The 72,089-nt window shown below is 41.0% G+C and overlaps 1 protein-coding gene across 1 annotated transcript; it reads right to left on the bottom strand.

The window, feature by feature from the left end:
• Positions 1 to 16,745: 16,745 nt before the first annotated feature.
• On the bottom strand, positions 16,746 to 67,147 carry GALC (galactosylceramidase). Its single transcript, XM_065403043.1, has 14 exons — positions 67,039 to 67,147; positions 64,290 to 64,429; positions 62,212 to 62,250; positions 46,577 to 46,707; positions 39,852 to 40,007; positions 37,446 to 37,570; positions 36,318 to 36,445; positions 34,333 to 34,422; positions 32,651 to 32,740; positions 30,583 to 30,727; positions 27,952 to 28,132; positions 22,954 to 23,117; positions 21,436 to 21,512; positions 16,746 to 16,889 (listed from the first exon to the last, which is right to left on the bottom strand). Exons 1-14 carry the CDS (start codon positions 67,130 to 67,132, stop codon positions 16,746 to 16,748), a joined length of 1,704 nt encoding a protein of 567 aa, XP_065259115.1. The 5' UTR covers positions 67,133 to 67,147.
• Positions 67,148 to 72,089: the final 4,942 nt, after the last annotated feature.

Below are 72,089 nucleotides of genomic sequence, written 5' to 3'. Positions count from 1 at the left end.
CCCAGCTCTCCTCCCAACTGCCCCGATTCAGGTGCCATGTCAGGGACAGTGAAGGATTTCCTCTCTGCAAAGAAGGAAGTTAACCCATAATGACTATAGAAGTGAAGAGCTGGCCAGTAACCTAGGGCACATCAATCTTTTGGAACACGAATTAGTCAGTTGCTTTCCCAGGACTTGAAGAGGAAGCTCATCTGCCTCTCCAACCTCTATGACTAAGTAATTCTGACTGTCCTCTGAGCCCTATTGCTGGCCCTGCATCCTCTTCAAACTTATCCTCGCCTTCATGAATCTTCACTCCCAGCTCTCATCTCCTGCCTCTCACCCATGCTGCACTCTGCCAATTCCACTTCTCTTCAGGGTCTCTTTACATCGTCGCCCTATACCTGTGTACATGCTTTCTCCCGCGATGCCACTCCCTAAGTCTAGATCCACCTCTTTGAATATGGAAGTGCCTTAAACAGGTTAGACCATGTAACCGCTTCCTCTGCAATCAAACCCTATCCCTTTTGTCTCTCTCTGACTTCGCTCCTCGCCCTAGTCCCAAAGATGTTAAAATAATATTTAAACACAAAGAAATCTCCCTCTCAAAAAAAAAATAAAAAAAAAAAAAATCACCCAGATGCAGACACTGAGAACTAGCAAACTCATGACCCTATTTTATGTAAAACACGCCCTTCTCTTACCTGCTGCCCTTGGTCATTGTTTTGTGTAATCTGGGCCTCCATCCCAGAACTGCATATGCAAGTGCAGACTCTCCTTCCTGCAAAGTCACATCAAAGTAAATCGGTCTTTGGCCAGTGGATTCCTTTGCAGGAATCAGAGCCTTACAATGCCAAGCTCTTCAGGGCTGGGACTATGTTTCATAACTGCCTCTAAAGCAAAATGCAAATGCATAGTGCTCTAGAAATAATACTCATACGTTTCTTAATAGGAAGGAAAGGGGGGGGGGGATTTTTGAGACTTGTGCAACAACTAACTTACACCTGCCTACTTCTGGCAACAGTTGGAGGCGTTGGGTTTTTTTTATTTTAAATTACATAGCTCCAGACAAACCCATGTGGGTAACAGATGCTTTATGAAGCACTTGCTTTGTTTAGCTTAATCTGTGTAGAGCAGATACAAAATTAGTAAGAGGTGAATGAATATTCCTTGTGTGAGTAGCAACAGGTTTTGTGCGCATGAAGTCTTCCATAGTTTCAACCTCATCTTTCCCTACAAATAAAACTGTATCTGTTCCACATTTTCACAACCGAGAGAGACTGGCTCTTAACCTACTGAAAACACCAAATATTTCTTAGTTATAGTAATACTGCCATCTAGTGGCTCTGGGGTGAAACAGAAGTTTTTCTGTCTTCATGAACTTGTCACAAAAGATAAAAAGTCGTAAGGTTCCTGTCAACCCTCTATTTTTCATTTGGAAACCAATCTTTGTGATACCTCTATAGATTTTTCTGAGTACAGCTCAGGCTAGCTTTAATGAGGTTTTCTTGTAGCCTGAAGTATGTGCTAGCCCTCTTGACTGCCTTGGTTGAGTGGTGTTTTTCAAATATTGTGTCAGTCACACTCAATGAACTGGAATAGCATTGCTGTTTATCCGTTTTCAGTTAGGGCTAAGAGGCTTTACATGGGGGAATAGGATGCCAGTGTGGAAGTTGCACCAGTAACTAAGCAATAACATGATCCTTGTTCCTTAACTCCAGTGACGTGATTTTTAAAAGGCCGCAGATGTGAGCATATTGGCTGGGCCTTTGGTTTTGCTCTCCGAGCATCTAGGGCTTGCACTCTGGCCAGATACTTTTCTTCAGACCTAGAGAATCCTGGCAGATTCTCAGGGATTTGTGCGGTTCCCGGGGGACACACCAGGGCCATCTGTGGGGAGACCCGTTGTGACTCTACAGCAGTTATGGGCCACAGTGGGCCCTCATGAGCACTGTATCCATACTCCTTGAAAAAGAGAGAGCCATCCTTCAGATCCACTCGAGAAGTTTGTATCTCTACAGCATTTGTATTATTGTACCCATTTTCTAATGAGGAAATTGTGACAGTGTCAGGAATAACACCCAGATAGCCTATCAATACCCGCTAAAGACTAAAAGACAAACACACACAACTCACCAATGTTTTAATCAACATGTTACTTAAATGAAAGCCAAAGAAACTTCTGCAAAGTGGTTTCTCTTTTGAGATGACCTAGTATGGCTAAGTACCCCCGGCAGAAGCCTTCAAAGGCATCAGGGAAGCTGGCAGGCAGAGAATTGCAGTAATCAGTCTTTGAAATGATAAAAGCCAGGCAGCACCTTTCCTGCATCGGGCTGCATTAAACAATTTGCTTGCAAAAGATTTTGGTGGTAAAGGGACAGATGATAAACAGAAACCTGAAGGGAAAGGAAAAAATAATTTGGAGACCATTAACACCTCCTACTCCTGATCATATTGGGAAGGCTGACCCAAAATCCAGGAGTTGATTTTTTTTTTTTTTAAATGGGGGGAGGAAGAGAATGAAGGAAAGTAATAAAAATGATCAGAATCTATTTTTACACTTAAAGTGTCATTCCCAATGTTCTCTGGAGAACAGACAAAAGCAAGAGACATGTATAATAGATCTCTATCCCACACAGTAAATGTAATATGATCTTAAAACTAGCACTCAGGATTTTGTTCTTGTAGGCATCATATAGTTTGTGTGATGAGCCGAGCTCTCCTATGGTTTATGATAAATAACCCACTAGCTGAGCTACCCTCATTTTCTTATGCATGGGATCTCGGACACTTGTTCAGAATTAGTAGTTTAATTGTATTTATACTACAAAAGCTGGATTACAATGAAAACCTTTTCAGTCCCACTACCTGTACAGTGGTAAGGGAAAACCCCCAAAAGTGACTATTAAACTTAACAGGTGTAGGGAAGATAAACTAGCTCTAACACTGGAGTCTGAGGGATTGACTTTTAAAAGACAGACAAAAAGCATTAAAGTCTCTATTTATAGTTTGGCTAAACAATTATTTGGGTACATAATAACCTCTATAAATATTTGTAGTTTGGAAGATGTAAACAGCATGGATGGAGAGAAATTCTTTAGAATGGTAGCAAGAAGTATATTTAGGATAAATATTAGGAAATTTTTCCTAATGTTGAGATCTATTGAGCTGAACAGTTGTGAACCAAGGATTTCTTGGTGCCAATTGGCAGAGGACATGCATAGGATTTTACAGGGATTCCCTGTGTTGAATATTTACATAATAATTAACTAAAGATTGACATGTGAGGTATCTACCAAGAGCCAGCAGCCCACTGGTCATCATAATCAGTGTGAAATGTATATAGTCTGTACTGAAAATTATGTTCTTACGGCAGATAACCAGGGGATGACTTGTCTTGGATAAGTTCCTTTCAAGCAAGTGGTAATAGACTCATCTCTCTGTCTGGTTGTATATATTGGGCATTGTCTCTCTCACAATGTATGCCTGTTTGCATACTGAGCCAAAAGCTAATCGAATCATAGAATATCAGGGTTGGAAGGGACCTCAGAAGGTCATCTAATCCAACCCCCTGCTCAAAGCAGGACCAAATCATCCCAGCCAGGGCTTTGTCAAGCCTGACCTTAAAAACCTCTAAGGAAGGAGATTCCACCACCTCCCTAGGTAACCCATTCCAGTGCTTCACCACCCTCCTAGTGAATTTTTTTCCCCTAATATCCAACCTAAACCTCCCCCACTGCAACTTGAGACCATTACTCCTTGTTCTGTCATCTGGTGCCACTGAGAACAGTCTAGATACAGAGTTTGGAAAATATTTGAGAGGAAATTTACTTGAAGAAAAGACAGCAGGAGGAGAGCCTTTCTGCGTAAAGACAGTAGATTTTGGGGGCATATCTGGGGGTGCAGAGATACACCTGGATCCTTCACTGAGGAGGCAAACTAGCAATATGTGTCTTATCACTGGCTCTAAAACTCTGGAAGGATTGTGGGGTGAGCCTTACTCTATAACACATGAAAGTATCTAGTTAAGGCTAAGTTCTAGAATGTGTATTATGGTTTTATTGTATATGTAACCATTCGTTTCCAATACTTCTACTTGCTATCACTTGAATCTCTAGCCTTTGTTAAATAAACATTGACCTGTTTTCACTACAAACATATCTAAGTGCTGTGTGTTAAGCAGAGCAGCGATCTGAAGTTTACCTGGTGAGCTGGAAAGTATGGCTTTTGTGAATAATGCAAGCGTCAAGTGACACAGGGGCTGGGTACTCCAGGGAGGTGCTCAGAGTGTTCCGGGGATGCTGCCTATCGCTAACCTGGAGGGGGTGGGGCCTGCAGCAGTCTAGAAGGGAGTGCTTGTGTTGCCCATTGCTTCTGGAGCTGGGGAGCTGACCCACGCAGGCATAGACAAGACTTCTTCATGCTAAGGGCAGGTTGTAGCATAGTGCCCTGGGCACCCCTGGGAAGTGTAACAACAGTCACCTAAAGGACATCAGGAAAAATTTTAAATTAAAATCAAGGATGATCTAGGCTGAGCAGAAGGAACTAAACCAGTTAATATAGGATTTACCAGAAACTATTACACCAGTTGACTAATACATATATATGCTAGCAAGTGTCTATTATGCTGATAATACTATCCACAATATATATTTTAAGCATTTAAGTATACATATTATTAAGCATTATTATAGTAGTTATATAGCCCAGATTGGCCTATACCTCTGTTATAATCCTGTACACTTATGCTAAGTATCCCACCACACCTTGCATTAGCTGAAGTAAGCCTTGGCTTGAGTTGCTAGGAAAACTGTCAATGTCAAGAGAGATGATCATTTCTTCATGGCAACAGGAAAGGAATTACCCACAGAAATACAGCAGGTGACTTCATGCTCCTTAGTACCTGGAATGCATGAGTTCAGAACAAAAAAAGAGGGGTGTTTCAGAAACAAACAAGGTAGAAAGCGGATTAATTAAATCCAGTTTCAAATGACAAATACAATACCTTTTACTGGTACACCAGTAGAGTATAAAAGGATGGCTTTAGAGACGCAAATTCAGGGAGCACACCTTCTGCCTATGGTGAATGTAACATTGCCACACAGGATTGCTCTTTGAAGACTGGTATTGTAGAGAACCTTTTTCTTATACCATATTAATAAACCTGACTGACATTGGTTATTTGGTCTCTTGAGTATATTTCATAATGAACCAAAGTGTGGTCAAGCTGGCTAGATCGTCGGGCTCAATGGGTAGTGATCAACGGTTCGATGTCTAGTTGGCAGCCAGTATCAAGCAGTGCCCCAGGGGTCAGTCCTGGCACCGGTTTTGTTCAGTACCTTCATTAATGATCTGGATGATGGAATAGATTGCGCCCTCAGCAAGTTTGTGGATGACACTAAGCTGGGGGGAGAGGTAGATAAGCTGGAGGGTAGGGATAGGGTCCAGAGTGACCTAGACAAATTGGAGGATTGGGACAAAAGAAATCTGATGAGGTTCAACAAGGACAAGTGCAGAGTCCTGCACTTAGGACTGAAGAATCCCATGCACTGCTACAGGCTGGGGACCGATTGGCTAAGCGGCAGTTCCGCTGAAAAGGACCTGGGGATTACAGTGGACGAGAACAGTGTGCCCTTGTTGCCAAGAAGGCTAATGGCATATTGGGCTGTAGAAGTCGGAGCATTGCCAGCAGATCGAGGAAAGTGATTATTCCTCTCTCTTTGGCAATGGTGAGGCCACATCTGGAGTATTGCATCCAGTTTTGGGCCCCCCACTACAGAAAGGATGTGGACAAATTGGAGAGAGTCCAGCAGAGGGCAACAAAAATTATTAGGGAGCTAGGGCACTTATGAGGAGAGGCTGAGGGAACTGGGTTTAGTTAGTCTGCAGAAGAGAAGAGTGAGGAGGGATTTGATAGCTGCTTTCAACTACCTGAAAGGGGGTTCCAAAGAGGATGGAGCTAGGCCGTTCTCAGTGGTGGCAGATGGAAGAATAAGGAGCAATAGTCTCAAGTTGCAGTGGGGGAGGACTAGGTTGGATATTAGGAAAAACTATTTCACTAGGAGGGTGGTGAAGCACTGGAATGGGTTACCTAGGGAAGTGGTGGAATCTCCATCCTTAGAGGTTTTTAAGGCCCGGCTTGACAAAGCCCTGGCTGGGATGATTTATTTGGTGTTGGTCCTGCTTTGAGCAGGGGGTTGGACTAGATCACCTCCTGAGGCCTCTTCCAACCCTAATCTTCTATGATTCAAGCAATCAGCCATGCAATCAACAGAGGATGATCAGCAGAAGTTGTGCAACAGCACACAGGATGAGACATGGTCTCCTGTGGTTTGTGATAGATACGCCACTAGCTGAGCGTATTCATATAAATCTGACAGGTCTTTTCTATCAGTAGTTTCTACAATTTTTAGACCATTTATTCTTTGTTAGTTATTTTGACCCCGATTCAAGAATGTACTTAAACATGTGCCTAAATGTAAGCACATTCACTTCAGTTGGACTATTTACACACTTAATCAGGGACATGGTTAAGTTCCCTCCTCAACAGGGTCCCAAGCAGAAGTCAGATTTTCCTCTGGGAGAAAGGTGGTCACAGAGGTTTCTTTAGATGGGTTCTATTTGAAAGCTGCTTTCTTGAGTGTTTATTCTGCATAAACCCAATATAATCCTAGTTCTTCAATAAACAAGGAGTAATTGGGATGGTTCCATCTGCATCTTCATGGCAACATAAATATACCATGGAACTACAGAAATAATTTGGGAAGTTTCATTGTGACTGAAGTACCAGCAGGCAGAGAGAGAACAGATCCTTCACTGTGGTCCTAGACCTGGGTGTGAGAAAACAGCTACATATTAATAAAGGTTATTTGATCCATTGTGCCCACAAGGTTCATCTTACCTGGGTTAGATGGGGAAGCATGATGCTTGAAGCCTGCTCTTCCATCTGGATAATGTAACCCAAGAACATTGTCATGCAAGATCTGTGTGTATGTGACACATTGACAAGGCAATAAGAAGTAGACAGTTTTTCACACTAATGGGGAGAGTCTGTCTGGAGGGAATGACTTTGTGCATCTCCTTTTTTGCTACCTCATTGCCCAAAACATTTGGTTCCATTACTCAGAATGGAGGGAGTGACATGGTAGGAGGTAAAAATTAGTTTGAGCAGAAAAGAGGGTGGGGTTACAGATGATCAGGCCCTAGGAGAAGTGATTTCTGAGGAAAGGTTAAGAGTGTCACATAACCTGGGCTAAGAGGTAAGGAGTCAAACATTTAAATTAGTATTAGTTGTATTATGGTAGCACACACAGACACCAACAGAGAGCAGGGCCTCACTGTGATAGGAACTGTAGAAAAGCATAATAGAGATGGCCCTTGCCCCAAAGCTTACAATCTAAATAGACAAGACAGGCTCAGAGGGGAGACAGGCACAGAGAGGTGAAATGAAGTGACTTGACCAAGGTCACACAGTAGGTCAGTGGCAGAGCCAGGAATTGTAAGGCTGGTAAGGAACCAGCTCCAGAGGAGAAGATAACAGGTTGTGCTGAAAAGAGCTATTGGGCTGGAGGGAGGTTACTGGTGGAGTTCCTCAAGGATTGGACTTGGAACCCAATGACCTAGGCACAAGTAGGAGGAATATACTAATGCAATTTGCTGACAGTACAAAGTTGGGAGGTACCATCAATGGAGAGGAGAATCTGAGTATTGCACAGGAAGACCTGGATGACCTTGAGGACAGGAGTAATAGAAATAGGAATTAAATGTAATAGTACAAAGTGCCACACCATGCACTAAGGGACTAACAACAAGAATTTCTGCTAGAAGCTGGGGGCTCATCAGTTGGAAGTGACAGAGGAGGAGAGACCCCTGGGTGTGTGGGTTGATCATAGGAGGACTATAAGCAATGTGTGCAGCTGAGAAAATGACAAAATTGATCCTAGGTTGTATCGGGCAGTGCATTTTATTTAGAGAGAGAAGTATTCATGCCATTGCACAAGGCATTGGTAAGACCCCATCTGGAATACTGTACAGTTTTGGTCACCCATGTTCAAGAAAAATTAATTCAAACTGGAACAGGTGCAAAGAAGAACTGGGATGAGCAGGGGACTGGAGCACCTGTTTTATAAGAGGCAACTGGAAGAGCTTGGCTTGGTTAGTCTAGCAAAAAGAAGGCTGAGCAGGGCTCTTTATAAATACATCAGGGGAGGTAAATACAAGGGAGGGTGAATAGCTATTTAAGATAAAGGACGGCATTGGCACAAGAACAAATGGTTATAAATTAGAAATAAATTTAGGCTGGAAATTAGGTTTCTAACCATCAGAGGGGTGAGGTTCTGGAACAGCCTCCCAATAGGAATAGATGGGGCAAACAACCTAAATAGTTTTAAGATGGAGCTTGATAAATTTATGAATGAGATTATATAATGGAATTGCCTGCCATGGTAGGGGACTGGACTTGATGACCCAGAAGGTCCTTTCCTGACCTCTGTCCCTGTGTGGGGCTAAAACCCAGGTCTCTCCCCAACTCCCAGCACTCTGTCCACTAGCCTAACCTCTCACTGTTCTAAACACCAAAATGGAAGATAGTTTGGTATGATACAGAGGTGTATAATGAGAAGCAATGGGAAGTAATTAAGATTGAGAGAACTTAGGCTGAACCTTAGCAAAACATTCCAAGTAGCAAGACAAACTAAACTGGAGAATAATCCCATGATGGAAAGAGGTGGAAGCCCCATCAAGATGGCACTTTTAAAACTAGATGAAGCAAGGCACTTGAAAATAGACTACAGGGAATAATCCTACATTGCCTGGGAGGTGGATTGGATGATATATCTTCTACTATTCGTTTTGTCCTGCTAAGCTGAGTGAAGTCCATAGACCATGGGCAAAAAGCATTTTAGGATAAAGCATCAGTGGAGGAACGAAAGAAAATTCAAGTTGAGCCATTAGCCAGCAATATCAGACCGAATAGGAAATAGGCAGTTTGAGCCATAGCCATTGTGTGCCGCAGTGCAGCTTTATAGATCTCACACTGAAGTGTTAGCATTCACCTGGACTCAGCACAAAACCCGAATGATCTCTCACTGTTTTACAGCTCCATGAACCCCGCCATTTATTGCTCCCACCATGAGAGCAATCACATTAGAGTAGAGTAGAGAATGGACATCCTTAATAGGATTTGCTGTCTGTCACTGCTGCATGCTCTTTTCAGACGGACTCAAATAATAATAATGTATTCGATAGTCAGACTCTGTGGGTCACAAAGCCTTTCATTTGAGAATCTTAAAACTGTTGATGTACTTTAAACCTCAACTCCAGCATGTGAGGGATATTGATCATCAAGTGTTTTCCCACCCCACCTAGCCCTGCCACTGTTCCAGCATAGAAGATACTGGCCAAGATAGAAATGCTGGATCAGAGCTGGGTGGGAGACGGTTTCCCCACCCAACTGGGAGAGGAAATCAATTTCAAAAAACATCCATAAACAGAAAACCTGAAGAAAAAAAAAATCAGTTCTGGTCAATCAAAATATTTTTTATTGATCATTTTGAAACTGTTTCAATTTTTTACTTTTAGTTTAATTTTTTAAACTAAAAAAAAATTAAAAAAAAGTTCTAAATTTAAAATCGTTTTGAACCAAAAATCAAAACCTTTAATTCCAAGAGAGTCAAAAATGAGATGTTTTGACATTTTCCATACTCTTCCTATTTTTTTTTTTTTTTTGGACAATTTGTTGAAATTGACACATTCCTGGGGGTGGGGGTTCAGTTTTGAATAATCTGCCTTTACCAGGGGAAAAACCTTTTGTCAACAAATTCCTGACCAGCTCTACACTGGAGTCTGACATGTTAAAGTCAGACTTTCCAAGAGTGAAGTTGTCCCAGTTTGGAGTTCAACCCAGACCAGAGAGAGGTTATATCACCACTTGTTCTGTAACCCTGAGTGCCTTAAAATGCACTGCTGGTGTAGCTCCTTTTCTGGACACTCCCAGCTTGCATGCACTGTGTGTTGAACAGCCCTGGTTCTGCAGGGCTCTACCAGCTTGCTCTTTACACTACAGCTGGTCTCCACCAGCTTTGCTTACTACTAGCCAAGTGACACCAATATACCCTCAGTCCTGAATTTCCCCAAAATCATCTGTCCTGAAATGTCCAGCCCTTTCCTGGAACATTCAGAGTAATAAGGTTCCATTGCTCCTTTAAAGAGACAAAGCAAAGCAGCTTAGTTGCTTTAATTGGAGTTAATAATCACTTCAAGTCCTACGCAGTACTGGGTTGGACTTGAAGTGTCCAAGTAAAAAGAGAGAGGTTTCAAGTGAGTTCAAGTATAAGGGATTCAGAAACAATTAGAAGTGTGAAATGCTTTCTAGTGACTAAGACTTACCAAAACTATAGTCTTGGTTCACGGTAAGATTCTTACTACACCTCCTTCCATCAAGAAGGCTAATTGCCCCCTTGGTCAGGTTCTCCCACAGAGTCCAAAATGCTCAATTCTTTTGTCATCTTAGGTGAAAGATCGTTTGGGGTTCTTTGCCCCTCTCTTTTATAGTCCAGTGAACTTCTGAAATGCATCCTTCTCAAAGTTTAGGGCCCCGGCTGTGAGGAATGGTACCATGAAGTCTGATGGACAAGGTTCCATGCCGGTTTCTTCCCCAGTAGTGCTTTTCTACAATCCAAGTTGATCTCTTCCCTGCAATCTCCAATATGCCAATGAATGGCCATTTGTCTGATTGCCAATTGTCTGTGATTGCACCTGGGTGGAGGCATTGGCCTTTCCTTTGTCTGAAAGGGGGGGGGGGGGGGAAACCGTTTACCTACTCCTCAGACTTGCCTGGTTCAAACATTTTAGTCTCATATGTCCTTCACATTTGTACAGTCCTTTGTGTGTTTACCATACATACACCATGCAAGAATATTAGTGATAAGTGTTATTGGTCTTCCAGTGATACCTTACATGACCCTGATTAGCTACAGATTATGACATCAGTGAATTGGGGTACATTGAACTGATCAGGCCAGATGAAACTCTGATTCCAGTGAACCCCTTTCCCTCTAGCATTGGGATGGTCTTAGGGTCACAGCAGACCAGTGTTTGCAGCAGGCTTCTGAGAACCCACATGCCTTAGTTCTAATCCAAGCCAATGACTCACTGTACAACTCTGCACTTTAGTCCTATGGGTTACTGGGAGAGGGGGTGTGTACACTCCCTATACCCTGTAAAATGGGGAGCCACACAGAGGAGCTGTAAATTAGTCATGCAATCTAAGACACTAACAAAGTCGGGCGGGGAGGCGAGGAGAAAAGCTACTCATTTTTAAACATTTGGGCTGATTTTTCCCTCCACTTTCTACAGTGGTGTTTAACCCGGCTTTTGGATGTACAATGGCAAATAGGGGGCAGTTTTATACACTGGCTTCAAAGTCATTCAGGTCCTCAAAGAATTTTAGTTTGGATCTTAATATTTACTCTGGGCAATTATTCCTGGTCTTCTTTTACACATTGATTCTACAAACAAGAACATTACTATTAGGATGACACCAAAGCATGCATAATATGGAGCTTAAGAAATGAAAGGAGCACGTCGAGCAGCAAACAAAATTTGCTGGATATTAATGTATTTGTCGGTGTTGCTGATGTGTACAGGATGATTTTTGAACCTTCCAACTCCACACACAAAGCACATCCAAACTGAACATCTATAACTCATCTTTGTTGTGGTGCCAGATAAGCATTTGTCATTTTATTTTTCTGTTCTTAACAAGTCAGGACATTAATTGTAATGTAATATTGTCATCATGCTTTTCAGTATGAACAAAATGTATTATATGGAGCTTTAAAAAAGCTTGCATCCCAATCATTGGTAAACTAAGGGGCTATTTTGTTATGTCTTGCTAACCCTGGCAAGCCTTTTTAAATGTGGTAACTGTTTTCTTTCCAAAGCAGGTCCTGTCTCTGTGTTAATTCACACTCAGGAAAGGTGCTGGATTGACAGCTCTACGGATTAATAGCCTGTCTAACCACAGAACAAATAGAACCCAGGCAATGGAAGTGAAGATGTGTGCACACACACACACAGGCACATGTAGCTTATCTCTGACCTGGAGGATTAGACCTAAAAGCAAGAGGATAAATTAGGCTTCTAGGCATTTTAAGTCCTTAGCCACCTTGAAGAGCAGCAATAACTGTTGAGGCCATTTTTGTGGCCTTTAGGACTTGGACTGGAACTAAACACTTCATTCATATAGGCCACTGAAAAGCCATCATATGGGAGAAAGTCACTCCCCACTAACCTGCAATAGATGTAATTTGCAAATCATAGTTGGGATACAAATTCTTGTGAAGTGCTCATAAGGCTTAGTGAATACATACACAATAGCACCAAAACATCACATAGCAACATCAGCTCCAGCAAGCCAGCCAGTTTGAGGCAGCTGTATTTGGGTTCTGCTAACCCAGAAAAGAAATTAAAGATATAATCGGAGATAGACAACAGCTTCTCACTTGACTTTCTTCCAGGCTCCTCCTGTTTGTAGATTAATACAACTGATAGTTTGAAAGGAAAATGTCAGCTTGAGATCTAGTCAATTTCAAAAATGAGTTCAGGGTAGTTTCAGATACTCCACCTGCCTGTATTCTCCTGCCAATTTCTGTAGTTTTAAAAGAAATGGAAAATGTAATTGCAAATGTTCTTCTTTACATGGCAACAGGGAGAAATCAGGGGACACTGACAAGTATTTAGGATAATTGGCTTAAGTTCTCATAAGAAACATTCTCCTTCTGTTAATCCAAAGCATTTGCAATTGGTTTTGACATAAGAACGTAAGAATGGCCATATTGGTCAGACCAAAGGTCCATCTAGCCCAGTATCCTGTCTTCTGACAGTGGCCAGTAACAGGTGCTTCAAAGGGAATGAACAAAACAGGTAATCATCAAGTGATCCATTCCCTGTTGCCCATTCCCAGCTTCTGGCAAACAGAGGCTAGGGACACCATCCCTGCCCATCTTGGCTAACAGCCATTGATGGACCTATCCTCCATGAATTTAGCTAGTTATTTTTTGAACCCTGTTATTGTCTTGGCTTTCACAACATCCAAAACAGAAAGCAACCTTGGTAGTTAAAAGTCTCCATGTATTGATGGCATGAGGATGCCTGAAACCATGTCTGAAGAATCCTAGGAAGACCAAAGAATGGAAAAGACACTGGTTGAGATTTTTCAAAGCAGATGTGTGTACACATCCTAGACTACTTTGAAAATCTCAACAGTGGTTTATAGTGACTGAACCAACACCAGTCTACATATCCTATAACCCACCAGGTGCTGGTTTGTTGGGCTAGGTGATACACCTATAATAGATTTATTCTGACCCAACCTTTGCATTATTGAAGTTATTTATATCCTGTGATAGAAAATTCTGCTGCAGCTCAAGCAGCACCCTTGCTGTGATGGTGGGGGACGCTCAGATACTTGAAGGCCTTTTATTTGCAAGAGCATGCATTGAAAATGTAAGCTACCAGTCTAAATGGCAAGTGGTGTAACATGGGCAGAAACAGCCCAGATTACATGGTTGTTCATGCGAGGAATTCTGTTCTCCTTTAAAGTTGGAGTTTGATGTTTTTAACCTAGTTTTTAAATTTGAATTCAAGGGAAGGTAAAAGTCACTTTTAACCCTATAAAACCTGAGCCCTTTATAATAACTCGTCACCCATCTGTAGATAAATGGACCTGAAGCCTAATCCTACAAGGTGGTCAACTGCCAATGAAGCCAAAAGACATTTGAAGACACTCTGCATTTTGCAAGACTAGACATTAAAAAAAAAACTTCATACTCTTAGCTAAGTGCAAAGGCCCTAGAAAGTGTATCCTTGCTCCAGTTAAGTAAAAATACTGTTTAAAGAATATCACATCAGGATTGCAAGCACTAACCTATAGGGATCTTCTTGAGAGCTTTGTAAATGAAGACTGTTAAAAGTCATTCAAAGTTGCAGTAGCAAAATCTTCCAGACCAGTTAGCCTAATGACAAGCATCCTTATCAGGAATCACAAATGAAAGATTATCAATCCTCTCTCTGAAGGATACTAAGATGCATTTACAGAATGGCTCTGCACAAATGAAGGTTTTTTTTTAAAAGTGTTTTATTTGCTCATTTGGAATCATTAGTATTTATAATCAACCATGTAAAACTGTCCCTTACTGAAACACTTAACGGCTTATCTGCTATCGCCAAGTGCATTACAGTCCATTCAAAGGGAAAGAATTACAGATGTATAAGATGACTACACAACAAAACTTCAGTAAACATAGTATTCACAATAATCTAAAACATTTTAAATCCCTTAACTTTAATTTTATAAGTTAACATAAAAACTATACTCCCAATAATGTACAACACATTTAGTCCATAATGCAAAAACAGTAAAATTGGTTAATTAACTAGTGCAAAAATGTAAAAACTGTATTCTTTGGAATAATTGCATCATCAGTGCTGTTCCATCACCCACGCATATACACCCTGCAGCTAATAGAGTTAGCTAGAATTGCTGCAGAAATATCCCATTACGAACAGATATCTAGTTCTGCCAAATTTAAATTTCTCTTGTAACTTGTTCATTTACAGACATTCCTCAAATAGGTGTCAAACTTTAGGGACCCACAAGTGGCCTGACTTTGGGAAGTGCTGAACATCTGCAGCTCCCACTGACATCCCTCTGGAAATCAGACCACTTATTTAGGTATCTAAATATAAAGTTAGGCACCTAAATCTAGGCCACCCCAGTCTGAATATTGGCCTAGAAATTCTCTCTCATTTATCAAATAAAAACTAACTTGCTTACTGCCCATGACAATAGTTAAAAATCACTTTAAAATTTATTGTTTTCAAGGTTAACTGAATGTATGAGACTATGTATAAAGGCTTTTGCTAATAGTCACAAGAAGCGTCAGTAATTGCTTAGGAAAATAATGGCTAGAGTGGGATGTAAGGATGGAATTCTGAGATATCTTTCTCCAAAAGCTATTTGAAAAATGCTCTGCATTATCCCATTATCTTCAAACTGCAAAATACCTGTAATTACATTATACCTGTCTTAAGCGACCATTCAGAACAACCAGTTGTTTAAGAATTAGTCTTCTAATAAAAGTGGATCAGAACTGTGCTCAGTATGTTTAGAGATACTTTGGGGCAGTCTCTTAAGACAGAAGATTGCCTAATAAATATGTCCTTATCCAGGTTTCAAGTGTGTTATCAACTCTGGAGTTAGATTCTTGTCTCACTGGATTTCCTGAATTAAAACAGTGAAATTTGGTAAGCATTAATCCATTAGGAGGTATGGAAAGTTTTCCCTTCTAGCATGACAAGATGACACATCTCGTTGAACTACCAAGTTATTATTTCCAAACTGAGCCGAGCAGAACACGAACAAACAAAGGAAGAAAAATGCAGGAGTCTACAGAACCTAGAGTAGCAATATATGAGAGTCTCGCTCTGTACTTCAAGACTCACTTATACATTCAAGAATAAATTAACTCTGCAGCTGTTGCAGTGACTTGGAAAGCCAAAGAATGACAGCAAAATGGAGAGGGTTTTTTCCCCCTGAGGATTTATAACATATAATTATACTTAATTTATTCTCTGTTTTAGGATAGAGTCCCGTATCATAAGTGGAAGATGCTTGACAAACCTTTTAGGAAAAGAAGCACATTTATCACATATTAGCTACTTCGGAGTCCTGCCCTGACATGAATGGAAAAGTTTACAGTTGTCAACATCCAGTGAAAGATAATTTCTGCATCTCAGAATGGGGTCTTTACTTATCAGAGACCATTCAGTAGCTGAGTGACACAGCTGTCTTGGGTGTAAACTCAAGAGGAAATCTGCTCATCTGTACTTCAAGAGCTCATGACCATATTATCTAAGCACCTCACCAAATTAAGAGACCCATCTTTCCCCTCCCTCCTGGAAAAGCAACCAAGATAGTGCACAGAAAGGAGTGGGGATATCAACAGCTGATTGTATTACAATAGCTCATTTGCTACTTTGTCATTAATGACAGAGGTAGTTTAAAAATAAGGCACTTCCTAAATGGCCAAATCAACCATAAGCTATGTTTGTACTCCAATGTACAGATTACAGCCTCAAAATATATATGTCTAAAGGCTGGTATTGCAGGTCTCATTTACAACTGGGAGAAGTAATTCAAATGCACTTGCAGTTGTGTATTCCCTAGCCTCAGACTATGGCAAACATCTTTCTATTGTAACAGAATTAAGCACTTTGTTGAAAGGGGAATTTGGGAACAGTAAACGTGACCCTTTAGGAATATGTTCACTAAATTTAGATGTTTAATTCTTAGTTGGAGGGTGAAAGGAAAACACCAGAGCCAGGTAAGTGTTAAAACTGAAGCTTCTGAGGTCCTCTACATACTGCACGTTAATTTCTTCAAATGGCTCACAAGTGAACTGGGGCATATTCAAGAGAGTTTCAATCCATGGCTCCTGTTTGCCATCTCTAACTTAAACAAAAACTTATCTCTGAAAATTAAAGGGCAAAATCCCAGAGCATCCTTTTGATTAAGTCATAGGCATGTGTAACACATACCTACTCAAGTACATTTCTAACAAACAGTAATAAATAAGGGTGGAATTTAGAACGCTGGCCAACAAATCAACCTCAAAATAGTATTTACAAGTTATCTCCAAAGTTTGAACTGGCTCCGATTCAAAATAGTAATAAAACAACTGGCTTGTCTTAGTATGCCAGCAACCTCAACTGGCCTCAACGTGAAAATTGTCAAACTGTGCGAATTCAAAGGAGCGTGTTCCAATAGCCGCCCAGCCATGGCTTGTCTCAGATAAGGTGACGTTCTCCCAGAGAGGATAACCATTGAGCAATCCTGAGGCAGAAGAACCCTGTCCAAAGAAAGGGAAGAAAGTTTAACAAATCCAGTTATCAGTTTAACACACTAGACCTGTCATTAGGGGTTGACTTTCCCTATCTCATCTACAAGATGTTGGAGGCACTTGTGAAAACATTAGCCCTTTATAGTGCTTCAAGTGCAGTTCTCTACTGAATAGCAGCTAAAATACTGCATCATAGTGTTATGTTTATCAGCTCAGTTAACTCCAAATCAAATACGTTTATAGTTTGCATGTAGAGATGTATTTCCCCTAAGCTCCAACCTTGCGAAATCAACCTAGAATTTGAGAGTTAAACTGGGGTTTCCTCTTACTTCTGGTGATGTAAGAGTTCCGCTAGGCAAAATCTGCCATTAGACTGCCCTGAGCAACCCCTATTGTCGTCAGTGGATTTGCATGGATGGAACTAACTGAAATGCCAGACACAAGGAGGAATAGAATCCAGCTCACTCTCTCAGAGCTGTGTTAGCTCTCCAAGGTTAACAGGAATCAAAAGCTCCGTTCCTTAAGTGTAGTTAGAACTGTATGCACTCATGATAGTAATTAAAATACATTTTTACTGCTTTTGATTATGATGGTGCCATTAATACAAAGTAACTTTCAGTGTAAACATTTTAAGTAGCAATATTACTATCTTCCACTATTTTCCACTAGATAGCAGTAACAAACAAAAATACGCACCAAATATGAGAGTTTACATTACACTTTCTAAGGCAGGGGTAGGCAGCCTATGGCATGGGTGCCAAAGGTGGCACGCAAGCTGATTTTCAGTGGCACTCAGACTCCCTGGGTCCTGGCCACTGGTCCGGGGGGCTCTGCATTTTAATTTAATTTTAAATGAAGCTTCTTAAACATTTTAAAAACCTTATTTACTTTACATACAAAAATAGTTTAGTTATATATTATAGACTTATAGAAAGAGCCCTTCTACAAACGTTAAAATGTATTACTGGCACGTGAAACCTTCAATTAGAGTGAATAAATGAAGACTCGGCACACCACTTCTGAAAGGCTGCCGACCCCTGTTCTAAGGGCTGCTATAACCGAAGGCAAGAGCTGCAGAGGGAACACTGAACAGAAGGAAAGAGTGGTCCAGCAGGGATTATCCTCTTTGGCCACTATTAGAACTCTTTAGAGGGAGCTCCATTTTTTCTACCATCACATCAACTAGGAGGTTGCCTGGGAATATTTATCAATTACAGAAACATGTCCTAGAGGTAGTTCCAAAATGACACTGACAACCTTCTCTCTACCACCCCTATATCTGTGTACCTCACAAATAGCACATTTTTACCCTCAACATCCCTGTGAGGTAGGGTTCATTATCCCCATTTTACAGACGTGGACTGGGGCATGAAGATTAAGAATCTTCTCTGAAGTCACACAGTCTGTGGATGAGTGGAAACTGAACCCAAATCACTCCAGTCCCAGTTCCGAGCCTTAACCCAAAGATAATCCCTTCTTCTCCAACTCTAAAAAAATTAAGATGAACCAAGAACACCCACAAAGCAATGTGCCAGTCTTACAGCAAACATGCTGGAATGTGGGCAACTAGGGGCATAGACTTAGTATGCAATTTAAAAAAAGGTTTATCTCAATTCAAGCCTGTGCTTAACTGGTCTCAGACCAGGTGTGATGGCAAAGTTTACACAAGGGCAGGAAATCTGGTTTTAGAAGTTCCACAGAAAAGCATGTGACATCTGCTTTTTTAGTTACATGAGTCAACACCACACAAAGCTGGCTAGATATGAATATTTAAGGAGTTGCTGACAGTGGTCCTGGAGGTGATGGAGAAGTGCTGCCAAATTATGGCTAGAGACGGTATGCTATGTAAAATGGTAACATTCTTAGTAGCGATGCAGAAAAAGACAACATATTTAAATAAATATTTCTGCTCCAAACCCAAAAAGAAATGTGACAATGTACTCTTATTATATGAGGAGGAGAATGTACTTTCCAGTCTATTTGTAACCGAGGAGGATGTTGGACAATATCCACTAAGGATAAACATTTTAAAAATCAGCAGGCCTGCATAATTAGCCCAAAAGTCCTAAGAGAGATCTCTGACCCACTGACGTTAAATTTGTTTAAGTCATGGCAAAGTAGGGAAATTCCACAAGAATGTGAAAGTGCTAATGTTGTGCCAATATTCAACAACTTTCCAGGTTCACTCTCAGGCTCCTTCCCAGCAATTACTTCCCTCTCCCTCAGCTCCTCCATTACTCCTGACTTCCCCAAGCCTTTGCACTGCTTCCAGGGGTGCAGGAAATACATCTCTGTATTGTATTTTAAATGAATTACTACTCAAAGTTCTGTATTAACTTGCCCAGTAAAGAATCCATTCGCCAAAAAACATTTCCTGACTCTCTTTTGTTGTCTGTATTGTTAGACACACTTGCTGACAGGTAATTTGAAATAAATTACCAAAATAATTGAAACTGGCATGATTATTTTGTGGTATTTTGACAAAATAAAATATGAAGAATTTTGCAGAATTTTAAAATAAGCAGGAGTAAAAGCAGCAGGGCCCACCATAACAGGTAGCACTGTAGATCTGCACCCCGGTTTGCCACACACTAATTTACCATATACACATGATCTGAGAGGTAACTTGATTGCAGTGGATAAGTACCTTCACCGGAAGAATATACTAACTACTAAAGGGCTCATCAATTGAGTGGGCAAAGGCATATAAGAACCACTGGCAGGAAGCTGAAGCCAGACAAATTCACATTAGGCAGAATTTTTAAAAACAACGAAAACCAGGGTGATTAGCCATTAGAACAAACTACCAAGGGAAGTGGTGGACTCTGCATCTGTTGATGTCTTCAAGTCAAGTCTAGATGCCTCTCTGTAAAATATACTTTAGTCAAACATAAGTTATTGGGTTCGATACAGGGGTACTGGGTGAAATATAAAGGCCTGTGGTATACAGCAGGGCAGACTACATCTCTGTACCTAGTGGAATGCGGTATCGCCAAAAAGCAAAACAAAGTTACTTTAACTCCACTAGGACTTTATGCAAAGCACAGTCTAAGGGGTATTACAGCTCATTCCTGGGAACTAAAAACTGCAGCGTTTAATCCCAATGTTCCAACATCTCCCTCTGTGGTATTGCACTGATCATTTCACCATTTAAGTCCTAGGCAGACTGTGAAGATCTAAAAAGGATCTCACAAAACTGGGTGACTGGGCAACAAAATGGCAGATGAAATTTAATGTTGATAAATGCAAAATACACCTCTACCTCGATAGAACGCTGTCCTCTGGAGCCAAAACATCTTACCGCGTTATAGGTGAAACTGCGTTATATTGAACTTGCTTTGATCCACCGGAGTGCACAGCCCCACCCCCCCAGAGCACTGCTTTACCGCGTTATATCCGAATTCGTGTTATATCGGGTCATGTTATATCGAGGTAGAGATGTAATGCACATTGGAAAACAATCCTAACTATACATATATAATGATGGGGTCTAAATTAGCTGTTACCACTCAAGAAAAAGATCTTGGAGTCACTGTGGATAGTTCTCTGAAATCATCCACTCAATGTGCAGCGGCAGTCAAAAAAGTGAACAGAATGTTGGGAATCATCAAGAAAGGGAAAGATAAGACAGAAAATATCATAATGCCTCTATATAAATCCATGATACGCCCACACCTTGAATACTGCGTGCAGATATGGTCACCCCATCTCAAAAAAAGATATATTCGAATTGTAAAAGGTTCAGAAAAGGGCAACAAAAATGATTAGGGGTATAGATCGGCTTCCGTATGAGGAGAGATTAATAAGACTGGGACTTTTCAGCTTGGAAAAGAGGTGACTAGATAGAGGTCTATAAAATCCCAAGTGGTATAGAGAAAGTAAATAAGGAAGTGTTATTTACTCCTTCTCATAATACAAGAGCAAGGGGCCACCAAATGAAATTAATAGGTAGCAGGTTTAAAACAAACACAAGAAAGTATTTTTTCCACGCAACGCACTGTCAACCTCTGGAACTCCTTGCCAGAGGGTTTTGTGAAGGCCAATACTATAACGGGGTTCAAAAGGGAGCTAGATAGATTCATGGAAGATAGGTCCATCAATGGCTATTAACCAGGATGGGCAGGAATGGTGTCCCTAGCCTCTGTTTGCCAGAAGCTGGGACTGGGTGACAGGGCATGAATCACTTGATGATAACCTGTCTGTTCATTCCCTTTGGGGCACCTGCCATTGACCACTGTCAGAGGACAGGATACCAGGCTTGATGGACCTTTGGTGAACATAAGAACGGCCATACTGGGTCAGACCAATCTGTGCCTCAACCTTCTACAAAACAGGATTAACACTTCACTAGGGTGTTGTGAGGATTCATGTTTGTAAAGCTCTTTGAAGATGTAACACATGAAGTATTATCATTACTTTGACTATTAGTAGCTGATGCAATCACCAATTGCTACTGGACAGTCAATATCCCAGGGTGCCCGTGTACTGTATTTTAAGGTGATCTATGTAAAGAATATTTTGTTTAATTCTTGTGGCTTTCGATTTGCATCCTTACCTTGAGATTCAGAGTGAGTGTGTGCCATACTCTGGCTCGCACACCAGACATTCCTTTCATCAGGACTTCCTCTCCAGCTGAAACACATACACGATATTAGTGGATAACAAACAATTCCAAATCCCATAGGCATAATAGGGACCTTCCTTTTCTTGGCTTGATATTTAGCACCTGATTTTCAGAGGTGTTGAGAACCTGCAACTTCTACTCAAATGTGGAGGGAGGAGAGACTCCAAATCCCTGAAAAAAAAGTCAGGCCCTTAGCAGAACAACCAAGTTATCCTATTAGGCTAGCCAGACCATTTGTCCTTCCATTGTTTCATCCAAAATAACAATAGCAGGTGTCGGCAACAGAGCAGTTGTCTCTGTTGACTTTAAGTCAGTTGAGTTAACCCAGGATATGGACCCTTTCACTGGTAGGATTTTGACCCAGGTTAATAGTAAAGTTAAAAAAAAAAGTTCTGTCAGCAGTATGGTCATTCCACTGAAGTAAGAGAGAGCAATCTCAGTGCAGTTCTTCGTTTATGTACTAAGTATATGCCAAAATCGGGTTTAATTCATTCTTAAACAAAAAACTGTCATACCAGTATGGGTTTAAACTTTTGATTTGATCAGATGAGCAGGTAAGGTATGATCAGAACTTTGATAGGAGACCAGACAGTCAAGTGCTACAGAAAGTAGTAAGGATTCTGGTGGCACCTTAAAGACTAACAGATTTATTTGGGCATAAGCTTTCGTTACCCACGAAAGCTTATGCCCAAATAAATCTGTTAGTCTTTAAGGTGCCACCAGACTCCTTGTTGTTTTTGTAGATACAGACTAACACGGCTACCCCCGATACAGAAAGTAGTGTTAGTGATTCAATAGATAGCACATCTGTTCAGTTTTGACTCACAGGAAAGAAGGCTAAGTGATAAAATACTCTTTTACTGGAAATATCTTCTAGGTGAGATAAATAAAACTACTTTAATTAATCATAAGTAGACAGGACGTCAGTGATTATTCTCCTCTTGAGTAGTGATGTTAAATCTAATGACCTTGCTAAGTTCCAGTTTGAACCACATTTTGTCTACCAAAATTCTCCTTATTTCAGCTGTATAATTTCTTCTCAAATCCTATCAAACTGATTGTGTAGTGTTGCTGTATGCTATCTACCTACATTCTCATACCACATCCACCACCCTGGTATCTAAGCACCTGCATGGACGTCATCTTGACAAAGGCATCCTACATCAATTAATTTCAATTATTCTAAGCATACAGCACAGACAGACAGTGATAACTATCATCAATAAAAGAAGCCATGTACTTGTCCAGGAGCCTGCAGGCATTATCTGCAAGAAGGATACAACTCATTACAGGACAATGGGTTTATAATGCAAGTGCCATATATGAAATTAAGCATCCTGCATTTTCTCTAGCTTTTTCGTCAAACCTCCAGTTGGCTTTATTTCAGGTTAGATATAACCAAGTGTCAGCCCTTTAAAAGGGTTTGTGTGTTAATAATGAGTTACTTACAGAGATCACCAGTGACCCGGTAGGTGCCATCTGCAAACACCCAGAAGAAGAGTCCTTTGCTACGTCGAACATATATCCCGCCATTGTTTACTCTTCCTGCAATGAACACACCACCGTTGCCCAGGCGCTCTATGTAGACATCACAAGTTATCGTCACATTTACCCTGCAAGAGAAAGTTAACACTTAATAAAGAATAAAGAAAGGAGCATAAAGATGCTTCCCTACTATCCTTAAGTCTTCTCTGTATAGCTTGACAGCCATTTCAATGGCACACATTGGAGGAATAAGTATTTTTAATATGAAGAATAAGTCCTGCAATTGCTATCATCAATGGGAGCTGCACAGCTTTGGCAAATTCCACCAAATCTCTCAAACCTTAGTCTAGAGCAGGGGTCTCAAACTCAAATGACCACGAGGGCCACCTGAGGACTAGTTCATTGGCCCGAGGGCCGTATCACTGACACCACCCCCTCGCTGCCCCCAGCCCTGCCCCCACTCCACCCCCTCCATGAGGCCCCGCCTCTTCCCACCCCTTCCCTGCCCCCATTCCAACCCCTTCCCCGAAGTCCCCACCCCAACTCCGCCCCCTCCCAGCCCCCAGAGGGTGCATGAGAGGTGTGGCGGGGGCTCAGGGCAGGGGGTTGGGGTGCAGAAGGGGTGTGGGATGCAGCAGGGGGCTCAGACCAGAGGGTTGGGGTGCAGCAGGGGGCTCAGGGCAGGGAGTTGGGGGGCGGGGTGCAGGAGGGCTTCGGGCTCCGGGGTGGCAGGCTGCCAGCCCCGGCCCCGGTCCGGGAAGTAGCTGGAACCATGTCCCTGCGGCCCCTGGGGGAGGGGGACGCAGGGCTCCGCACACTGCTTGCCGCTCCTCCTGGTACCTCCCCCGAAACTCCCATTGGCCACGGTTCCCCGTTCCCGGCCAATGGGAGCTGCAGGGGGGCGTGCCTGGAAGCCAGGGCAACACACAGATGGAGCTCTCTGCTTCTCCCCCCCTCCCCCGGCCGCAGGGATGTGATGCCAGCCGGCGCAGGGCTCGAGGGGGGCAATCCCGCGGGTTTAGTTTGCCCACCCCTGGCCTGGAGGTAGGCTGGGTGGGGCGGGCGCGGGCTGCATGAAATAGCCCCGTGGGCTGCCTGTTTGAGACCCCTGGTCTTGAGGAATGGAATCAACCCCAATATTTCAGGTCTTATTGTCACTACAAAAATGAAAGATTAACCTCTATTTCTACAGAGCTTTTCATACAAGCCAAGTATAAGGAGACCAAAGTTCAACTCTCAACAGACTCACTGTATGATCAGGGGCAAGTCACATCAACTCCCTGTGTGTCAGTTTCCCTAGCTGTGAAATGGGTATGACACTTACCCAGCTGTGCAAAATATTAAGATTTGTGGATAAAAGCACTATGGGAGTTAAGCATTTGACCATTGTGATCACTTAGTCTGAGCTGTATAACATAGGCCACAGAACTTCCCCCCAAAATTCCTACAGCATTTCTTTTAGAAAAACATCCTACCTTGATTTAAAGATTGTCGGTGATGGAGAATCCACCACGACTCTTGGTAAATTGTTCAAACGGTTGACTATCAAAAACAACCTTTATTTCTGGTCTGAACCTGTCTAGCTTCAACTTCCAGCTATTGGTTCATATTATATCTTTTCCCTGCTAGACTGAAGAGCCCATTATTAAATATTTGTTCCTCATGTAGATACTTACAGACTAATTAAGTCACTCCTTAACCTCTCTCTTTATTAAGCTAAGTAAATTGAGTTATTTTAGTCTATCACAACAAGGCGTGTTTTCAAATCCTTTACTCATTCTTGTGGCTCTTCTCTGAAGGTCTCCAATTTATCAATATCCTTCTTGAATTGTAGGCACCAGAACTGGCCCCAATATTCCAGGGTGACATCCTGGTGTACTACAAAGCAGTATATTTTTCTGCAGTTATAGTATAAGGATAAGCAGCTTACAGTGTAAATTGCACTACACCTTTACACAGTACCAAGATACTTTCTGGCTCATAAAAAAAAAAAATCATAACTCAAACGGTTTGAAAACCCAATATGTTTAAAACCTGAAGTGCCTTAAGATAAATGACATTAACAGAGATAGTGCCTCAAGGCCACACATTCAGCAAACTTCCACTTTTCAGAAAGTCTTGTTAGTGTACGCCTCACCCCTCAAGTCAGTTGATAAATACATCTGAAGGAATATCTGTTTCTTTTATCTCCTTCTACTGGAAGATATGTCTGAAGCTTGGCTCTTTTGTAAAACTGTTAAAGGATGGATAAGTTTCTCAGTTATACAGTTACTCATTAGATACAGGATTCAAAAACAGCACTTATAAATACTTCAGCAAAAAGCCAATAGTACCGAGAAATTGGAAGTGCAAACCCACAGTACAAAACACCAAGCAGACAGAGACCCTTTTCTCATGTCATCAGTTAGACTGCATGCAAAAAGCAAGGAGGAAACACAGATCTATCCAAAGCTATTGCCACAGATCATGGATCACAATGGTCCACATGGCCATTAGACCAAATAAAGAATGCTGCTGGGAAGCAGGGCATTAGGAAGCACTCCAGGAACAACAGACAACACAAAAAGAAGTTAGTGACTTGGAAGTAGAACTGAGATAGATCTACTGGTGGCTGTAGCTAAATGCCCCACTCTATGGTCAAGATGAGGTTATGGGCTGATTCAACACTCCACCTCATCATTTCAACAGCAAGGGATGAGGACAGAGAATATCAAAGGACAAGTACCTCAACAAGGCTAAGGCTAGACTTGAACTGGGAATGAAACAAGCAAATCAAAGGGGCACTAATTAGATGCAACAGATATGTAAAACTAGTGATTATCAGGCAAACATTCAATTGCTCAGACATTCAACACACGAGAATACAAGGTTGCTAATCTGTAAACTCCTTCGTTTTCAGTTTAAAACTTTAAAAAAAAATCCAGGGTTTTCAAAAAAAAAAAAAAAAAAAACATTTTCCCCCCCGAATCACTCTACTTTTGTATCATTCAAATATAAAAAATAATTGTTTAATTAGGAAAATACAATACATTGTATGAGATATATGTATTACAATAATACATTAGTCTGTGTGTATATGCAAAGCTGCCTGTTGAAGTAAGGCTGTGTATTAGTCTAGAAGATGCACACAATAAACAAACAGGTATGCACACAAACTCTGAAGTGCGTGCACATCTGAACATACTGACGAGTCTCATGCCCACCCCGTACACATTTCAAGCTGTTAGCAGATAATGGTGTAAACATTTGACTCACTAAAATGAGAAGGCAATGAAAATCTGTATCAAAATGTTTCAGAACACTAGGAAGTACACTGAAGGATGTCACATAAGACAGTGAGGATTTATAAATATTTAAAATATTGGGCCCAATTATTAAATATAAATATTTATAGGCTGATAGTTCTAAGTCTACAAAAGTATGTTTATTCAAATGAAAAGTTTTATTTGGGTATTAGAGATATATTTTCTTAAACTCAGAGGTGGCATTGTGCTTTAAGTTCTGTTTTAGTTCTGCAGCAAACTACATTGCATTCCACTCAAAACATTAATCTACTGAATATTCCCCCTCCCCATCCTTCTGTTCGCCAAAATGAACCCTGATATTTGCCCAGAAAAATAGTTTTTTGCACCCAATTTTCAGCTGCTTTTGTTGTTGTAGTAGTAACAAACACCAATAAATTCCTGGGAAAAATTAAATAAAATAAAAAATGAAAACAAAGGGTCCTACTAATCTGAGAGGTCAGAACAGTAACGTGGAGGAGGAACATTTTTGACAATACTATGGGATAAACAGATACTGACAAAACACAGAGAACTCAAAATGCCCGCAATTATTTTCCACACCACCCAACCCTTGCACAACTTTGATTCTGCATCCCCTCTTTTCTCCAATTAGTCATCGCATGTAAGCCAACAGACCTCCAACTCAAGTGTAGAGTCTCACTAGAGTCTCCCAGTTTATCAGGTTACTAACGTACTTTGACTAACCTCACTGACGCATCCACAGCCATCTTTACCTAAACTGCAGTATTCCATGTGCTCTATAGATCAAGTCCGTGCAATTTTGGGGACTGGCCAGAAGATGGCACCACAAGACCAATGTAACCAAATGAACTCTTTCAAATTTCTGTAACATCAAACATTTGAATTGACATTACAGATCACAGCCAAGCTTGACCCAAAGCTTTTGCATCTTAAAGTCATCATACACTCTTCCCCATTTGGGCAACAGATTTTAAGTGGAATCATTCAGCATGGTTACAAACACGTGGACAGATATTTGTACTGGAATCACAAAAATCTGACCTCTACCTTAAAATTAGATTTGTGTTTACAAGCTGCCACTAATTTGGCCTAGAATTTTTTCAGCATTCCAAATCAAAATCATTCAATACTTGGCATTCAGAAAGACAGATATGTACACTCAATCTATCCCAGGTGTGGATTAGTCTAGATACAAATTATCTTTGGAATGAAAATTCAAGACACAAGCTGCCCAGTGAGAGGGCATGGGATGCCATATGCATGGGAATACTGGGTTAAAATTAGTCTTCGAAGGATGAAATTTTTAAAAGTAAATGTCAGTAAACATTGATTTCACCATGCACACAGAGGGCAGTGAAAAATATTTCCGTTAATTGAAATTTACAGATAGGCAAAGAAAAAATGCTACTTGACTTTTTTTTTTTTTTTAAAAGAGTTTAAGGATATTTCTTTGTATATTTTGACACGTGCTGTTGACAATTTGTCTTAACAGTTATAAAGCTTTACCTTTTTTAGTCTCACTGTCTATTAATAAATTGTCTGACACCCTCCTAATAATTTCCTGCAACTTGAAAATTTAAATAGATAAAAAAGTTCTTAAAAATAAACATCGATATTATCCATCAAAACTACACACACACAAAAAAATCCTAAAAACTGAATTCTGCAAAGCCTAGTTAAAATGTATTCGACATACCATTTAAAGTCTCCTATAATGCTGATGGCCTGGTCTGCATCAGAAGCCCAGGTGATGGGTCGCTGAACCACCACCTGGCGGAGTGTGAAAATGTGGTCCCCTGGATCAGAAGTGTTGACAAAGTACTCGAATATCCCAGTCTGATCAGCAAAATATGGAGCTTCACTAAAGGGCGGATTATCTATTCAAAGAACAACAAATCCAACAATGAGGGTTAGGTTTATTTCTTTTACTCCCACACACGCTTCAGGTTTTCAGAAAGTTCTTTTCAAAAATATTCTCCATATTTATAATTTCTTCCATCGGCACATCTGTGCTTGAGAATCAACAGCAGTGCAAAATTAGAGTGGCTAACTCATACCATACAGTTCTTGCTGGTTCCAATATGGCCTCATTGACTGGGCGTGCTATTAGGCTAGACCCCATCAGCTATAGAATGTCCAAGAGCTTGTATTGCGCATCCTGGACCTCATCTAAGGGGATCTGAAGCTATTCTGCTACTCTCTGAAGTAGTTTTTAGAAATGTTTATGGTCATCTAGACTAGAGGACAAGGCAAGGATGAAGCAATCACCTCATCGAGCAAGGAAGAAATGTGTTAGCACTAGTGGTAACAGTGGATCTGGTTCATCTTCCTCCTCTTCCATAGGTTAGGAAGGCTCCAACAAATCCCCTGAGGGAAGGGGTGGTATGATTTCCCTGCTGGCTCACACAGACTCTGGTTCTTGTGTATATGGGTCCCATGGTCCCCAATAAGGTCAATATGAGGGATTGAAAGTAGGCTGTGATGGTCACCAAGACGCAGAGTACCATTGGTCCAAGCGGGTGTCCCCACTTAACCAGATGAGACTGGAAGTAGGAGGCTCTCAATCCTCTGTCCAGACTGAACTCCCTCAGCTGAGAGGAAGATGGTTCCACTGGAACGTTAGACTCTCTGGAAGATAAGGTTGAGTCCGGTTCCATTGGTGGTACCAGTGTCAGGAAACCGTGGCTAGTGAATGGAATGGGAGATGAGATTCTCCCCGGCATTAGAATCTTGCTGGAGAGGGTCAGTCCCAACAACAAAGGGGATTGCGAGTCCAGGAGGACAAAGATACAATACGGTGTGGGGTTAGACATTGGAGCCTTAGATGGCTGAGTCTTGTCGCCCCGCACCCTCGGAGTCTGCCTAATAAAGCTCTTAGTAATCTGTGGTTCCTTCCAAGGCTGTGACAGTATCACTGGTGTTAGAAATTCTGACCGCATGGTTATTGCCAGTACCAACAGTTCACAATATTTTGGCTCTCAGGGCTTTCTGTTAGTGGTACAGAGGTGTAGATGATGGGGGAGCAGTGCTGAAGACGACTTGCTCTTATGTGCCTTTTGATCATGGTCATGAAGCTTACGAGGATCTAAGTCCTTGTGTCCTGGGTGAAAAAAACTCATCCAACCTAGACATGATCAGGGAGGGATCCCTTCTCTTAGATCTAGGAAGGAATCCACTCTGATGTTTATGAAAGTGTCTCTTATTAAGGGTCCTTCGCTCAAGCTGTTACTGCTCCTGAATCAGACATCGAGCTAGAAAACACAATTCTCAACGTCTCAGGCTGATGTACAGGAGGATGGGTCTCAGTGGCCTGGATCCAACTGAGGCCTCATAACATGTTCCAACAGGTGCTTCCCAAGCCAGAGTTCTCATGCCTGCCATGTTCTGCAAGGAAAGGAGCAGCTTATACCACACTTAGTGGAGACAGGAGCTTCTCTAAGGCAGCAGAGGCAACTCTGGTGGTCATTGCTGATCAAAAAGGAGCGGGGGGCAAGGGACACAATTCTTAAAGCCTGGGAGCCTGGCATAATCCAAGTCCCACACCAATGAATCAGAGGATTTCCTAGAATAGGGATCCTAATTAACTAACTACTTATCAAACTATGAAAACTATTAACAATAACTAACAATATAAAAAACAAATATTTACAGGAAAGACTGTCAAAGAGGATCAATTCCAGATACTGCAGTATTCTGACTCAGGCCATGTGGTCGTAAGAAGGAACTGGAGAGGCGTCAGTCAGGACTGCTAACTCTTTGGTATAGAGCACAAGGGGAACAACTGCGCAGATGCAGACCAGTGGACATCACTTGCTAGAAATCTAGTCTCAGGCGCATGCACACCCACAGTGGAATACACATAGGAACCAGCACTTGAAGTATTCAGTATTTATACTCCAGGGCAGTCAGTAGCAGCCAGAAGGCTATACTATGTGTGATGTATTTCACTCTCTCACAGACCAGCTGAAGGGCTTGTCTACACTTGAAATGCTACAGCAGCACAACTTCTGTAGCACTTCAGTGTAGACACTACCTACGCTGATCGGAGGGGTTCTCCCATTGGCGTAGGTAATCCACCTCCCCCAAGAGGCAGTAGCTAGGTCAGAGGAAGAATTCTTCCTTGACCCAGTGCTGTCTACACCAGGGATTAGGCCAGTTTAACAACACTCAGCAGTGTGGATTTTTCACACCCCTGAGCGATGTAACTGGGTCGACCTAACATTTTAGTGTAGACTAGGCCGTACTAATGCAGATTATTCATCTAAGCACCATAGCCCTTCTTCTCTCACAGGCAGCACAGACCTTAAGAAATTAAGAGTTGACTTACGAATGTTGAAATCATCCTTGTAATTTGAAGGAAAAGGCTTGGACTGAGGAGGATCTGGGTAAGTGCCTTTCCGGCCTGTCATGAGGGTAGTTAACGTGTAGACTTCATCCACATCCAGATTTAAGCTGAACATCCCTTCATGTACCTGTAATGAAAGAAAGCACAAGCTAAAGAAATGCAAGAGGCAGCTAAAGTGATCACATCAGCGAGTGCCAAAATAATGCAGCATTGCCTTTAACTTTCCGAGTTAACACCAAAGCATACCGTCTTGCATCAGTAGGTCTAATTTCCCTATAGGTATGTTGAGCTTTACCCCCAAACTCTGTACTTCACTCCATCCTCCAGTTAACTGTATCACTGCAAACTACCTATAAACAAGCTAATGAGGCACAGCCCTGTTTGTCCATTCTGAGCATGAAAGACACCAGGGAGCTTACTGTGAAGAGGGGAGGCAGCAGTTGGCAGAACAGAGATCATCTGGAAACACTCATTTACAACAGAATTTAAGCAAGGTCACATACTATTGAGAACAGCTTTTTTGAGAAGTGGTATTTATCGAGGCAATCAGCACCCAGTCTGCAGAAGCTTCTCTGTATTCTCATGTTCCCATTACTTGGGATATAACAGATTCACTGGCAACAGGGGTCCCTCTTCCCACACATTACTTCTAAATGTGTGGAGAGAACATCATTACAGAGAAGCAGCAGGTCCTGAAGAGGACATTGGGTCGAGGCTGTGAAGATGGGATGTGGGGGGTCCCAGCCAGAGAAATATAAGGCCTTGACTCTGCAAATCCGTGAGCAACAGAGTGCAAGATTTATGCAGTCTAGCACAAATGCAAATGTCAGGGACACGTAGGTGGGTGTAAGCAAGTTTAAGTGCTGCACTGAACAGTAAAGGCTCAGATCCACTGTGCACCTACTCCAGTGCTCAAGTGTACAGGGTAAAAAGGGGCAAGACCAGGGGAAAGAACAGAGTTTCTTTCTGAGTATATCATTATGCTAATGAATCACTTAGCTACATCCTCCTCTCTCAAGATCAGGGCCGGCTCCAGGCACCAGCCCACCAAGCTTGTGCTTGGGGCGGCACCTGGAGGGGGGCGACGCGGCGCTCCGGCCGCCGGGGAGAGCGGGGCCACGGCCAGGCTCGCCACCCTCCTCCCGGCGCTCTGGCCACCCTCCCCCCCGGCGAGCCCCGGCTGGGGCTCGCCGCCCTCTCGCCGCCCTGCCCCCTGCGCTCTGGCCGCCGGGGGGGGACAGCGGAGCCCCCGCCGGGGCTCGCCGCCCTCCTCCCAGGGCTCCGGCCGCCCTCCCCCCTGGCGCCCTCCCCCCGGCCGCCAGGGGGAGAGTGGAGCCCCCTCCAGGGCTCGCCGCCCTCCTCCCAGGGCTCCGGCCGCCCTCCCCCCTGGCGCCCTCCCCCCGCAGGTGGGGGGGGGGGGGGGTGAGGGCGGCCGGAGGCTTTTTTGCCTGGGGCGGCAAAAAAGCCAGAGCCGGCCCTGCTCAAGATTCACTCCAGCTACCATGAAAGAGTGATGTGGCAGCCATGCAGCAGGGCTCTCACTAACAAGAGTATCAATGTCCCTTGAACTCAGCATCCTGCTCAGCACTTTATGATTACACAAGGAATACTGTACACCTACATCATGTGGTGTCAAGCCCAAAGAGCCAAATTCTTTTCTCACACTGGGGTAAAGCTGAAGTAATTCCACTTTTTTACTTTGCACCTATACATGTAACGTTCCACAGCTGAGCTGGATAGGATTAAACCCCTAGTACATAAAATACAGAATGGCCAGAAGTCTGAACAAATCAGAGGTGTCAAAACCATTTTTATCTGTAAGCCAGGTTTTTCTTCCACTCCCCCATCAGTCACCCAGAACAACAAAATGGCAAGGGTTTGAGATAGGGTGACCAGATGTCCCGATTTTATAGGGACAGTCCCAATATTTGGGACTTTTTCTTATATAGGCTCCTATTACCCCCCACCCTCTGTCCAGACAGCAAGTGTGAAAAATCGGGTCACCCTAGTTTGAGGAGAATTAACAGCGATCAGTAAGTAACAAACCCACCTTTACAGGAGGAAGAGGATGGAATAAGGTGGAATTTGCAGATTTGAAGCCAAGCTTAGTATACCACATTTCCAAGATTTTCACTTTATGCTAGGAAGAAACATTAAAAAAAAAAAAAACACTTTCATAAGATTCTTCTTTGGAAATACTGAGGATTTAAAGACATTTAAGTCTGTTTTAGTGAAACATGTTGGGTGGACTGCCCAAAAGACAACCATTATTTGCTTATCCACAGAACAGGTATAGCATGGGCAGTGGCAGCTCACAATTCCCTCACATCTGTGGGTCTCTGCCCCAGTACACAGGAACAGCTTTTATGAAGAGGGGAATTCACTCTTAATAGCCCATTGAATCCTTGGCTTCCGTCAAGAATGCCAACAAGATGGCCAATTAGTGCCAACTGTGATGAAGGTTCTGATACAGACATCTACCTCCAGCAGCTGGGCTTAGATTGCCTCATTCATTTCATAGAGCTATCTGGATAACTAATTGATCACAAGTTTTGATCACTAGTGCCTGGGCCTAATTAGAACCACTGAATAACGCAGCTGATGCATCCTAGCGCTACAGGAATGTGAGGGCAACTATAGTTCTATTACTTAAAAACAATCATTCAACAAAATTCTAGAGTTTGAATTTAGTCACAGTGAAGTTAGCAAGAGAAAAATCTAGAGTTAGAGACGTGGTGTGTACACTGTTCCTACAGGATATCTTATACAATTTTCCTGGCAAGCCATATGGCATAAGAGCAGTACCACTTGGGGCACTAGGGGAGGCTGTGTTCCAAGAGCAATGATTGAGGGCTGCTCGTAAGTCTTTTATTCCATTATTCCAGTGGTGACTGAGGCACTATTTGCCCCAGCAACACAGCAGCCTGTACAACTGTGAAGGGAGAGAAACCAATCCTACTAGAAATTAAAACTTAAGAGCGTTCAAACACTTTCGCCTTCTGATAAGTAACTCCCCAAATCTGCCATTTAACAAAGACTAGTTACTGTGGCTATTGGAGCATGGCTCACGTTTTTCCCAGCTGAGCTGCACTCATCCACCCACTGAGAGGTATCCAGACTACCTTTTCATGGAGCAGAATGTTTAAGCTGAAACATAGTCCTCTCTTTTTCAGCAGAATAGCTACAGGAGGAGGTAACAAACTGTTTCACAGAAGAGGATTTGTCCCCATTAAGTGAGTGTTAAACATGCCCACAAGGAAGGGAGAAAGTAGTGGATTTCTCCTCTCCACGCCACCAAAAGTATTTTCAGGAAAACATTAAGGAAAAAACAGTAACATTCTTTGAATGCTTTTTGGAGTTGGGGGAATCAGTTTTTGGTAGGTGAAGGTGATCATAGTGTAACAAATCGTTCTTCTGTGAATACAATAATTATGTAAGTCTCTTATATACCTTATAGAATGAGAATGACAGTGCTCATCTTTCATCCCCCAAAGTATAGACCTCCACCACATAAGTTAAAGGAGAACTTTCAGCTTACAGTAGTAGTCAGTCCCTTATCCGTTACATGGCTACAATTGTAGAAGACAACATCACTCACATGCACAAAGACAGTTCATTAAGCAGTGACATCTCATTTTGTTATAAGCCCAGTGTACACGTATCAAACGATATGCAGCAGCCTGATGTCCCTGAATACATTTATATGATACATACACACAAATATTTACTTACAAAGGATCCTTTGAGGTAGAAAGTTGCTTTCTGAGGTGACACAATGAAGGGAAGCAGTGGAGGCCTGATACACTGAGAGTGGCGATAAGTCTGGAAAGAAAATGAATGGAACAGATGGGAACATACATCACTGAAATTGGTCATTTGCCAATTTTGATGGGAGTCAAGATCTCCAAGTATGAGCCAAAAGCTATAAACATTAACAAAATGGCAACAAAAGGGATCAGATAAATTGGTTTGGTTCCAAGTTCACTGCTATTTTGAGGGTAATGGAAGTTAGAGTCAGAGAACAGTTCATATTTTTATTTGGGATGCTGCTTAAATCAGCAATGTGACAGGATGCCCAGGACTCCTTGCCAATCTACTGGAACTAAGGCAATTAAGGAGCTGGAGAAAGAACTGATCACACCCTTCACCAGTAGGACTAAAACACACACAAAATTGATTTGCGTGAAGATGAGACCAAGTTAAATGGACTCTGCATCCAGATAATAAATCTTGCAGTAGTTTGATTTCTGCAGGAATGATGACCAAGATTTTCTGAAGTGATGCTTTTTGGGTACCCAATTTGAGAAGCCTTAAACAAGCGTGATTTTCAGGGGTGAAGGGTTGCTCAGAACTCTCTGAAATCAGACCCCTTTAAAGTATCTCAAACTGGGCCCAAAAATCCCAAGTCACATTTAAAAAAGCTTGGCTCTGATACTTCTTGCAAGACCTGCATGTGGCCCAGAAAGAAAAAAAAAGCTTAAAAAATTCTAACACCTAGTCCTGCTTCATCTGTTGTTCCCTCTCACTATAAACTTTCTATCTTTTTCTGGGATATTCAAGCCCTCCACCTGATTTTAAAATATTATGCCTACTCAATCAAGGAACTCACAATACCACATGACCAAGGCCCTTCATTTTCAGTTTTTAATTTATGTAAATCTTCCTGGGAATTTATCAGTGTTTATTACAAAATTTAAAAAAACAGGTGAAAAATCAGTGCAAAAATTAACTTTACACACAGTTTGCTGGGTGAATATTGGGGGACGGGAGGACAGAACAGCAACAAATAGAGAAAAGTAAAAGAGTACTGAAAGTAAAAGCAGTTTAATGCTATGGTTTATTTCATGAACTGTACATTAAATACACATATGCATGCATATATATCTTCTACGTTAACTTAATTTAATAGATAGATGTGTTTGTTAAATAAGGTAGTCTATCTAATATAATATACTGTATTTTCTTCACAATCAGCATTTTCATGTACTAACGTGATCCAAAATTCAGGTAAGAAAAAGAAAATCACTAAAAGCCAGATAATACTGGAATAACCTGGGAATTTTTCAGTATAAAAAAGGCAGTAAACTGAAAATGAAGGGCCTTCCCCATGACCAACCACAACTAATCAACAGCTCAAATTTCAAAGGGCAGGAGAGAATAAATACCATCTTCCAAGACCCCCATCACCAGAGACTGGTGAGGAGGACTGTACTGACCCTCAAACCACCACTGAAGAGGCTGGTGGACATTAGTACTTGTTTAAAAAAAAAACCCACACACATTATAAAATATGATAGAACATGCAGAGTAAATATTAGAAACAAATATTTCAAAGCCCAAAGATGCTACTGTATCTATATAGTAAAAAGGCTGGAAAGCTCTCGTTACATACTGAACTTGTTAATGTGATTTAAGAAGTAAAAGAATGAAGTGCCTATAAAGGCTAAAACTGTAGTAAATACTTTATTCATCTAACAGTTTTCTACTGCACTGTGTCACAAGTTAAGCCTGCGATACAAGACTGACACACACCCTGATTTCCAGGAAGATCTACATAGCTGTACCATCCAAGCACAGGCAGACAAGAGAAGGAGCTCTATTTGTTCTCCCTGGCAAAGCTGCAAGCGACATGTACATAATGAGTTTCTGCAAGACAATTTTTTTCAGAAAAATCCTCCTAAATCTCTACTGCTTTGTTGGTTATTGGAGAACATTACCATAGTTTCAATGATGATAGTAAGGTTGCCTAGGCCATCAGTCAGAGCTACATAGCTGCCACCGTCTTCCAAATGTCCATCCACCTGCAGGTAGTGCCAGCCAGGGTGGGTAAACTGGGTCGTGTGTGCTGTGCAATAGTGAAAAGAAACCAAAAAAAAAAAAAAGGGTCAGCATTCATTCCAGGAAGGTCATCTTGCTACCATTTTGTAGCTTTGATGCCACTCGTTTTACAACCATACCACTTTACTTTGAGAGAAATCTCCATAGAATTTACAAGGCACGACTTCTGGCTAGTTAATTGGAAAGAGACCAAAGAATCAAGAAGGTGGGTATAGCTGATTCTTATGTCTGAACCCCTTGCTACATGATACATTTTTCTGTCTGCAGATGAATAGCAGAAGATCCAATATAGGGGAACTTCACATGATCCTGCCACATAGGGGAAGGGGCAGGTCACCTGATCTGGTGACCAACTCTGCAGAGACAAGAAAAGGTTATGGGTGGACCAGAGGGTGGCCACTGGATACATATATACATAAATTTTTATATACTAGACAGACAGTGCAAAGTGATGGTTTACAATCTCAACCATCACAAACAGAACATAGGAGTACTCCAGTTCTGTTTTCTTTTCCTCCCTCTCAGAACTCGAGTACCCAGATATTTTGCAGATAAAATAGAAAATAAAAATCAGGCACAGAGTCCTAGGTTTTACAGAGGTTTTAGCTCAAAGCCCTTTTTTTTTTAGAAACACAAAAATGTTACAAAACCCAAAAACAGTCGTTTGCGATGAAAACTGAGAGATCTTTAATAATGGGAGCCATGAACTACATTGATGTGATTCTTGTACGTGTGGCACAAGTCAGATCAGAGAACCAGATCTCATTCCCTGTAAGGATTTCTTCCTGCCCCCATTCTAGTTAAAATGATTAAGGGAGAGTCTTCCAGTTGCTAAGAAAGTAAAAATGTTCAATAAAAGTACTGTATCCAATAAAAAGTGAACATAAAAGAAAATTATTAAACACCAAAAATAGGGGACTTTGTACTACTTTAATTTAGCATAACAAAAACAACCCAGAGTATTGTATTGTCTATACTTTATAGGTCTATCTGAACTTTTTATTTACCTGTGATCCAGATGGGACCTTCCACTGCATAATAGCCACTCCATGGCTCTTGCGCTGTCATTAATCCATCTCGACCAAAGGGCAAAACTTCATAATAACTAGCCACCAAATTCCAAGCAATGGTGCTGGAAAATAGTTTTGTTTTTAAAGTCACAATAGTTTTGAGTGCAGAGAATTTAACGAAATATTTCTGATAGTGCTGAGATTGAACACCCATGTGTGTCTGCATAAACTAAATATTCCAATGGAGCTCCTTCCTTTGGCAGATATTGAACAATGTTGATAAGAACAGATAGTAGATAATGTTTTCACCTCTCAGTGGTGGGACGTACAGAATGTGGCAGCTCTGCAGGGATCTGTGTTTCTATACTTGTGCACCTAAAGAAAGTTTAGGAAGACTAGCAAGACTAACTTGACTAGAAAGTATTGCAAGATCCTTAGTATCTGCAACTTGCACATCCTAACCTCAGTTGCAGTGGAGCCCTTAATTAAAGCATCCGTTTATCAATTTATGATATTTGCTCAATTCATCACATCAGGTCTTTGGGAAATTTGAAGAGGAAAAGTCAAGCACTTGGGGTTTATATATGAAGAACTTTTAAGGCTATAATATGGTTTTAAGCACTAGTGAAAAGAGCTAAATAAGTAACTTGTGGAATGAACTCTTTTTACCCACACAAAACAGACAGCAGCAGCGCAACCTTTACCCCACATTGTCCTCTCAAGGAACCTCAGTCATTAAAGGAAAAGTTCTCAGTACACCAAAAAAGCATTAGTCTGATCAACTACTTTTGAAAAAATTAAAGAAACCCAAAAATCAAGAGAGCTTGTTAATAAAAAGATCCTAGATCTTATTCTCAGATTGGTACATTTGCATGTATCAAATTACAGTCCCCATTTGTGATGGCATACATATCTAGTCGCTGCTGCGGGCAAACAATAGTTATTCTTTTAGTACCCCCTGGTATGTGCCAGTACCTAATTCCCACAAGTGGTCATTATAACTGTGTGCCACTGTGCACCTGAATTTTTAAAAAGGGGTCCTAAAAAGTCGACAAAAAAGATGCTCAGAAGAAAACTTTTTGCTTTGTACACTAACCAACTTGTTATATTTAAATTTTCAAGAGCTCCAGCTTGGCTAACAGGAACTACAGCAAATTTCAGTCCAAAGGCATGCAGATAATTAGATAGTAGCCTGTTTTCTGTAGAAAGGCCAACATGGTTTTATTATTCAATGGAAACCAGATATGGATCTGCTTGTAATACTTGATGAATATTGTGTGTTGATGTGGTTATTGGGATGTTTGCTGTATGAATATGTTGGTTTAGTTTAATAGAGGACTGTAAGGAAAAAACAAGCAGAAAGGGAAAAAGAATGACTCAAGATAAGACACTACTTAGAAAACACTTGATAGCTTTTTAGAGAGCATGCCATGACTAGAGCAGATTGGGAATCTTCCAGTGGATTGTTTTACTGTCTGAACATGCCAATTCATCGACAGTGAATCGTTTCAAAGGATAAGGTAGATTTTGACCAATTTCCATTTCAAAAACAATCATGAAGCATTTTGACATCAAAATGGAACGTTTTGAAATTTTAGGAACCAAACATTGATTTTTCATTTTGAGATTCCTTCTCATTTCAATATTTTATAATATAACATTTTTTAATTTAAAATGTTGAAATCTGAACAAAACCTTTTGATCAATCCAACCTCTTTCTCCACCCCCACTCCCCCCCCCCCCAATTTCATTTTGTGGGAAATTTCCAACTTTTTTGGTTTTATTGTTTTTCAGAACAGACTTTCCCACAAAACAATTCGCACCCGCCTCTAGCCAAGACAGGAAAAGGCCTGGGAACCAGAAAATCAAAAGGAAAGAACTGTGGCAGATTTAAAACAGAAAAATCTCTCATGGGGGTTAGGGAGGGGCGTAAGGGGGAGTTGTTCAGCAGAACCAGATGAAAATGCAGGTACCTGCTGGGGTATGTCAAGTTAGGCCTCCCTAGGTTATCATCAGGGGATGGTAAGCCTTTAGATCAGACAGATGTGTGTTGATTGTTGCTATAAAATCCTCCTCTCTCTCTCATGTGTTTTCCTACTCCAAAACATACACTTTTCTCTTAAGGATGCTGTTTTGTCACCACTGTCAGACCCCCAAAGGAAAGAACCACAGCTGTCCAAACTCAGCTGGACCTGCTGGGTAATCATGGTTGAAACACAGGATACTGTGGCCCACGGTCTGGTCTAAAAGTGGTCAAACTGTGGAATTCCAGCCAGAAGTAGTAAAGGCACAAGGCCTGACACCTGAGGGGTGCACTCAAAGAGACCAGAGAAGTACAGATAGCCTTGTAACCATGACACTATGCTGAAGTTATGAAAATAACTGACTGCATGCAAGACTTACGAGGTCATATTTCCATTCACATAGTTCTGGCTCAGGATCCGAGCCCAGCAGCCTGCACCCACTTCATCATTGAAAGTGCTATAGTCTTCTGAAGCCCATAGTTTCTTCTGAGTTGCTAAGGCACTAGCCACTGTTTTTGTTCCAGGGTAATGAGCCCTGGATAGTATTTCAAAAAAAGGACAGCACTTAACACAAGAAAAGCAGGAGAACTCAAGACACATTCAATTATTAGCTCAAAGCACAAACAAAATGACTGGTGCCAAAAAAAAAAAGTCATATGTGGATTTCACTCCAGAGAATCGTACTAGTTAGATCCAGAAGAGAGCTACAATATTTAATCATTTAGCCCCATCTGTGCCAATGAAGGATTTTTCCTTATAATGTATTCTGATGCTTTAGCAAGTCTAGTTTTAAATATCAAATGCAAATCAGGCTTTTTATTCCATATCCCAGGGTGCACATTTTTTCCTGATATTCAGCATTAGTGCCCTCATACTTTTATCCCATTGCTGCTAATTATACCACCTTGTACCACCCTAAATAAATCCTCTCCTGGGTTTTTATGACTTTCACATAGTTACGGATTAATAATAATGCTTAGCACTGGGTATCTTCAAAGCCCTATACATACAGTGAGATCTCCCCTTAGTCATCATTTAACCAAGCTATTTATGCTTACGCTTATACTCTTTCCTCAGAAATCAAATCTTTGAATTTTCAGCAAGTATGTTGTTAAAGCCAAAAGAAAAAGCATTGAAAGTTTGGAGCAGCTGCAATAAACTGAGGTTATGTACAGAATATGATAGGAGTTCTGCTTATTTCTCTTTGCCAGATCTTTCCTACTCCTAATGGAGATATTTGTTCTCAAAGAAGACCTTTTGTGCTCAAACTGGTTTGGTTACCACTGATTCACTAACGCAATTTCGTCTTACAACAGTTTCAAAGGCTTTCTTTCAGACCATAAGGGGCATTTTTAGTTTTCCCTCAGATAACAGAGTAACCAACAAGGAAGCAAACTTAACTACACACTGAAAACAAAACCATAAACTCTATAGATAGAGGTCTGAGAAGGGTCCTTAATATTAGTCTAATATAGAGGCAGGAGGAACCTTGCTGATTTGTGGGCAAGGGAAGGGAATAATATTTCTAAAACAAAGAAGAAAGAATTCAGCTAAGTGATCTGTTTTCCTTTAAGAGGAATATTGACTATCTCCAAATACGGTACTCATTCACGTATAGCTTTACTAAGCTAATAAAGGCATAATACAGTGCTCATAAATACGTTGAATATTCATCCCTCTGCTGTTAGGCTTACTGTATACACATTCAACACTTTTTGGTTTGGAAGCAAAAATGTAAGTGACTAAAATATTAACTTTGATGCTTCAGTGATTAGATGAAAAGCATAGTTTGTAGAGACAGATGTAAAGCAGAGAGGGAGTAAATGTGCACTTCTATGCCCCTCTCTCTTGAAGGCTCTCAAAATGCTTTACAAACATTAATTATTACTCAGCACCCCTGGCAGATACTATCCCCATTTCACAGAAGAGGGGGAAAAAAGATGCAAAGTGAGTTGCTCAAGATCACGCAGGAATGCAATGTAATAAAACCCAAGTCTGGGTATTGGTTTTAACTACAAAGACCAAGCTCGCTCTGTGTGTGTGTGTGTGTGTGTGTGTGTGTGTGTGTGTGTGTGTGTGTGTGTGTGTGTGTGTGTGTGTGTGTGTGTGTGTGTGTGTGTGAATAAATAAATAAATAAATAAATAAGAGGTGGAATAATCAAATAATAGGAATGAGAGGAGAGCATTAAGAAGAGGGGATGACCAAAGGGTTAAGGTTAAAAAAGAAGTAGCTGAAACTGGGTCTTGCAAAAAGGGCAGAAAGACCATTTTCAGAACATATTTATGAGCAGCTTTGCTCCATTTCCAGCCCACATCCTGACAGACACAACCCCCCCCCCCCTTTGTTCCATTACTGTGTGCTTAAGTGGAACAGTCTCACCAAAAGTGAGAAGTGGGTCATTCTCCCCCCCCCCGCCAGATGCCAGTGAATGAGCAATAATCATGAACTCGGACACTACCTGTACCCTAGGTGCTTTGGTTTCTTTTATTAAGATCTAAATGACTCCACATAGAGTAGGCCACAGCTCAAGCCTCATTACCCCATGGGCTGACTTTTTATAGCTACAGTAATTAGCTGATTCACTCACACTGCCAAGCACCAGTTTTTAAACATCTAATGGCACCAAATAAGCATTCACCATCAGAATAGCCCTTCAATATGCCCTCAGTCTGCTGAATCCATCACTACTTTAAAACTTAGGAGGACACTAGACTGGGTTGCAATCTTCTTTTAAGTTATCCTTTCCACCCGAGCACCTCAGCTACACTGACCTGACAAATAAGGTATATGGCACACATCAAGAGGTGCACTGTGCCACAGAACAAGTTCCTTTCACAGAGAGCAAAAGGCCAGATTCTTCACATCTTCCAACTTCCTCAGCAGAGCAAGCTGTTCCCATCTCTTCTGTAGATTCCCCAACAGCCTTAGAGCTAGAACAGCTGGTTCTTATGCCACCCCCACCTCTTCCCACCCCCCAACGCCCCTGAGCATGCTCCAACACAGGGGACACGGCCACAGCATACTGCTCTGCAGCTACCCCTAGCTAGCAGACCGGTGTGTGGTGGGGGTTAGGTGCTGTGGAGTGTATAAAACTAGTTAAAGCAGTGGTCGCCAAACTTTTCACAGTCTCACCTCACCTTACCTGTGTCTGCGCACACACACCACAAGCCGGGGCCGGAAGGGGGGCCACGGCTCCTGGGGGGAGAGGGGGGAAGAGCACAGACAGGTAAGGGGGCCGAGGCTGGGGCCACAGCCAGGGCTGGAAGCAGAGCTGGGGGCCAATGCTAGGGGCCAGGAGTGGAAGCCGTGGCCAGGCCATGGTCAGGGGCCCAGGCTGGGGCCAGAAGCGGAGCCAGAGCAGAGCTGAGGGTGAAGCAGGGCTGGGTGGTGCTTCCTCCCTGACCCTTGGGGAGGCTGGCCCAGGCCCTGCTGTGCCCCCGCTCCCTCTCAGGGGGCCACACCTCACAGTTTGGGGACCACTAGGTTAAAGTGTTAGAACGTCATAACTGGCTCCCTGATATCTCTCCTCCTTCTCAGCTTCTCCCCATCTCTGGGTGGCAGCAGAGAATTTGAGCCCTACAGGCTAAAGTTAGGAGTGATCCGTATATAGCTGGGATGCTTTAACAGAATAGGTAAGATTTTAGGACTTATTTTACAGGAGCAAAGAACTAGAGACACCTTAACAGGGAAGCTGCTCCAAACATATGGAAGAAGAGGAAGTATAGTAGCAGGAGTGGGCAATGGAGGACAAGAGAGAAGCTTGGATGGAGAGCAGGTAGTGAGAGGTAGATAGGAATGGAGTTCCAGAGAATTCTGAATATTAGCTCAATGCCAAAGAGGAAAAGGCACTGCAAAATTCCAGTAAGGGGAGAGATGGTAAGAATCCTCTGAAGATATTATTTTAGCAGACACATTGTAGAAGAAATGGAAAGTATGTGGAGGGAAGAGATAGGACAAGGCCAGTACATAGGATGTAGGACGATGGGAAATTAACAAGCCAGCATGAAGTATTGGCAGAAGGAATGAGTTTTGAAAAGGCTATACAGAAGTAAAACAGAATGATACTAATGTCGTGGTAAAAGTCACCCACGCATTGATTTTAGTTCACAGACTCAAGCCTGAGGCCCATTTATTGCAATACATACCAACGCATTGGGGTAGCAGTCCAAAAACCACTACCCCTAGCACAGCACGCAGGCTGCATTTATTCCGTCAAACCGCAAGCATAGTACAAATAATACGTCATTTATGCGAAAATAAGAGTAGGGGTCTGTCCCTTTTTCCCGGTAGCTTCCTCATTATTTACGAGAATTGGGTGCCTATTGGGTGGGGGGTTCCTTGGTGATTATTCAACATGGGTGGTACTTGGCACCAGTATGGCATAGGGGTTTATTACGGGACGCCCAAAGAGGATATATGATTGGCAGATAGCTGGAACGATAGGAGAGGTTGGCCTTTACTAGAAGCAATTTCTTCATATTAGCCGTTATGATGTTTCATCAACAAGCAGTTATCATGTTTGCTTTATCTATAAGCGGTTATCATGTTGCTAAGGCCTTTTGCATGGCTTCCTTCCCCTCCCTCCTCTGGCCATAGTCCATGACCGTATTTGGCAGGGACTTGTACAACTTAGTTTTGTTCAGGCTCTGGCTGTACTGCTTTATGTAAAGGCCGTCTGTGCAGTCAGCTTCTGTCAGAGGGCCTGAATGTGGGCCTTCGGTGTTACTTTGGTTGTTATAAAGAAGGCCACCTAGTTCTTTTTCCCCACACTAACAACATCATGTTTTTAATGAAGGAGAGATACTGCTCTTGCTTTTGACATTCATTCTCCATTCCACAGCCATTGGCTAAGTAGTATTTTCATTGCCCCCTTCCATTTAAAAAAAAAATAATAATAATAAAAAAAATAAAAAATAAAAAAAATAAAAAACACACACACACATCTTTCAGACAAGAAGGAGCAATGTTTTGAGTGCTGCATTTTTCAAGAAACACTGGGACAATCTTTTTGCTCTGTGTTTGCACAGTGCCTAGCACAATGGGGTCCTGGATCCATGACCAAGGTACCTAAATTCTACTATAATACATGTCTAGATATTATCAAGCATTTTAACATTAAATATATCTTTGTATAGTAGGTGATGGACTAGTAGCACTCCCATAGAAAAACAGTCCAGTGAGTGGCAGAAGTTTTGCATGAGAGAACTAAATTAAATCCCAGTTAGAGCAACAAGGTAAAAAAATAATTTTTAGGAAACAAATCTCATATAACGGAAGGTGGAATTAACAGTAATCTACAGTGAACAAAAATTAAACTAGATTTTCCAGATTTACTATTTATGCTGCTTGCCTTTTGCACTTCTCACTATTGGACAGAAAATTGACTAGCTTATTTTACTTTTTGACTTCCATGCACTAGCACAATATTGTGATATACAGGCTGCAAAACATTGCTAGGGAATATTTAAAGTCATAAAAAATGTCTGAAAAATTCTATTCTGAGGAGGCTTTACAAAACTGGCTTATTTGCACAAAACTTGAAGTCTTAATTATGCAATATCATCCCTATAAGAAAGTTTAAGTTTTAACTAGGATAATAGCCTTTTTTTGTTTCTTACCACCCTTCAACTTTCTCATCCTGATTATCTAATCCACTTTAACCCAACTCAGATAGAATGGCTAGGAAAGCAGACTTTTCTGAAATGATGTACTGTATTTATTCAACCTTATATACTCCCAGAAGAACAGCAACAGAGAGTCCTGTGGCACCTTTAAGACTAACAGATGTATTGGAGCATAAGCTTTCGTGGGTGAATACCCACTTCGTCAGACGCATGTGTGGGTATTCACCCACGAAAGCTTATGCTCCAATACATCTGTTAGTCTTAAAGGTGCCACAGGACTCTGTTGCTTTTTACAGATCCAGACTAACACGGCTACCCCTCTGATACTTCAGAAGAACAGGATTGTTAACATGAGCCTCAAGCTGCCAATTCCACCCATAGACACTTTCACAATAATGTATTTTAAATTAATAGCTACTAAGAAACATTTGATGCCTTTCTTTCCAAAGACACTGTATTAAAAACAGAGTTATTATTTGTCTTCAGGGAATGGCAGCTTGAGTAAGTCAACAGTAATATCAAGCTTAAAAAGAAAAGGCACTTCCAGAGGTTCCTCGTAAGATGAGCACATGCTGATAATTTTAGCCCTTTTTACGTAGTTTTAAATCTTCACTTGTTAGATGATTCATAGATACTAAGGCCAGAAGGGACCATTCTGATAATCTAGTCTGACAGCCTGTACAGCCTCGGCCATAGAACTTGCCCCGTCCCCCAACTATCCTAGAGCATATCTTTCAGAAAAACATCTAATCTTGATTTTAAAATTGCCAGTGTTGGAGAATCAATACAGGTCTGTAGTTAATTTTAATTTTCTGCTTCTGAGACAACACACTGGTGTCCAATGAAACTCAACTAGAAAAACATGTCCACGCGTCCGATGGTCATATCGGCCTCCACATGAACAAACCCTGCCTTCCTAACCTAAACCAGTAACGAGACTCAGCAGATTAATTGAATCAAGCATTGCTAGTTGAATCACAGATGAAGTCATAAGGCTCAATTCACGCTATGGTCTATGACAGTTTTTGCCAGCGTAGACCCTAGGGGAAACCAGCCATAGCAGAATATTTGTAAGAGGGCAGTGTCAACGCATGTTCTGTGCACCAACTGTAGGAGTTCCAAGCATCCCCCAAAATAGGCAGGGCTGGCCAGAGAAGGGGCCTGGGTCTATGACTGAATTGATTGGGCATGCAACTGTCAGCAGATTTTAAGGCTAAGTCCACTCAGATGGAAAACTCAGGTGAAATTTGAAAGGAACCAGGCTAGTACACAAAGCTCTAATGATCACCTCCCTACACCCGACAGAGTACATTATTTAGCAAGAAAAGTTAAGGTATCAAACCTTTGGTGAGAGGTTAGCAAAGCCAAAGCTCCCAGCAAACGCTACCTCTGAAGTTATATATGAGCAACCAGTGGAAATACATGATCAGAGCAGGCTACCAAGAAAGCAGCTTCATAAAGAAAAAAAAAGTGACCTACCCTATGATATCAACCACTTTATGGAGCTCAGAATCGACCATCATGAAAAAGGAAATTGGCTCCCACATGTTATCACTGGCTATGATCCTCACCCGCTGCAGACCTCGTTTATCCAAGGTGTACCTTAATAGCTTTTTAAGTGGAAGGAGAAAAAAAAAAAAAGTGTGTCAAACTGGCACAAATCCAGGTTTGGAACAGAAAGCGGTTTTCCTTGGTTACCAAATGAACATTTTACAATTTTAAAAAAAATTATCTTCCTCTTACACCTCAATACAGAACAGTTATGTCATGAGTATACTCAGCAAAAAGTGTCAACCATAAGCTGGCGATCAAAATGGACAAAATGTTCTTCTAACACTTTCTGTCAAGCCCTAAAGTTCAGTTAGTCCCAGATTGCACAGTACATAAGGGAGGTAGGGAAAATGAAAAAAACATTTGATTCTCATTATCTACACTCTGCATGTATGAAAGAAAAAGTTAGACAAGGCAAAGCCAACTACATTTCATGAGATATAGTCTATTTGCAGATCAGTGACTTACAAAATGTCACCAGTTCGATAGTCTGGGTGTGAAGTTACAAGGAATACATACAGAAAAGCATGGACAACTCTGATCCAAAAGGTATACAACATTTCTGAAATTAAAGCAAATATTTCATAATAAAAACACAATGAAGAACAACTGCATCTCCAGCTGACTGTTTCAGTTTAAAACTGAAGCTATGGAACATAGATAAGGTTTACAGTCCACGTTGGGGGTATAGGAGGAATTACTCTTATGGAAGTTTTTGTTTCAGAAACAAAGCAAGCTGCTATCAGACAATACTGTATTTGTTAAAATCATATTTAGATGTCTAAGGAGAAAGCACTTTCCAGGACATTCTATTGTTTACATAATACACACGTAAAATTTGCTGCCTTCAAAATACCATTATCATATTAGAGTCAAGAAAACAAAAACGCCAAATAAGGAAAATCTAAAAGCAGAGGTTTCTCCTGCAACATTAGTTCACCCACTTTGCATAGCATCTATTTTGTGGTACATATTAATCATCATGACAGGACTGAAGTTTGAGAAGAAAAACAGGAATAGAAAATGCTACACGCAGAGGGCCAAAGACAGCTCAGTTACTTCTTTGTAAAGATCAGAATCTGAACCAGCATACCACAGGACAGAGCTAACAGCAGAGAATATCAGTTTGAGATTTCCTGACTGTTAAGGTCTTATTTTCTCAGCCTTAATGTGATATCATTGCTTCTCATGCACATCACAAAACTAGCAAAGTAGAATGTTGAACACTATAATCTCCTGAATTGGCTTCCTTCAAACTTGGATTATTTTATGTCTCAACATAAAATATAAATAAACCCAGATTGAACTGTCTAGCCTCTGTTCTCTTTGAGCTATGCAAACACGAAAATTCTGATTTACAGGAAAGGCTGAATGGTGCAGAAAAGAAAACAAGAATTCATTGTTCTATCCCAGCTCTGCCAATGATTCAGCATGTGATCTTGGGCAAGTCACTTCACTTCTGTCGGAGTTTCTCCTACTGTAGCAGGATAGTAATAGCTGCCTACCTCACAGGAAGCAAGGCGGCAATTAGCTAGACATCTTCAGACTAGACATGGCCTTTGAGATCATTATTAAGAAGCTACTATCTTGGATATACCATCACCTCATACAAGCAGAAGTCAGAGCTTCCCTTGTTTCCCGGAGGGCCATTCAATTATGAGTCATTCTCAAAGACTCTTGGTTCCCACTAAATTGCAAACTATATCCAATGAAAGACTACTATCATTAACAAACCAAGTTACTATGATCATAGCTAAAATCTCTCCTCAACAGCAACTTTTTTCTCACTGATGACAGATCATACTATGATTATTGGGTGACTTGTGCCCTCCGAGAGAAGAATAGAAACTGAAGCATCATTATCTACCCTACAGAACACCAAGGACCATGGGGTGTTGCCATTGACTTCTAAGAGGCAGGCTTAATTGTGCATGGATTTCTAAAGACCATGATCATCACAGACCATAATTTGAGCCAACACTTTTTAAAAATCAGATTGGAGACAAGAGAGCTATTACTTGTCATTGAAAAAGTTTTCATTTCCTCATACATATTCACACTGGCCAATGGGCAACATTTAAAATTAACTCTTAGTTACAGAAATACACAATTAAGTTTATCTACATTTCTTATTCTCACTGTATCTACTGATAGAATAAGGATCAGATGAGACATCCTATAATGCCCTCAACGTTTTATATTTGTGTTATTAGCATATGAAGCAGGGGCGTCCTGTTGAGTGAGTTTGCCCTTTCGAAAGCATGGCAAAAAATTTGAGCCTGAAACGTGAGAGATGTTGTAGGAGACTGCTGAAAAAATAGTAAGTACCTTTGATTTTTGTGGGGATTATAAGTTTGGATAAAAAACTAAACATCTCAACAATAAAAGTTTTCCAAAGAGAAAAGACTTAATGTGCTGTTAGAGATGGATAGCTCTGCAGAACATCTAAGGTATGAAGTGGAGAGAAAACTATAGGTCAAATCATTCTGCACTTACGTGCATCAAGAAAACCACTCCAACCAAAGGATAAAGTTGGTATTTACGGAGTGGCAGCAGCTCAGTAACATTGGGACCTAAATGGCAACTATAAAGTCCTAAACTTCAATCCCCACACTAGCATTCAACAAGAGCAGAGAAAGACAGTGAGACCCCTCATCACATAACCTAACACTAATATGCTTCAGCTTCTTGCACTGGTGAAGGGGAGGGGGGAAACTTAGCAGAAAAAGAGGGAGTGGGTCTGAGAATGAAACACGAGAGGTGTAGGCAGAATGGACTCATACAGGATCCTGAAGGAAAGTACAAGATGCTTGATTCAAGGGTGAGCGAAGGCAGTGAAAGAACTCACAGAGCAAACAACATAGCATTGGAAAGGACAATTATTTCATAGATTTTAAGGCCAGAAGTGATCTTTCTAAGCATCAAGTCTGTCCTCCTACATAAGACAGGATATAGATTTGATCCCATTATTCCATTTAAGCATGGAAAGGTGGCTGTGTAACAGGGCTGGTCAGAGGAGGAGATTACAGAAGGTGAAAGATGGCTAAGGAATAATAAGGATTTTAGGGGACAGAAGAGGAAAGAACAGAATATAGAAATGCAGAGAATGAAGCAGATTGGCTAGAGAGACTGGACATGGGGAGAGACGTAGAGATTAGCTGAAAGACAAGACACTGAGAAGACTGTAGGACATAAAAACCCACTGCTACTGGCACTCTTGTTGACAGTGTCAAACAGAGACCAAAGATTTAATAAACTTAAGACTGAACTACCCTCCATATATCCTCAATCAGGAGTTAGGCCTATTGGTGGGTCATAGTCTAAAACTTGTATTGTCTCTGCTTATCTTGTGGATATACAGAGAACTTCAGTGTCCAAATGTGTTAATCCAGAAAGTTTCATAAACAAAGTCACATCTAAAAGTAAAAAAATATCATTTGCAAGTCACAGTGCTTAGATTTAGAAGTTTTACCTACACTATACAAGTTATAAGGACAAAAGTTTCCTATGCAACAACTAACTCCATGTTAATATTATGTTGAATATTCTCAGATTACATTTTTAAAGCACCATCTCCCAGATAGTTAACATTCAGAAGCTCAACATGTCGGAACGTTACTTTCTTTATAAAATCCTGTTTTAAAGAATGCTCACCCACAACTATAGCACTGAGGTTCTCTCATTTTCCTTCGACAAGCTAAGTGTTCCAGAAATAGCATTCACATCTATACCACCAACTGTGTCCCTATCTAGCACGTGTCTAAAAACAAAGCTTTTCTTCCCAACAGTGCCAATATCTCAGTTTTGATTACCGGGATCTCTTATTATAATTTGTAACATTATAAATTGTAACTCCTGTACTGTACATGTATGTTATAAGAATTAAGAACAGAGTGATCCCTAAATCCTAAAGAATGTGCATAGCACACTAAAAACCAGAAACATAGCCCTGTCTTGATAAACTTACCTAGACACAGATCAGCAAGGGATGAGAAACAAAAAGGGGTGTGGGAAGGACAAGAGTGACAACAGTAGGAGGTCAGGAGAATGTATTATATGCAAACAAGTCTTGATAAAGTTTATTTGCATTGTGCACATATTGTAGGCCTTTCAAATGCATTAATAAAATTTAGTAGTTGAGGAAGCAAAGATCAGCAAGAAAACAAGAACAGTGGAATGGTGTCAAGCTAGCTGACAGAAGCAAGCAGCAGGGTGGATTGATTTAAATCAAGGCAATTTAAATCAGCAAGTTAAATCACCAACTGGAAAGCCTCGGTTTAAATCATCCATTTTAATCAACTTTTCATTCATACTTCAGTTATTTTCTTTAAAAAGGTGCACTCATTGGTTAATATAACCATTAAAATATGTTGATTTACAAGTAAATACAGCATTTACACTAGATTTGGCACATCTTTTTGCTACCTAAGAAAGTACATTATAACTATGTATATTTATTTAAGCAAATATGTAGTTTAATATTTTCAGATTCTTTATTAATTGTATATATTTATTAGGTTAGAAAATGGTGAATGATATATTGTTATTTACTGGATAATTAACTTTTTACTCATGATTTGTGTCAAGCTGCATTAGGATGGTACCTGGAATTTAATTAAACACCCAAAGTAGCACATACATTATTTTTATTAAACAAAACAATCTTAAATGTTTTGGGTACATAAACTTCTCTCATCAAAAAATGTTTCACATTTACAACTAAATTATAATAAAGTTTAAGCCAGTGGTTCTCAACCTGTGGGCTGCTTGCGGCCCGATCGGCACAGAGCCGCAGCCCATGACATCCTCAGGGCCATATAGCTAGTATTGGATGCAGCCCACAATTAGGTTGAGAACCACTGGTTTAGGTCTTAACATATTTTGTATTAAATTCAGATTTAATTTTAAACCGGTTTATTTTTAAAAGAAAAAATAATTTAAACAAAAGCAAAAATGCCCAATTTAAAAAAATCTGATTTTTAATTTTTTTTTTAAAATCACTGATTTTTATCCACACTTAAGGAGGGATTTGAGCAAAGTGTCAAAGCATGGGATGAAATAAGTAAGGCTCAGCCTCTTGTGAGAAGATAACACTGCTCTACAGCCAAAATGCTTCTGAAATAAATGTAGTCAAACTTTACTAATTCTGGGTCACTGAGAACGAAAATGATGCTTAAAATTGTTGATTGGCTCTAGTTTTCAAGATATGCTATTGGGTCAGTATATACGACCCTTGACTTGGGAATGGCGGAGGATAAGTGAGTTATAAAGGGAAGGGAAGGGATCTCAATTTAAACCAGAAATGACTAAAATACATCTTTGACTGGATCTATGAATAAATCTACGACTGGGTTTGGACAGTACTTGCTTTTTAGGCAAAACAATGAATGATGCAATCTGAAGCTGGTATTGCGTCATACATGATATGAATTGCATCATTATTCCTAGAAGTCATGGATGATGCAATCATAACGAAGCTTACATCACTCTGCTGAACAAATTGCCCTATATCAGCTCTAGAAATCATACAGTGTCGTGCTCTCTTATTTGTCAGTGTTTGATTTTGCAAAGGGACACATTTCTGTTTAGCCAAAGTGAGCAGAGATGCCTCGTACTTGTGTGAACAGTGAAGATAACTTCTGCTATGTTTGTGGTGAAGTGACTTTTGCATCACAAAAGCACAGTATAACCACTATGGTTAAGAAAGCCTATCACCTTTATTTTGGCTGCAAAATTGGAGATCAGGACAAGAGGTGGGCCCCACACATATGCTGCAACACTTGTGCAACAAATCTTCGCCAGTGGTTCAACAGGAAAAGGAAATCTATGCCTTTTGCAGTGCCAATGATTTGGAGAGAGCCAACAGATCATACCAGCAATTGTTACTTCTGCATGGTGCCTCCAGTTGGGAAAGGTGTGTCAAAGAAGAAAAAAGTGGACTGTGCATTATCCAAACATTCCATCAGCTATACGCCCAGTACCCCACGGAGAAGGACTGCTGGTTCCTGATGCACCAGAATCATTCTCACTTGAGTCAGACGAGGAAGAGGATGAAACTTCTGGTCCTGAACCATCAATGTCACAGGACCCACATTTTCTCCCATCCTCCTCCTCTGAACCACACCTCATAACACAAGGTGAACTGAATGACCTTGTCAGGGATTTGGAACTACCCAAGAGTAAGGCAGAGCTGTTGGGCTCCAGACTATAGCAGTGGAATCTCCTGGCAGGTGATGTTAGGGTTTCCATGTTCCGTGACTGTCAAAAGGATCTTGTCCCATTCTTCTTCATGGAAGGTGATCTTGTAGCCTGCAACAACATCGATGGTGTGATGGCAGCCCTCAACATCGTTCACGATCCAGATGAGTGGAGACTGTTCATTGATTCATCGAAGACGAACCTTAAAGCTGTTTTACTGCATAATGGCAATGTTTTGCCATCAATTCCAGTTGATCATGCAGTCCATATGAAGGAAACCTATGACAACATGAAACAACTTTTGAGGTGCATAAACTATGACCAACATCAGTGGCAGCTTTGTGGCGATTTGAAGGTTGTTGCTCTCTTGCTTGGTCTGCAGACTGGATACACAAAGTACTGCTGTTTTCTCTGCGAATGGGATAGTCGTACAAGAGATTCCCACTACATCAAGAAAGATTGGCCACTCCGACAGTCATTGGAGCCTGGGAGGAAAAAAAGTGTTCAGCATCCACCACTTGTTGAATCAAGGAAGATTTTGTTACCACCCTTACACATCAAGTTGGGGCTGATGAAGAACTTTGTCAAGGCCATTGACAAAACACAAGCAGCTTTCAAGTACCTCCGTGGAAAATTTCCAAGGTTAAGTGAAGCTAAGATAAAGGAAGGTGTCTTTGTTGGTCCTCAGATTCGTGAACTTCTTCGAGATGATGCATTTGACCATGCACTGCGTGGTAAGGAAAAGACGGCATGGAAAGCCTTCCAGTTAGTGGCAATACATTTTCTCGGAAACAACAAGGCAGACAACTACAGGATGTTGGTGGAAAACCTCCTCAAGGCATACAAAAGCCTTGGTTGCAACATGTCACTAAAGATACATTTTTTGCACTCTCATCTAGATTTTTTTCCACCGAACTGCGGAGCAGTGAGCGACGAGCGATTTCACCAGGACATTGCAACAATGGAGAAACGCTATCAGAGCAAATGGAGCCCATCAATGCTTGCAGACTATTGCTAGACAGTGACAAGAGATGCTCCATTTAATGAATACAAGAGACAAGCCAAGAAGCGCCGAGTAGACACTGAATAGGACTAAACTATGTACAGAATAGTTTTTTGCCTTTTGTTTCATAATAAATTTTATTTATATAACCCTTTTGCTGATTTTTAAAAAGTGTTATATAGACAGGACAGGTGAAATATCATGTAAAGCAACCATAAACACATGAAAAGACCTAGGTTTACAATTTATGATTAAAACTCTACTATCTACACAATATACATAGACATAATATGTAAAAACTTAAATATCTTAGAAACAGTAGCCAATTAGTTGTTTTAATTGTCATATTTGAATTCAGCACATCAAAATACATAATAAATAGCACATTTTATCTCTGAAGCAGACGACTTCTCAAAAATTGTAGACCAGTGTAATCAAAGGAATGCTGTAAGGCTAGCAAAGCACAAAGTAAGAGTACAAATTCAACTTAATCTGAATGGATCCCAAACTCCAAATTTAGACTTTTTAAAAAAAAGTTTGACTTTTTAGAGGTGCAGGGAAATTGTTAGCTGGCCCCCAACATTCTCTAAAATTCCCTTTTGCTCCCACACTTACCCTACTATCTGAACAGCATCATCAAGATAGGGATCACCTATCATGTCACTTGAAATGTCCCAATCTCCATCTGCAGCGATGATATCAAGGTTCTTTAAACCCACTCTGTCCAAAGTATGGCAAAGTATCTTATTAAGAGATAATACACTTGAAGTATAGCTTTCATCAACCAGCTATCACGACAATATAAATCTGAAAGATTACGGTAATTATATACACTGTAGAATAAGGTATTGGGAATATTGCTTTCCAAGTAAGATACATCAACAATAGGGGCTCTCATATAAAAGGGGAAATTACATGTGAACAATAACACAATCGTTACCTTCAAAGTTCAGACAACCATTACTCCAAATGGATGTTTCTCCAGTAGTAAAGTCTCCTCAATGCCTTGTACTATTTCTGACTTTTTTTATATATATATAGATATAGATAAATATAGATAAATATAGATATAGATAAATATAGATATAGATAAATATAGATATAGATAAATATATACACACACACACCTGAATATGTATGCTATGCCCAATGATCCTTGATTGTATTGAGTCAGTATACTAGTTGCCATGGATATTTGAATTTATCTAAAGAGAGTCAGTGATGGCAGTAAATTAATCATACAATGAAGTTTAGAGCTGGAAACACCATAATAAATGTGGAAATGAAAGCTGTTCATGCCCTTATTCTGGGGTCTGGATAAAGGAAACAGAGTCTGAAATTTAGAAATGGAAAAGATTTGTACTGTCATTTAGTATTCCTACAAGTGTAGGATTACTACCTACAAAACACTTTCTAATACACTATGTTTCAAGAGTTGGTACTTCTACCACTTTCTTTAAGAAATTATTCTACAGGATAAAAGACATATCAATTAGTTTTTCCCCAATATTTAGCCTACATTCTCTCTGATTTTAGTCCATTATTCCCAATGATTTATATCCTCTGTTACCTACTTAAGTAATCTCCCATTCTCTCCTCAGTGTTTAAACATACTAACATCTACCAATATTTTAAGGGTTTGGATACTTTGCAGTAGCTTAGTCTTTTTTCACATCTCCTCAAGCCTTCAGCTAGACTATAAAGTACTCTGGGCAGGATTCTTTGCCAATCATTTATCTGCAGTTGCTAGCAGAAATAATATTACAGAAATAACATCCCTCTAGTATCTTAATACTTTTTGATGCTCATCTCCGAACCCTCTTCAGTTTGTCACTAGCTTTCTGGTAACGAGATGCCCAGAACATGCCACAAACAATATTCCAGTGGCAGTTAAGCCAAGATCGTACAGTGGAATTATCCTCCCTTTTGGTTCCACCAATTCAGCCAGAAACTGCACAACTTATTTTCTTTGGTTTAGAGAAGCTATGGATCTGACCCAGTAGCCTAGTAACACAAGGTTTAGGACTGAGATGTGCCCTCATTCTCAGGTGGCATGGAGGTGCACTATAGAAAGAGTACATATACCGGTTCAAGGGAGATTCCTTCCGCTCACTTGAAGATTAGTTTATATAAGCTCTTTAAAAAATGTCTTGCAAAATCTTATGGACAGGTAAAGTGGAGAGTAACTGGAGTAAAACAATAGTATGTGGGAATATTTCTTCTTTCTCCCCAGAAGAAGCTGCAATATTCCTGGGATTACACAGCAAAACAAGTCCAAGCCTAGAAATACAAATAGCTGATAAGCAACTAGCCCTAAAATATAAAAACTATCAGTAACTAGTCCATCAGTGAGAAAGATCGTGACTCATCCAATAGCTTGGAACAGTATTATGGATGACCAGTGTTTACTGAACAGGTGACCTTCACTAAAACAGATTGACACAACTGTAGAATAACTTTCTGCCAGTGATTCCAAAGTAAATCTTCCTAAAATTCTGGGTCTGTCTCCTTTTCTAAACATAGGGAAGTAATTCAGTTAAATTAACTAATCTAACATTAAGCAATTCTAATCAAACTGATCTGCACTGTATCTAACCAAGGTTTCAAACACACAGGATATTAGACCAAAAACAATAATATATATCCAGTAAGTGTTTCAACAGGCAAGAGAGCACAACTGTGAGTTCATACACGTCATGTATTTTCCATGTGATCAGGAATTCAAGGTGGGTGCTCTGCAGATGCCAAAGAGCTTCTAACAGCAGGGGTGTCAGAACAATTTTTATATTGGGAGTGCCGAGAGCCATTGAACCAAACTCTGAACCCTGTATATCAGGGAAAGCAACCTTTGGCACGCGGCCCATCAGGGAAATCCACTGGCAGGCCTGGACGGTTTGTTTACCTGCAGCGTCTGCAGGTTCAGCTGATCACAGCTCCCACTGGGCATGGTTTACCATTCCAGGCCAATGGGGACTGCGGGAAGCGGTGGCCAGCACATTGCTCAGCCCACACCGCTTCCTGCAGCTCCCATTGGCCTGGAACAGCGAACCGCGGCCAGTGGGAGCTGCGATCGGCCGAACCTGCAGACGCTGCAGGTAAACAAACCATGCTGGCCCACCAGTGGATTTCCCTGACAGGCCGTGTGCCAAAGCGTATATCCTGCTGTGTATAATGGAAACCACTTCAAGCCAGCAGGTGCAGCAGCAACCTCCACATCCCTAGTTCCAGCACCTTTGTCTATCAGTGTCTGTTTGGCATTTCTAAGGTGACAAACCAAAGACCATTCTCAAACCTGCCAGTCAATCATTCTTGAACATTGCTGTCATACTCACTATGGTCTCAATTCTGCATTCATTGAAGTCAATGTCAAAACTCCCATTGACTTTAAAGGGTGCAGGATCAGGCCTTGAAAGAGTTTTCAATGAATATTACCCCTATGGAAAAGTCCTATGCAATTTAATAGGGGTGAAGCCAACAGGGTTTTACATAGGTTTTTAGAGTAACTTCTAGAATTTAACAAAATAATAAATTCCTTTTTCTAGGTTGTTTGAACCATACTATATAGTTCTATAGCAGGGATACAAGTCTTATAACATTGTCTGAGATGGTTAAAAAAACAAGAAAAGTTGCAGAATTTAATGGAAAATAGGACTTATCCTCAAGGGTAGAAAACATTTCCCAAAAGCATATTTTGAACTTGTAATCAGGAGTTTTCATGCCAGAAACCTGATTCTAAAGCTTACACTCCTAATTAAAATTATTCATTCCTCAGCTTACAGAAGTTGTTGATAAGGTGTACTCAGTTTTAGATAAGAAAAAAATAGTAGTTTTTCCTGGCTAATACAACGTGTGGAGTACATGGAGTATAGTGTGATACAGAGGTTTTATCTGCATGAATCAGGTGAGGCTGCATTACTCACAAGAGCAAAAGCCATAAGGGAGGTCATTCCAAGTTCACGTCGATAAAAATCTTTAACAGCATATCACACAGTCGCCTATCCTGAATGTGCTACACGTTATAGAAAAAAAATGTTTTGAAAATTGCGATATTTTTAATCCCTCCAAATGTAAATCTAGACTCCATTACTAACTGCATTCCTTCTGAGTTCTGCACAGTTGAAACAGAAAATGACTACATATAACATTGCATATTTAAAAGTCAGATGTCAGGTCTTTCATGGGCTAGCGTAAGCACTAGGAATCTTCTCTAATAATTGGTACAGCACTTCCATTTCTAGGCCTGAAGTGTTGTTGTAAGATACCAGATCACAAACCTCTTAACTCAGCAAGGATGGAATATTACCAATTCAGTAGTGTAATTATTTTCAGCAGGAGGAGGGGAGTGAAGCCAGAAGAACACTATTTCTGTGACAACTGGACTTTTAAATATGATAGCTGATTTAAGGACATGTCTACAATACCCGGAAGTTCAGACTCAGGGGGATGTGAATAGAAGTGCACACCAACCTGTGCTGTAACTTCCCCATGTAGATGCTGCGGGTGTGAATTTAAAGGTCAAAGATGCTGATTTGAAACATCAGAATAAGTATCAGGTACACAGAATGGTGGGCAAAACAAGTAGCATGGTAAATATAATGTATCACATGATATCACCAAGTGTGAATATCATATATTCCTTACAGAAAATATGTCAATAATCCTGTTTTTTGTAACTACTTATCCCAGAGGTTGTTAAACCTCTAAATTTTTTTTTATTTATTTATTTTTTAAATATATGAGTTACAGTCCCTCGGCCCGCGCCGCTTCCAGCAGCTCCCATTGGCCTGGAGCAGCGAATTGTGGGAGCCGCGATCAGCTGGACCTGTGGACGCGGCAGGTAAACAAACCGGCCCGGCCCGCCAGGGGCTTTCCCTACACAAGCGGCGTCCCAAGTTTGGAAACACTGTCCCAGGCTAATCCCACCTACTATAGAGGTGGTCCCTAAGAAGACTTATGGTTTAAGGCAGTGGTTCTCAACGCACCGCCCACGGGCTGCATGCAGCCCAATTAGCCCACAGCTGCAGCCCAGCTGTGCGCTAAAAAAAAAATTCTAAATTTTCTGCTCTGGTCTGGCTGGTCTTGCTAAAGGGGAGACAGGGTCTTGCAGCCTGCACCAGCGCTCCTGCCAGCAGGAGGCTAGTGAGTGCCGCAGTGGGGCAGAGGGCAGGAGAGTGGGTCTGTGGATAGGCTGGGGGGGGCGGAGGTCTGGGAACTAGGGATTTGCCCGAGGTTTTAGGTGAGGTTCCTTTCCTGGGCCCCCTTCTCGGGTCTTGGCTGCTGGCCCCCTGGGTGCTCCGCTCCTTGCCCAGCGGCTGGGGGTCCCGGCTGCTGGCTGGCCGTGGTTCCAGACCCCACGTTGTGGCAGTGGGGTCCGGCTGTTCGGTCCACGCTCAGGGCTCCACTCCTGGCCCCGCTCTGGACAGGGGCGCTGGGCATAGGGGACTGTGGGCAGTTTCAGGGTAGGGGATGCCATGGTTCTCAACTGGCAGCCCACAATGATAAACAGGTTGAGGACCATTGGTTTAAGGGATAATACCAACTGCATATCATGGGGACAGATTCTGCCAACCTTATTTACTTTTAGGACTTTAATAGGACTATTTTGAGTCAGGTACTATTCAAGGTGAGCAAGGCTGGCAGAATCTTATCCAAAATTTGGAGGGTCTAGGAAGCCAAGCTACTAAAACAGTGACAGAACTAAACTGCAACTGTACTAGTTTATTCTGGCACATGGTAGGATTATGTCCTCTTCATAAGAGTTAAATACCGACTTGGAAGTAGAGACAAAATCCTCTCTTCTCCCTGCAGATCAGGCAAAATCCAGCATATAGGGACAAGACACATTTGTCTAAGGAAAGCTTTACCCAACCAGAGCCTATCCACTAACCAATGAGGAGCTGCAAATGTAAGGCTAGTATATGGTACAGTAAAAAATCCTCTTCCTCCTCAATGGATGACACTGTTCCGAAAGATTTAATCCCAACAGGTGTTCAGTATCCTCAACTCCTATTAAATTAAATGGCAGTGGATGGCACTCATCACCTTGCAGGATCGTGCCCTTTGTTTTCAAGAGTGAGCAGTGCTCTATTTAAGCCAACCCCAGCTCCTGAGCAAAGAGCAGATAATTTCCTTCTTAAGGAGAGAGATTTTGACTAAAGTGATCTATCCTATTAGTGGGGCCAGGTTTAGACTTAGTTAACTAAAATACTCTGTGGTTTCAGAGTAAACCAACAGCATTTTTCTAATAGGCGTATGGGATAAACAAAATCTAGTTTCAGAAGAACTCACATGTAGTTGGGCCAAGTTAAAAGTCAAACAATTCAATCGGCCACAAAGCTTTTCTCAGAAAACTGCCTCAATGACTGCAAGTCTGTACTGCTGAATAGAGGTCTTTATTGCTGAAGTGCCAAGTTAGCTTTGCTTGGATTTAAAATTGTATGGCAAGCAAAGGTGGAATGTGAAAAAGGGAATGTTTTCTGTATAACAGAAGAAAGTGAACATGAAGAACACAGAGAAATAAGTGTTAACTTTATGAACACAGGCAAATTTCTTAAGACATATGGAAGTCAAAAAAATAACATTAAAAAAATCCCCCACAGTTTCTATAATAAATTATCTATCCAATTGTTCAGGCCCAATATAGTGAATGAAACCCAACAATATTAAGATTTACCAATAATTACATTAGAACTATTGGCTTGACTCAGTTCTAATATAATCATGTGTAGAAAAAACTATAAACTCTATGGCAAACAAAGATCTATAGCAGTTCTATAATTAATAGAGTAATCTAGTCTGGGATCCAATCCTTGTTCACTTCTATGGAAAATTCAATGTCACTCCATAGATAATACAATCCAGTATTAAATTTAAGAGAAAAATAAATTTGATTTCCTAAAGATTAAAATGCAACAAAAGAGAATTGAATTTAAGGTGGAAACCGTTTACCTGCCTTAATAAAATTCCACTTTAATGTTACATGCCCTACTGCACATCTTCTGTCAACGGTAAGTATTTTTGGTTTTGAGTCACCATCAGGGCCTTGTCATGTGAAGGGCTGAGCTACTTTAACTTCCCTTTATTTTAAATGGGTGTTGAAGTTTGGCCTCTTGCAGAATTTAGCTTTGAAAGTGGTATGTAGTTCCCATGATTAGGTACCATGGGTATTTGTGAGAAAACTTCCAGTTCAACCATGACAAATAGAATTAAACATATACTCTGCATTTCATTAAGAACTTATAATTGGTACCATAATGAGAACCTTATACGAGTTCTGTGGTGGTACGATAAAGGATGATGTTATCATTCCCAGTGGAAGTTCTGTAGATTTTCAACTGGTTCCAGTTGGCAACTAGGTTTTGGAACAATGCAACATGTCTACTGGGCTACAGGCCCTTCAGTAGCAGCCAGTAGAAATCAAAAGTGACCACCCTGAAGGATCCTAATGGTGTCTACTGGAGTTTCCATTAGGGATGAGAGTTCCATATGTAACTTCCTCACATGAGAGCATTACCATCCACAATTTAAGGTGATACTATCCTGACTTCAAAGCAATTTTATTTCAGCCACTTAAATTTGAAGAGAGGGATCTGACCCTGAAGGCACTTCACGCCTGGAACCACTATGGGCGACAATGGGAGTTCAGTGGGCAGTGTATTTGCAGGCAGAGCCCTGCAGCAGGACTGGGATCCTGCAGGACCCACTGCCATAATAGTGGGAGCAGGAAAAATGTACTTTGTTGCAGGTGGGATTGGGGGGTGAGGGGAAACAGACTGCAGTAATTTTCAGAACACACACTAAATCTCGTCAGTTTGTCAAATAGAATTTCAGCAATGTAAAGCCATATTTTTAAATAAAGGTTTTAATATTTAAATGTAAGCGAGAGATATATAATAAACATCAACTCTCTAACAGAAGAGTAAGTATTTTTTACATGGTTTAAGCAAGATTTGTTTTATTCTTTTAGTGGTGAAAATTGTGTCCGAATTCCATTTATATATAAAACCAACTGTGGGGTTTTGGGGGGATTTTTTAGTGTAACATGGGGAAATCTGTCTCTTGCAGGATTTGTGGGATATAAGGTTTTTGCAAGTGGGAACAGGATAAACAAGAAACAATGCAGGAGCAGGTGGGAGTGGGTATTGCAGGGCGGGACAGGAGTGGGATTAAAAAATAGTCCCGCGCAGGGCTCTACTTGCAGAATTGGACCCTAACTCAGTCAAATTCAGAAGAGCTGATCAACCTACATACAACTGCCAAAACACTTTATTTCTAAGTTTCAAAAGTCATTTACACATACTGATAAAATATAGTAGCACTGTACATACAATTAATATGGGAAAGAGATAAAATCATTACATACCTTGATATATTTGCGATTAAATGACCTTTCATTCCATATCTATAGAACAGAACATAAAAAGCAATTTCAAAAATAAACGTATTAGTCTGAAGAGTAAAATTAATCACATCAATACAAAAAAGGAAAGTTTTAATCTGTAAAATTATACAGCCACTATTGTAACTGAATTCTGTGGCTTCAGATTCTTGTGTAAGGAGAGAGCAACTCCACTTGTTTTTGTTATTGGCTCTAAAGGTGGCAGCTTTAAATAAAGTTCAAAGGCCCCTAGACATAACTACCTATCTTCCTTATGAAAAGGAATAACTTGCCTATTAGTAGGTTTCTACATTTACACAAGCCTATGACTGCAGATTTGAACTTGCACATTCTAACGTTACCGGACTGATTTCAGAAGTCCCATCAAAACACATGCATTGAAAAGGCTTCTGAAGTTCCTCATATATTAAGAAAACAATTGATGGTATCTAATCTGTACCACATCTGCTGCAAGAAGAGGTGGCTATGAAACCATTAAAACAGCTAACTGGCAATGAGTTTCTCTTGCTCAATACAGTCTTTGCTATTTCCCCATTTTTAAGACACCATAACCAAAGGCTTCTACCACACAAAATATCACCAAGAGCATATAGTCTACAGAAATGAAGCTTCCACTTAGAAATATTTCCATCAACTTTATAAAGGTCAAACATTGTTTACTGTACAATATATAATGCTGAAGCCAAACACAGCATAACTCAAATAATTATGGGAAATTTAGACACCAAGAGCTCCATGCTATTCGCAGAGAAGTGAATATTCCAAAGGCAAAACAGAAATAAAACTGCCCTTCAGAAATATCGTCCTCATTTACTGACCATGGGGGATATAAAAATCTACCCAGGCAGAAAGGACTTAACAATATCCAGGGGTGGAAATAGCCTCCAGCTGAGGCAAACAAATCAGATAACACATTCTCTGTGCTGCTGAAAGGTGTGTGTGAACTCTGGGGTCCATGGACTGCAGTTTCAGAATTCCAAACTAGGTTTCCACCCCTTCATATTTAACAAGTTGAGCACACTGCTACAGCTTCAAAATAGTCAGTGGACCAAGTTCAGTCCTGTAACATGTGGGTGAAATTCCACTGAAATCAGAGGCAAAGTCCCCAGATCTCAGGTGATCTGCCACTTTCCTTCATTCTAGCTATAAGAAAGAATCTGTTTAAATAAGAAAATAAACAGCACAGTCCCTCTACTCTCTTACAAACACATGCATCTCAGGATCACGTAGTTTATCACAAGCTAAGGGAGAACTTGTATGTTGTTGCTCCTTTGCAAAATATTGTCAGCACATCACTGCATTACATAGGTCAGGGATCGGCAACCTTTGCCACGGGGCTCGCCAGGGTAAGCCGCGTGCCAAAGGTTGCCGGTCCCTGACATAGGTCATATAACCTAGGTTTGGAAAGTTCTCAAACCTCACTTAATACATTTTGAGTTACTATCTATGAACTTCAAACTGAACAAGACAAAGTCAGACATTCATTTTATACAGTTTAGAGTACAGAACCCTCAAATATTGAAAATCAGCATTGCATCCACTAAGGCCTTGGCTACACTGGCGGTGTACAGCGCTGCAACTTGCTGCGCTCAGGGGTGTGAAAAAACACACCCCTGAGCGCAGCGAGTACAGCGCTGTAAAGCGCCAGTGTAATCAGAGCCTGCAGCGCTGCACGCTCGCTCGCAGTGCTGCAAGCTATTCCCCTCGGAGAGGTGGAGTACATACAGCGCTGCGAGAGCTCTCTCGCAGCACTGGCGGCGCGACTACACTCGCGCTTCACAGCGCTGCCGCGGCAGCGCTGTGAAGTCCCGAGTGAAGCCAAGGCCTAAGAATAGCAAAACAAAGCCAGCCCATGTGACTTCTGCCTGCTCCACCAGAAACCAGAGGCAAACATAAGGCTCTGGATATGGAATGATTTGTTAACTGGCTGCCACGGAGTGATTGGGAGATGGGAGAGGAGAATCAAAATCAGGGACTAACAAAGAACAATTATGAAACAGACAAATAAACAAACAGAAATTTGAGATGTGTACTTTACTGACCCCAATATAATCAATGTCCAAATTGTGATACTGCTTGGCACCTAGAATCCAGGAAACAATATAGTAAACAGTGACATCCGGATGATTATAGGGCCAGTTCTGACCCCTCCCTATCCATCCAGGAAATGCCCAAGGTAACCCTACAAAGAGAAAAATCAAAAGAGAAGGACAGTTAATTAGGCGCACTGCATACATCAGTAAGAAACAAGAGCAAGCCACCGCCTATATTAACTGAAAGATGCAAGGAAAGATCCTCACTGCAAATCAGTGTAGTTCCATTGACTTCAATGAAATTATGCTTCATTTACACTAGCTGAGAAGCTAGCACAAGCTGTACATCCTTAGATTCTTAGGTGGAAAGATTTCACTATCTTTAGGCAATGACAATCATCTACCCAACATCTCATGCTTGACTGGCTCAAATGATGAGTTACATCTAGTAAAAAAATAATAATAATAATAATTAAACCCACTATTCTTGAACTGCAGGATCAAGCAATCCATTCTGTTGTATCTCAACACAAGAGTCTGATCCTGCTCACCATAGGCTTTTAGCCCACTGCAGTGAATGGGACTAATCTCTCAAGTAAGGCAAGCAGGATTTGGTCCTATTTTAATTCTTGTACCATAACTGGTCTGTTTTCTTTTTAATGATTATATAAAAAAAAAAATTAAAAATTCTGCTTCCGAAGTTTCTGTGGGCTTTTCAGGACAGGGACTGTCTTTTACTCTATGTTTATACAACACAACGGATTTCTGATCCTCATCTGTAGACTCTAGGTACTCCCACAGTAATCTAGTTCATGACTCTTGCAGTGATGCACCGTTAAATTTCCCTATGGGAGGAAGAGCTCCATCATTCACTCATTCTTAATATATAAAGATGGTTCTCTCCAAATATTCCTGACTATAAACTATTAAGCAACACTAAACTACAAAACAGCATAATTCATGACGTAGGCAACTTTTCCAGTCAGAACTTTGAGACCGTGCAAATGGTTCAGGGGGCAGAGAAGGCAGTGTGGTCATTACGCAGGTGAAGAAATGCACGAGATCAAGGTATCAGAACAGGTGTGACAGTAAACCAGTGATCAAATAGGAGGGAGACAGCATAGAGATTGGTTTCCAAGAACTCAAAATGATTTCAGCCATTAAGAAGATTAAAATAGCAAATATGTGAACACTTAAAGACAATAGGCTTGCTGTAAACCTGTGCTTGGAGAGATTTTCCTATGTGTATGCGTATGCAATCTTATTTCGGCAACACTTATATTGCAATACGAATATTCATACTGAGTTTATAGAACAGGCAAACTGTATAAACTGAATAAATAAATAGTGGAGACATAAATTACAATACACCCTCGCTATAACGAACCCCTGGGGATCCAAGCCATTTGTTTGGTATAGCTAGGGATTCGTTACAACGAGGGAGGGGGGACAGCTCTGCCACAACGAGTGATGGGGGACAGCTCTGCCGACCCTGAGGCCACAGGACCTTGGTGAGGAGAAAGAGAGCTCCTCCTCCAGCTGCTCCTGTACTTTTTAGGGGCAACTTTGGTGTGAGCATAATAGTGGCGCAGTGGCAAGGTGGACCTATCAGCTCTCCAGGAAGATTCTGTAGTTAAGGTGCTTTGATTAAGTAGATTAGAATGTCCACAGCAACCTGCAGTAAATTTGTCAATGAAGCTTTTTAGTGAATTATATTATTCATTTTCATATACAAATATAGGGTTTTTCATTATTTTGATATTAAATTCAATTTAATTTACTCTGCCTCTAAGTCTCTCATTTTCAAATTGCCATAGACTGACTAAGAATTAACATCTTATAACTGGATTAAAGATGTGTCAGAGGGGAAGCCGGAGGTTTTGGCAACGGGGTAAGGAATTCTAGGGTCATTTGGAACATGGGAGGTGGGTTTGGAATTATGGAATTACACATGAGCTTGGTAACTCAGACACCCACTCCAAATCACTGCATTGGTTCACGTTCAGTTCAGGTTTGGAACAATTTTCTTTGCAGCCATAAAAGAATAGAAACCATTTTTTAGTTTAAATGACAACTTCTAGTTTGCAACACATTTCAGTGGCAACAGATAGATTCCACAGCTGGAGACACAGGGCTCTGACTTGAATTGAACAGAACAGTGAAGGCCTCACAGAACTACCCATTTGAGGTGAAAAATCAGAAGTCAAAGCACATTTGCTTGAGCTAGTTTTTGAAAGCATTTGATAGAAGTCTGAAGGAAATAAATAGAGTCCTGGAAGATATGAAAAGTTAGTTTATTGTGTGTAGGATTAGAAAAGATTCCTCCTAAAAAGGGTATCTGGGAAAAAGGAAGAATGAGCACGCATAATGTGGGGGATTCTTAGTCTTGAATGTATTATCTCTAGCCTTTGGATCTCACAGTGTGACACTCTCATACTGACTGTTTTAGTTTAGTGATTTAGGCCAAACATAAATATCACCCAGCACTGGGGAGAAGAGGAAAAAAAAAAACCAAAAAACACACACACACACACACCAAACACAAGGCGTTGTCACAATAAAACCTTACAAAATTCACACAATAATATTCTTTAAAAGGAGAGGTAAGGCAAATTGGAGGAACTCTGACTGTACACTGGCTAATGTGACAACGAATACTTTGTTTCATTAACGCTAAGGAGCCAATTAAGAATGAGCCAGGTATGAAATCGTGTTTGAAAACCGGAAGACAGAATATTGAGAAAACGCAAGCCCTTACCAATCAATTTAATGTTGGGGTTCCTCTTTTTAGCTTCTTTCATTAGCCACCACTCATAGCCCCGGAAATAATTCTCATCGTTTTCATAGTGCATGTGGGAGGGTTCAGTACCATCTACAGAGGAAACAACAAAGATATCTCACTGAATTGTTTTCTGTGTCATGACAAATTCCTATGTATCTTAGGGGGTTTTTAATATTGCTCATCACCATAATATCTAGGCAATTACCACAAGCACAGTTCATGCATTCTTTGAAGTAAATTTGAAAGCAAAGTGAACAATGGAAGCCAACATGAATGACTAGCCATCCCTCCCTCTTAGAGTACATCACCTCTGCAAGCGGAGGTGTGACTGCAGCACATGTAGACATACCCCAGCTAGCTTTAATCTATTTAGTGCGCGTACCGATAGCAGTGAAGCCACAGGCACCATGGGCTAGCTGCCTAAGTAAGTACCCAGAGTCCTGGGTGGGCTTCTACAGCCCACGCTGCAGCAGCTGCACTGCTATTGGTACTTATGCTAGCTAAATTAAAGCTAGTCAAGTACGTCTGCACATGTTGCAATTACACCTTTGATTGCAGTGCAGATGTTAGGCTGTGGCTATACTTACAGTGGCATGTAGAGCAGTGGTTCTCAAACTCCCTCGGCCCGCGCCGCTTCCTGCAGCCCCCATTGGCCTGGAGCGGCGAACCGCAGCCAGTGGGAGCCGCGATCGGCCAAACCTGCGGACGCGGCAGGTAAACAAACCGGCCCGGCCCACCAGGGGCTTTCCCTGAACAAGCGGCGGCCCTAGTTTGAGAACCACTGATGTAGAGTATAGGCACTACACACGTAGCTACACACCGCACTGAAAGGCAGGCTGCGTCCACACTTGTCACTGCGGCGTGTAGGTACACATGGCAAAAGACTCCAGCAGCAGGAAAAGACTCTGGCTAACCGCTGCCAGAACCTTTCACTGCAGTGAGGAAATGCTCCAGCAGGGGGGAGCTGCCATATCCTCTCCCCACAATTTTCCCTTGCTGGAGACTAACTGTGACAGGGAAAGACTCAGGCAGCAAGACACTAAACCGCTGAAAATAGTAGCGTTGATAAGGGAAGCAGAGCTTGAGTGTGTAGACTATATACCCTGGGGGTTCAGTGGTGTAATGCAACACTCTACAAAGCCGCAGTTCACTATCCACACTGCTATTGACGTGCAGTGTCTGTATTCTACATGCCGCATAAGTGTAGACATAGCCTATGTCTGTTGACCATGATCAAGTACAGTATCAGTTTAACATGAATATGTTTTCTGTCAAAGGGACTATGCCCTATCCTTGCAGAAGGATTGATTGATGATCTAGTCGATCTTTTATATCCCCAATTACCGTGACGCTAAGTCTATCTTCAATATTATTTTGGGCCAAGGAATCACAGCATGAACATTATCACAATAGTATCAGGAGGAGAACAAAAAAATATTTTCACCATCATGGAAGGACTCTGAGCTGAGAAACAACAGGCAGCATGGCACAGATTACTGCATGTTTACTTCTTGGGGGCAAGAGAAACACATGGGGGGGAAACTTGTTATGAAACCAAGAGTTCAGTTAAAACTACACTATATCATAATAATGAAAAGTTTCCCTTTCATATAAGATTTGGACTAGTATTACTGAGGGGTTTCTCCACTGTTGGAAGAAGTTTGGGGATTCACCGCATAATATTCAATTGTTTTAGCAAAAGATAAACTCAAGTTTTGTGCAGTTACACACTGACCACCACTGAACAATGCAAGTCAGATAATCGGCAAACCATTAGGATTTGAACACTTTAAAATTGTGGCAGTAATAGGGGAGGATAGTTCTCCCAATTAGAGGGATAATAGCAAATCTCATTTTTTAGAGAATGGCCAGAAACTACAGTGATGTGTGTGTTAGACATAGACTGAGTATGCAAGCACATACAGGACTGTAAGCCAAGAACTCCTGAGTTCCAGTCCTGGCTCTGTCACAGACCAAGGCCAAGGGCAAGTCCCTTCATCTCTGTACCTCAGTTTCCTCATCTGAAAACCAAGACTACTTACCAGGACTAAATAATGTTAGTACAGTATTTTCAAGATGAAGAGCTATAATATATATGTATGTATGTATGTATACACGCATGAGTCCACTTTTTCTGCCAGCAACGTACTGACTGACAATCTCTGTTGAACATCAATTAATTCCTGTCAAAAAAGTGGACTTTTAGACATCCAGGACTGCAGGTACCAGAGTATTAACGTTTAATGCCCAGAATCTAGTCAGTAATAGTCGCACTTGCACACCTAGCCAGAGCTGTCAAAAAGTATGAAAATGGAGCATTAAGACAGACAATACTCATATCAATCAAACCCAATTAACACACCACTCATCTTTATGTCACAGAAACTGATTTTCTTAGGCAAGTGTGACTTCCAAATAAGGAAGCAGAACAAAGAACTATCTTGTTCTAAGTAAGGTTTATATCTAGTTCACACAGCGGAGCTGACACCTGAGAAACACTAAAGCTATTCAATATTATGGCTGGAACCCTACAATACATCTCACTAGCACAATCTCCCTGTCCATTGGGAGCAGATATTATTTTGTTCTAGAATACACCATAGTCCTGGTCTACACTAGAGGGAGGGAAATCGATCTAAGCTACGCAACTTCAGCTACATGAATAACGTAGCTGAAGTTGATATACTTAGACCTACTCCCCACGGTGTCTTCACTGCGGTGAGTCGACTGCTGCTGCTCCCCTGTCAACTCTGCCTGCGCCTCTCATGGCGGTGGAGTACAGGAGTCGACGGGAGAGCACTCGAGGGTCGATTTATCGCATCTAGACTAGATGCGATAAATCGACCCCCGCTGGATCAATCGCTGCCCGCAGATCCGGCGGGTAGTATAGACATACCCATACTAAGTAACAGTCTGTACCACAGTTCTTTTGTAAAAAAAGACCCTTCCCACACCAATTCGAGAAATGGTACTAGAAACCTGCTAGCAGCAAACATTTTTAGACATGGTAGTGCAGTTCCAAGTGTATCATGTAGAGTCTTGCTATTTCAAATGAGGTGAAATGTTCATCACAATGTTTATCACTAAACTGGTAGTATTTCACCTATTGCATCGCCACACCATTTGAAGTGAAGAATGATCTGCATAAAAACAGTAAGCCCAGTCCCCCAAGAATTCATACCTGTTGACTGTCCATCACCACCAATCTCTACTTTCAGAATATGCAAAGAGGCACCAAAATTTGGCTTTAAAAAAGGAGAAAAAAATATCAATGAATATAGATTCCCACTATAAGCAGAAGAATGTCCAACTAAAAAGTGCATCACCATCAACTTCGTCACATTTCTATCTGAATATTTTACCCATTATTATTACAATCACCTACGATTAATGCAAGTGAAAGATTAGAGGGAAAAGCTATTCCTCTTTTTCCAGTTTATTTATTTTGTGCAATTGAGAGTACTTGGTTTCCAGTCGGTTTCACGGTCTCTCTTGTAGTTATTAGTATGTTTCCCTGTTTGGGATCTTTAGCACAGCAAAGTTAACAAAATAGGAAGATGTCAAGGTAAAGCCAAAAAATTTGTACGGCGGTCCAGAGGCTGATGTAGGACAGTACTATTTTAAGTTGCCTAGATTTCAAAATGACCATGTTCCTTCAAAAAACTAAAAAGGTTTGCAAGTTTGAGGGTTGGTACTGATGTAATTATATCAGTTTAGACCGGGGATCTCAAACTCAAATTACCACGAAGGCCACATGCGGACTAGTACATTGGCCCGCGGGCCACATCACTGACACCTTTTCAGGGGAGCTATGGTGGGCCACAGGAAATAACTCTGCATGCGGCCCGTGTGTTTGAGACCCCTGTTTAGACACTGATATAGTTAAAGTGGTACAGCCTTCTAAATGGACAGTTTTACTGGTATAAAGGTGCTTATATTCATTTATCTCAACAATTCAGAACCATAACTGATTAATTTCTGTAGTGGGTAAAGTAATTTCTACATATAAGAGGTCATATGCTACATTCCCAAATTCAGTGTAAAAAGGGCAAAAAAGACCATTTTCCAGACGACTGAGTACACAGAAGGCAAAGGCAGCTACATCATGTCTCTTCCCCGCTCCCCATCAAAAACCTCCATAGCTACTTCTCTCTCTAACACAGAAACTATGCTCTACAGGGCTGAAGCCAAGGGAACAGCTATTTGAAAGTGGCATATTGCCCTCTCAGGGCACAGCACAAGTTATTATTGAGCAACTACTCCTCCTACCTGGCACTTAGGGCCTGTCTGTACAGTTTTGGTACTGCTGTAACTAGATCAGTGCAGACATTGATATAGTTAAGTGGTACAGACCTCTAAATGGACAGCTTTACTGGTATAAAAGTGTTTTACTGGATTATCTAAAGAATTCAGAACCATAACTAATTAAACTTGCATCCTAGGCAAACCTTAGGATATTAATTGTATTGAAATGGAACAATCTTAACAAGCTAGAGAGCAAGGATACTCTGCAATTGCCAACTAAAATATACAGTAATTTTCAGAAGTCATGAAGTATACATACTTTTGCACTCTGATTCAATATTGCCTTCAGGATTTACTACCCACAATAATTATGACCACCTCAATCCTTCACTTTACCCACCTTTAAACTAGAAAAAAAAAAACCAACCTTCCAGTTCTAGCCCAATATCCCAAAATATTTAATCATTAGCTATTTCAGAATAGCAATAAGAGGGAATCTCAGTAATCGCTATTTCCAAAATTAAATAAACTCCCAACAGAAACAACAAGATGGTAATAACCATAATCTAGGCTAATCAAAGAGGAAGTACCCTCAAATTGTTTAGTCATTTCAGTATAATTAGTTGTTTCCTCTTAACTTAACCAGGGTGTTTACTCTTGGCAGCTACCACATCTTGGAGTAATAAGAGTTGATTGTTCAGCCTCAGAATTTAGGTCCCAGAAAAGTTATCACCACACAAACAGGACATACCTTCAAGTTACTGTATTCGTAACCATAATTA

Source organism: Emys orbicularis, chromosome 4, assembly GCF_028017835.1.
Source record: "Emys orbicularis isolate rEmyOrb1 chromosome 4, rEmyOrb1.hap1, whole genome shotgun sequence".
Lineage (NCBI taxonomy): Eukaryota > Metazoa > Chordata > Testudines > Emydidae > Emys > Emys orbicularis.
This window is presented reverse-complemented; position numbering and strand designations above follow the sequence as displayed.

Excerpts from the sequence above, each read along its gene's own strand:
- GALC (XM_065403043.1), bottom strand. The coding sequence starts at position 67,132 with ATGCACTATGAAAACGATGAGAATTATTTCCGGGGCTATGAGTGGTGG. Across the intron at positions 62,251-64,289 it reads TGGACATTGATTATATTGGG|ATATGGAATGAAAGGTCATT; the intron begins GTCAGTAAAGTA and ends TCTGTTCTATAG. Across the intron at positions 46,708-62,211 it reads TTAATCGCAAATATATCAAG|CTATTAAGGTACACCTTGGA; the intron begins GTATGTAATGAT and ends CCACTTAAAAAG.